This window comes from Notamacropus eugenii, chromosome 6 (genome assembly GCF_028372415.1).
Source record: "Notamacropus eugenii isolate mMacEug1 chromosome 6, mMacEug1.pri_v2, whole genome shotgun sequence".
NCBI classification, from domain to species: Eukaryota; Metazoa; Chordata; class Mammalia; order Diprotodontia; family Macropodidae; genus Notamacropus; species Notamacropus eugenii.
Genome location: NC_092877.1, coordinates 194,454,183 through 194,526,271, shown reverse-complemented (window position 1 = coordinate 194,526,271; position 72,089 = coordinate 194,454,183). Strand labels below are relative to the sequence as shown.

Sequence of the window (72,089 nt, the reverse complement as noted above, 5' to 3'; positions counted from 1 at the left end):
CCCACTATAGCCCAACCTAAAAATGTTGTTAAAATGATGTATTTTGAGGAACTCCCTGTGTAAGTAAATACTCACAGTTTCTGACTCAGGAATAACAGCAAGTTACAGTCCCTGCATTGAAACTTGCAAAGGCCATTCCAGATCCATACCAGGGGAGCCATTCTCTGTAGCTGATAGCAGAGTTACTACTATTCTATCATTTCTCTTCCTTTCTAACCTTAATTCTCCCCAGGAAATAATTATTTATACTGGGGCTTCCTCCTCCAGCCTTCCTTTTTCTCTTGGCACCAAGGGCATTCTGGTACTCTGAGAACCCATGTTTGACTACAGGATGGATGAAGTAGATTTTTGTATCAATACTCAGAGAAACTGTTTTTCACATCCCTGTACAAGTCAGTGTAAGCTGCTTGAGAGCACTGACTATATCTTCATTTTTCTTCCTAAGCACTCCTTGCAGAGTAGTTGTTTTATATGTACAATGCATTGATTTTACTTCAATGGGGTCAGAGGAGAGGGTAGAATACAACCTGAGTGAGAAACCAAAGATATAGAAAGTTTTAGCTTTAACCCCTTTTGCTTTGAGAATTAACAGCAATTCACTTAGTACTCATCAGAATTGATAATCCTTTTGGAGAGGCAAAGTGGTATGAAAATCTCAGATGGTAATAACAGCTAACATTTGATGTAGAGCTTTATATTTTGCTAAGAGATTTCCATGAGTCATCTTCCCCAGATTCACCAAATAATCCTAGTATGATTGGTACTATTTTTAACCAAGTTTCATGGATGTAAAAAAGCCAGAGAGAAGTGAAGTAACTCACACACAACTAGTAGTTAAGTGTCCTTGGCTGGATTTGACGCTCAATATCCCTGATTCGGACATCAATGAGGTCATCTAACTGGATTTGAAGCCTGGACCTCAGATAGAATAAATATCTTTTCATGGCATGGTTTTGCAGGAATGCCATTTTTCTTATGTATTTCTTGTTAGATACATGAAGTACAGCTTCTATTCCCATTCTTTGATAGACAACCTGTGTAGAAGATGTTTTATCCTGCTGACTATATTCTGAGTGCTATTACATCACCTCCTCTCTTGCTTGGTATTGTCAATTGGAGGACCACTCAGTTTTATCTAAAAGATGAATGAGCTGGGAAACTGGGTCTGAGCTTAGAGGGCAAGGACCTAAAAGAGTCAATAGTGTTGGTTAAAGAATAATCTACATACAAATGGAGCACCTCCTTGGTTACTATTTTTGATGTCACTTTTGCTCTGCATCATTACAATCACAGTAAGGGATTAGGGTTGTGCTGCTTGAATTTCTGCTATCTGATTAACATTTTAGTTATATTGCCTTAAGGACTGATGGGAGATGGGCAGTATTGGTAGGATTATTGTAGGCCGTATAGTTCAGCTCCCCTCTCCACTTACTGTGTGGAACAGAATAAGTAGTTCCAGAGAAGGATACTCAGCTTGCTCGTCATCTACCTCAGACTTGAGTTCTTCTAGTTCCCACTAGAGGAATATGTCTTCTCCATCTCAGTGTTTGCAAATGATGGAAGCTAGCTCCAGGTGGCTAGTGTGTCTTGCAAATACCATTAGGACTTCTTGGTATTCCACTCATGAAATTATTCTTACTCCTAGAGTCAATAAAAGAAGAGGAAGGAGATGATGCCATACAAGAAAAAAAGGGTAAAAGAAGGAGGAGAATGTTTTCATTCTTCCAGTAAGTTCTGTACATATTCATAACAAATTCTTACTGAGTTAAACCATCCTCTCTCTATGTGGTTTTAAGTGTTTTATCACTTGTACGATACAGCCTTACCAATCTGTTTGTCTTCTTTGTCTTAAAGCCCTCTTAGCCATGGAATGCCTTTGCTATTCATGTTTTTCTCAGATTCTTCTTGTCCCCCTCCCTCTTTCAGGCTTCCTCCCTCCCTCCCTTCCCTATCTTTTTTTTCTTAGGTTTACTCAGGCTCTTGACTGTAAGATGTATCCATAGTTTGATTACATTTTACCTTGAAATGAGAATGTACACTAAGATACATCTTATTAATTCACTTTGAATTTCAGATGTTTCCAGCAAAAATCCAAAAAACAGAAAAAAAAAACAAAAAGAGAAGTCCCAAATACCCACTGCAAAAAGGTATTTTCATATTCATTTATGGTACATTAATATGATTCTCAGTATTTGCTTTGGTATTCATTGGCTTTGCAGTCACCGAGCTATCAAATTGGTTTGTTTGACTAGAAAATAAGGCATGTCAAGTTACAGAATCCAGACATGCATCTTCTTCAGGCCTGTGAGTAGATATGGTTTCCAGTTATGCTTTGTATTCTTGGAGTTGTTGCCAAGCTTTAGAGAAAAATAGGAGTAATAGAAAGCTAAAACTTTCATATGTTGAAAGACACAGTACATACCCATATCAAGACACACACAGATGCACATACAGATACCACATACTACTGGAAAAGTTATCCCTTCCCCCTTCATAACATGTACTTAAAAACAAGTATTCTCATTGAAACTTCAAATCAAGATAAATTTTTTGTGCTTCTTTGGAAATGTAAAATTTTTGAATTTTTGTGTAATGTTCATTTTTTAGTACCATTCTGCACTATATGAGGAAATCTTTTGTTCATTTTCCCCCTTATTTTCTTTTCTCCCCTAGGAATGAATCCAGAGAAAATGTTGCAGCAGACAACACGTCAACAAGTTGTTTAGGTATAGTGTGTTTAGTGAAGTTCTGGAAAAAGTAAAATAAACAAAATAGAAGGAAATTAAATTTTCATTATCACAAATTTAACAGGAAAATTTAAGCATGTGTGATTTTTTATTCTAATCAATTAATAAACATTTATGAAACTTCTTGTATGTACCATCCTCTGTACCATGTACTGGACTTGCAACTAAAGACAAAAGATAGTACCTCAAGAAGCTCACAATATTAACCTGAACACCACACGTGGATAACTATGACTGAAAAGGGAAAAAAAGTGAGATAACCAATAGATGGCAGGCATGAAAACTAAGAAGTGTAGAGAAAAAGGCTTCCTGTAGAAGGTGTGATTATAACTTGAAGTTGATGGAAGCCTGGAAGCCAGGAGGTAGAGAGAGGAAGGAGAGCATTGCTGGAATGAATACAGCTAAGAAATATACCCCCAGCAGAGGGAGGGAATGTCTTGTTCAACAATATTGCAATAGTTCAGAAAACAAGAGAAGAAAGCTTGCACCAAGGTAGTAGGTAGTAGCAGAGGAGGGAAGGGAGCATATTCTAGAAATGTTGCAAAGGCAAAATCATCAGTTAGTTAGCAACAGATTGGATATGCAGGTGAAAGAAGAGCATTTGAAATGGCTTCTTGGTTGTGAGCCAGGGAGACCAGGAGGATGGTGGCACCCTGGAAAGTAGTAGGGAAGTTTGGAAGGTAGCTGAGAAAAGTGATTTTTTTCTATTATGTTAATAACCCAATTATTAAATTAGGATTGAAGTTTTTCCTTTCTATTTGCTTATTCCTGGACCAGTCTCTGAAGGAGAATTCTGATAGCTGAGACTACTCCAATCCTTAGGAGCCTTGCTACTTGATCTTGGGTGGACTCCACCCAACTAGGACACTTGCCTTTTATTTATAGTATAAACAGAATCTTATTTAGGTAAATTCCAGCCCTAAAGTCTTAAGCCAAAGATCTGACATCCCTCCACTGGAGTCCAGGGGAACCTACATCATGAGGGACAAAACCAACTAGAGTGGTCTGGGTAGAGATGGATTCCTTTATCTGTGATTGGATCAAGCATCACCCTTAACAGCAGAATTAAAGACTGATAGTCTCCTTCCTCATTGATATGTCCACCCCTTCATTAATTGTTCACTTATTAGATTGCTCCTACAAAGGGCATTCCATGTTCTAAAAATATTTAAGGAATTCAGTATCTTTACCAAGGGAAATCACTGACCATCAATTTATTATCAGCTAGTCCAATGAACACACTGATGATTAATAACCTGGAAAGTATCTCTGGCTATTCATTCATCTCAATTTGGTGCACACAGAAAGAATCAGAGCTCTGCCCCTCAGATTTTTTCAGAAAGCTCTTCTATATTTTTTGTGCTGAAGTCGAAAATTGTCCATAAGGGTGGCTTTCTGTTAGGATTCTGAGTGTGAATTGATTTTTCTCTCCATTACAAGCAATTACATCTTGTCTGGGTAAGTGTCTATGTTCCATGTCTGTTTTCAGTGTGTTGTATTCTTTGTGCTGTAGTCTTTTGATTTTCATTCTCACAGTTTTGGGGGGCAGGGGGAGACAGCAATACATTGTGGCCTTTTTAAACAAGATCTGCTGAAGTGGACTAAATGGAGATAGAAGGAAAAGTTGTGAAGACAGTCTGAGGGCTGCCTGGGAAATATGGGATATTCTGGACGTTAGTGCCCACCTCCAGTTTGCATGCAGGGAACTCTAAAATGCTAGCAATGTAGGGTTTCCCAAAGGACATATGGGCCACTGAGCTGTGAGAGCATCTCTAAAGTTACAACCCTTGCCTTCAAGTCTCTGGGTCTCTATGGTTACATATCAGAGAGCAGATGTCTGTCAGACTGAGCTGTGTGTGTAAGGATCACCTTAGAGTAGAGGAAGTAATTAAACATTTGTATTCTGAGTGAAAAAGTGAAAAAGGAAAAGAAATTGCCTTTGGAGAGAAAGTTCACTTGGGAAGGGAAGTCAATGGTGGAGGGCAGATGTAATTTTATCTAAACTTCTATTTCTAGTCACTAAGGCTCTTTCTGCTCTGTGTTTGTATTTGGTGTCTTCTGGGAGCTGGTCAGGGCACACACAGATTTCTCTGGGTTCTCTGGGGTTTCCCCTCTGGATTTCCCACTCTTTGACCACTTCCCACTTGTTTTCTAGGGCAACGGAAGATGAGGGCAACACGGCCAACATGAGCTCACAGGTTAAGTTTCTCAATATCATCATTCAGTGCAAGTGCAGTAAATATCAATTAGATCAACCTCCCACATCATGACGCAGGTGGAAGAGGACTAACTGTCACCATGATTGTAGGAATTACTGTCTAGGATCCTTGGGGCTATTGTGGGAGTTATGATCTAACACCTGAAATGAGACATTGCCTTGGCAATGTATTCTGAGAAATGGAACTTACAGGAGGAACAACATCCTCCTTACTTGCAGTATGGAACTAAAGTTTGCTTAGTTCTAAACCAAAGGACCACCAGCTAGCCAATGGGTACGTTTACTTCTTGCTTGCTTTATATCCAAAAAATCTACCAGTGAACTATTAAGGACAAGATCTCCTAGATCTGAAAACTAACTCAAAGATAGCACATCCAAGGGGCCTGGATCCCTTGGTTTTGTCATCAGTAGGCATGGATCATAGAGCCACACCATCAACCCCAGCTCAAACTGGAAGGCATAAACTCCTTCCTCCCCAAACTCCCAGGCCAATGAACACCAAAACTTAATATACAGTTAACACTTCCTCCAGACTCCAAGAATTGATCGTCAGAACTCCAAAACACCAGGACCACTGGACAAGCATCTCTGTTCAGAAATGGAGGAGTATACAACACTATGTGACCATTCCCTCTGACCCTTTCCAACAGAACTAAACTACAGAGCACTATAGCACCACCCAAGACAGTCCTGGAATACGGCATAGAAGCTCCACAGGGCCCTTGTTATTGGAATTCCCTTTCCCCTAGATCTTATCTTCAAGACCAGCATTCTTATAGACTGGGATTCTTTGGCTAAAACCCTTAGACTCTGACTGAGAAGAAAAGTTTCTTCAGAAAAGCTTGTGTTACTTAAGTAACATTAAACTATATGCCATAAGAGAGTAGGCCAGGGATGGGGAACCTGTAGCTTTGAGGCCACATATAGCCCTCTATATCCTCAAGTGTGGCCCTTTGAATACAAGTCTCACAGAACAAACCCCCTTGATAAAAACCATATGACATAAGAGGATAGGCTTTGCTTACCAGAGCTTCCAGGTAATTATTTCCATTATTTTGCAGTATATTCTCCTGCAATAGCTAAAGAAACACAGGCCTTAAATGCCATTCGAATGTTTGGCCTGTTTAATTTGGGCCTCCTGTATCTGAAATGACTGGTCCCTTATTCAAGGAATTGTTTCTTTACAGAGTTCAAATACTGATCAAAACAACACCCCTACACAATTCTGAGGATGGGTATGAAAAATCCCCAAGCACCCAATAAAATCAGGGGTGAAACAAGGTTGTCCATTATCACCACTATTATTCAATATGGTACTAGAATTGTTAGCTGTAGCAATTAGACAAGATAAAGATATTCAAGGAATAAGAATAGCCAAAGAAGAAACTAAGTTATCACTCTTTGCAGATGATATGATGATTTACCTAGAGAATCCCAGAGATTCAAGTAAAAAATTACTTGAATTAATAAACAACTTTGGCAAAGTTGCAGGTTACAAAATAAACCCACACAAATCTTCTGCGTTCCTATATATTAGCAACAAAGTCCAACAGCAAGAGATAGAAAGAGAAATCCCATTCAAAGCTAGGGTAGACAGCATAAAATATTTAGGAGTCTACCTGCCAAAACAAACCCAGGGATTATATGAACACAACTACAAGACACTTTTTGCACAAATAAAGTCAGATTTAAGTAAGTGGAAAAACATTAGTTGCTCATGCATAGGCCGTGCTAATATAATAAAAATGACAATTCTACCTAAATTAATATACTTATTTAGTGCCATACCAATTAAACTATCAGACAATTATTTTCTAGAGCTGGACAAAATAATATCAAAATTCATTTGGAAAAACAAAAGGTCCAGAATATCAAAGGGACTAATGAAAAGAAATGCTTGGGAAGGTGTCCTAGTGCTACCAGACCTCAAATTGTACTATAAAGCAGCAATTATCAAAACCACTTGGTATTGGCTAAGAAACAGAGAGGTAGACAAGTGGAATAGACTTGGCACTCAAGATGCAGTAGGCAAGGAATATAGCAACCTTCTGTTTGATAAATCCAAGGACCCCAGCTTCTGGGATAAGAACTCATTATTTGACAAAAATTGCTGGGAAAACTGGATAACAGTGTGGTGGAAATTAGGCATAGACCCATACCTGACACCGTACACAAGAATAAAGTCCAAATGGGTACATGATTTAGGTATAAAGATTGATACCATGAATAAACTGGAGAAGCAAGGAATAGTCTATTTATCAGATCTATGGAGAAGGGAAGAATTCTTTACTAAAGGAGAGATAGAAAGCATTATGAAATTCAAAATGGATAACTTTGATTACATTAAACTGAGAAGTTTTTGCACAACCAAACCCAATGCAACCAAAATCCGGAGGGATGTAGTAAATTGGGAAAGAATTTTTACAGCTAAGCTCGGGGATAAAGGCCTCATTTCTAGAATATATAGAGAACTGACCCAAATGTATAATCATACAAGTCATTCCCCAATTGATAAATGGTCAAAGGATATGAACAGGCAATTTTCAGAGGAAGAAATTAAAGATATCTATAATCATATGAAAAAATGCTCTAAATCACTATTGATTAGAGAGATGCAAATCAAAACAACTCTGAGGTACCACATCACACCTATAAGATTGGCAAACATGACAGAACAAGAGAATGATAAATGCTGGAGAGGATGTGGGAGAGTTGGAACACTAATTCATTGTTGGTGGAGCTGCGAGCACATCCAACCATTCTGGAGAGCAATTTGGAACTATGCCCAAAGGGCTACAAAAATGTGCATATCCTTTGACCCAGCAATATCGCTACTAGGACTATATCCCCAAGAGATCATAAAAATGGGAAAGGGTCCCACATGTACAAAAATATTTATAGCAGCACTCTATGTAGTTGCCAAAAACTGGAAGTCAAGGGGATGTCCATCAATTGGGGAATGGCTGAATAAATTATGGTATATGAATGTAATGGAGTACTATTGTGCCATAAGAAATGATGAACAAGAAGACTTCCGAGAGGCCTGGAAGGACTTATATGACCTGATGCTGAGTGAAAGGAGCAGAAACAGGAGAACTTTGTGCACAGCAACGACCACAGTGTGTGAGAGTTTTTTCTGGTAGACTTGGAATTTTGTAATAACGCAAAAACTTCTTATAAAAAAAAAAATCCCAAAGGTGGTTCTCAAGGCAAAATGCCTTCCACACTCAGAGAAAGAAATATGGAAGTCATTCACAAAATGTACCAGATCATGTTTGTGTATGTGTATGTGTTTGTGTATCATGTTTTGATTTGTTATATGATTTCTTTCATTTATTTTAGTCTGACTACATAGCATGACTATAGTGAAAATATACTCAATAGGAAAATATATGTAGAACCTATACAGAATTGTATGCAGTCATGGGGAGGGAGGGGGGTAGTGGGGAGTAGGTGTGGGAGGGATAAAATCTCAATTGTATGGCAGTGATTGTTAAACATTAAAAAATAATAATAAAAAAAAAGAAAAGAAAAATCCCCAAGCAGAGGTATTTTTCATTTTTACCTTCCAGTAATGGCATCCCTATGTACTCATACCCTCACACTACTCACTGCTCTTTACATTAACATCCCATTCGAGAAGCAGATTGATCCCTGGATCAACCTTTTACTGCCAACCACATTCAGAGCTTACCTGGTAGGATTTTACTTGTTGTTGACAACCAACCATGAGGAAGAACAAATGAATAGACATTCATAAAGAAATGCCCACACAGAATAACTCCAACAGTGAAGAACAGTCAAGACAAGAGAGAGAATTCTTTTAACGTGGCTAAACAAGTGGGAGAATATGTGAACTGCCTGACCCGTGGATTATTTTCTATAATTGTGTTTGGTTTCTGTGTCGCTTTTATTATGCTTTATAGTCAGGGAAATGCTGACCTTGCCTTCCTTTTTGGCCTCACGCTGAGTTAGTTATGGACCTACTAGGACTCTCCATATTCACTTCTCCTCTCTCTCTCCAGTTTCACTCTCTGATTCTTCTCTTATCCAATTTTCAACAAGTCAGTGAATATCTAATCCCTTCCCATATGTCTTGCTATCTATATATTTCCTAGGTGTTAAACTCAATTCCCCAAATCAGACATTTAATCCCAATGAAATGACTCAAATGTTTCCATATCTCAGATCAGAGCATGTCTATCTCCCTACTCAACAAATTTCAGGCCTCAAGGAGCAATTAGAAAATAATGGCTCATGGACTTATCAATTCTGAGTCACCTTCAGGAAGTTCATATGCAACGTGTCCTTGGTGCTGGATGTCGAGGGCTTTCTACATCCTCAGAAATTAAAACCTGTAATGAAGGAGGGATGAATTGCTCAAATGTCTTCAGTATTTATCCAAACATTTATCCTTTCCCCATGTATAAAACATCAGTTGTTTCAGTTATGTTTGTAAACCACTCTGGTTTAACTCATTTTAATTAACACTTTGGCAAAGGAGATAGGGAGGAAGTCAAGCCTTGAGAACAAGGACATCTACGTCTAAATCCTACCTCAAGTCTTTGCTGCCAGTGTGACCCAGGAAAAGTCACTTAAAACTCGATGAAAGTCTCTAAGATTATAAATACAGTGGTGTCAGCTTGCATCAAAAGAGGAATTTTCCTACTGTAAGGAGTTCTGTATAACCAGTGAAATCACAGATCCAGGACTTAACCTTAAGATTTGTATTTAATTTTGATTCTTTCCTAAATGACTTCTGTTTACAACTTGGGAAGTAGGTGCCTAAAATGTTGGGGTAAATGGAGAAAGTCTCTTCTTCCATAAGTACTTCCTGCTGAAATTGGATGTAGAGCTGTCCCTGCCCCATAAGTTCCCATTCCAGAGATCAGTTCATTAGTTGGCATCCAGAGCTTGATCCAAGCCATGTGCAGGATTGACACATCACAGTTGTGGACAGGGGGTGACATCTGCCTTAAATGATCAGGCATCTGCAGGTGGAGGGTACTAAACCTGAAGGAAACACATCTAGCAAACAAGTTTAACATACAAATAGCTGAAAGGAAACAAGGAGACAATAACCAGAGTAGGTAGGGTTAGCCAAGCTTCTAGAGGCCTTTAACCCACTATTATAACCTCATTCAAAGGAGTTAAGGGTACAATTTTGTAATCATCTCCTCCTGAATAAACAACAGTGACAATACTCCCTTTCCCATGTGTTATAATTTCTGCAGGTTTTGGAACATCATCTGGCTTCCATTTTACCTATACTTTAGCTCCAAATTTTATTCTTTCAGTAGAGCTTAATCCTTCAGCTAGTTGTTTTGGAAGGAGGGTCAGTTGACAAAAGGGCTATTTTTTTCACAAGGAATAGCAATCCCTTGAACTATCCTATCATTTTTACAAAACTGTATGGGTACTTCACCTAAATTTTGGAATGCCACCTTGATCTATCTAGAATTTATCACTCCAGGCAATACATATATTCCTCAAGCCAGTCATCTGAGTTTAGGTAATATCCATCCAATATGGATGGACTGGTCACTGCACCCAGATAGCTCAGGAGGAGAAAGTGAGGCTGGTGACCTTGCACAACACTCCCTCACTCAAAACAAAGTCAAGTACAAGTCATGTCATTATGTCTCTGATGTTATAGTCTTATTCAAAAATGAAGAACACACAATCCAAAATGATTTTGAGGTATTCTAATACATATTCCAATAGAGATTTTCCTTATGTCTTTTCTATCCAGTCAAAAGTCCTCTAAAAAATATTAATCATATCCTACCAAACTAGGTGTCCCTGGATATGGAGCTGGGAGATCTGGTCTCACAGTACAATATTCAATATAACAACTTTAAATAAAGACTTCCAGATTTGCCCTAGATGCAGTATGTGATGTCACCAGTATGGAAATAATCCTATAATCTTTGGGGCCTCTTATTTCTGGGAATAGGAAAATCCTGACTCTTTTGTCAGGCTTGTGGGAGAATCTCTTGCAGCCCCTTATTCCATTACGTAGCCAAGAATTTTGTAGTTTGAGCTGGCCCTTGAATCTTTGCAGGCTGAATTTCCCACCCTTTGCATTTCATATGCTCAACTTAAAGTGTCAAATGCTTCTCCTCTTCTTTTACATTTTTTCCTTCTATCACAATAATATCTATTTAGTGAGTAAGCTGTACAACAGGGAGCTCTAATTCACCTAAAGCTTTAGCCACAATTCTAGGACAAATAGTGGGGTTGTGCAGATATCTTTATGGCATGCATCTAAAAGTATATTGTCGGCCCTGTTAAGTGAAACCTGATGGATCCCATTCTTTAGAATCCATTGGGATAGTAAAGAAAACATTGGCTAAATCAAGGACTGTGTACCAAGTTCCATCATATTTCTGGATCCTTTCTATTAAGGTAACAGTTTCTAGAACCACAGCATAAAACGGAAGTATCACTTTTTTTGATTGCCTATAATCCACTGTCATCCCCAATGTACTAACTCCAAATGTGTCTCCTAGGCAATATTTACAGCACTGAGGGTGACTATGAATATGCTGGCATACTTCCGAATCACAAAAATATGACAGACTCTCAATACAGAAGGCAGAAGAAAAACAGCAATTGAGACACCAGAAAGCCAAATCCCAACACCAAAAAGCCAAATCCATCACAGTCAATAGGAAGTCAATACACATCAGCACTGCAAGGGACAAAGCCATTCCTGAGCCTCCCTTCTCCTTCAACCCCAGCAAGCAAACATTCACAAGTCTAACTGTGCCTGGCAATCTTATGATTATAAATAGGGCACAGATGTCAGGAGAGCATCATGGGACTGAGGCTACTGTTGCACATTAGTTGTCAATTAGAACTCAAGTTCAGGGTGAATTTTTTTTTTATCTTTGGAGAGTTAATATCCAGCCTCTGGGCAACCTGCAAAACAGAAGAAAAGGATGTTGCAGGGAACATTTCAGAACTTTTCTCATGATAAGCTTTTTCTCTTTTTGGAAGCACTCCATGTCCAATGCAAATATATCAGTACCTTCAGCAGCAAACCTGAAATTTCATTCCTAGAAAACAAGCTAGAGAAGAGACAGCAGCCAAGCATGAATGTAGCAATAAGGGAGCAGTGCTACAATGCCCACAATGACTGGAAAAGCAGGTGTAGTCTACTTTGTAGACTTTGTAGTACAATATAAATATATCAATTGCCTAAGCAGTAAACTTGATATTTGATTCCTAGCAAACAAGCCAGAGAAGAGACAGCAGCTCAGCATGAACACGGTGTAAGGGAGCAGTGATAAAATGCCCACAATGATTGGAAAAGCAGGTGTGGTCTACTTTGTAGAAACAATGTGAAGGAGAAAATTATTAGAGAGTGAAGTCGTAGTAATTAGAAACTTAGGTGATGCTCCTCAGTTAAGGAATTGGAAAACAGTTATGTATAATAGGAATTAATGAAGGGGATAGTTTGAGAAAATCCTGGCAAAAATTATGTCAATGATGGAAAAGTGAGGTGAGCAGGACCAGGAGAACCATTTATATAATAGCAACAATGTTGTAAAAGCCAACAACTCTGAAAGACTTCCAAACTCTTATCAACTCAGTGACGAAGAATTCTGCAAGATCTACGGGTGAAACATCCGATCCACCTCCAGATACGTGGACTCAGGGGTTGAGACTGAACAGATCTTCTGTTTAGATACTACTTATGCAGGCATTTGTTTCCCTTGACTATATACATTTTGAATGATTTTATTTTTTATTATTTTCTGAAGGTTGAGGGAAAGGAAAGTGGGGAGCACAAGAATAAGGAACAGAAAACAAAATAAAACTGATCTTAGAAAATGATGGAATATTCATGAAACCATCAGGTTCCTAGATCAGTCATTAAAGAAAACTTTCCTTTCTTTGCTGAGGAAGCCCAGTGATCCTAGCCACTGCTCTCTCCATCCTGGGACCACAATTCTCATTGCATATAGAAAGTCCATCTTCAGCAGTAGAGAGGAGTGAAAGAAAATCTTGAATTGGGATGTCATAGCTGTGAAATAGCAGGGAGTCACAGAGGAACATTACAATACTGTAGACAATATTTTGCATACAATAAATGAAGTGCCTGTTAATGTGCCAAGCAATGTGCTAAGCATAGGGGATACAAATTTAAAAAAAAATATGTAGACAGTCTCTGCCCTCAAAGAACTTAGAATCAAATGGAGAAAAACAACAGCTTTCTGGAAGGGATTGGCATGTGAGAGGTTACCTATTGCAGGGGTGTAGGGTGCAATTGTTCTATGGAGTTCAAATCAAGTAAAGTTGCAGATGCAAAGCAGGCAGTTAGCTGGAAATCCAGGACCCAAACCTCTATAAAGGAAAGCCTTTAAATGAGTTTGGTACTCTACCCTCCCTCCTGCAATCTGAAGGCAGAGGAGGCTGAAAGGGTTGGGAAGGTGCTGATTATCCAAGGCTGAATTAGCAACATAAGGATGAGACTTCATGTGATCAATTTATCCTGGGTAGGGCAGTATGTTCTGTGGAATTCTAACCAAGTAGAGCTGCAGATGGAAAGTGGAGAGGGATCAACCCTGGACATCAAGAATCAGGGCTGACAAAGGTAGAAATTCCAAGTTCAGGAAGTGGTAATATCATATGTTAACCTGTGGACCCTCCTCTCCTAGCTAGCTTACTATATTCAAAGGTATTGAGCAGAACTCTTGCTTTTCTGACAAAGAGTTAGTTGACCTCTTGTTTTATTGGGGGTAAAGGTGGAATTGATCTACATTTACTTCAGCTGAACTACCAGCATCTTGGGGCTTTCTTTTCCCTCTTCATGTATTCCTTGAGCTACCCATTCATTTATTTGTTAGTTTACTTAACTATTTTTCAAGTGGGAGAGAATTCAACTTCATCACATACAATTTGTTTTTACTATGGGCCACTCCAGTTGGTATCTACAAGCATGAGGGCTAAGGAGGATCTCAATCCTACTGTGTCATGAATCAGTCTTGAGGTACATTGGAAGTTTCAAGGTAGGGAATGCTAATAAAATTAAGTTGTGTTTTTGTTAGAGACTTGGCTTTTTGGGGATGTTGGAGGAGAATGGATTGTATAAAAATATGTTCTTTTTCCTGTCTTTCCAGAATAATAATAAATAGCAAATTCCAGGCTCGATAAGAGACATTGTTGAGCTGTTGTGAAAACTACAAAAGCAAACTTTGTTTTGAGAGTCACAATAATTTTTCATTTTTTTATACATCTCAAAAGGAGAGGACATTAGGTGGGGAGAAAGAACAACCTGGGTAGACCCCAACCATCCCTAGTAATTTTATGGAGAGGACATCTGCATACAAAGCTAATAGATCCTTTGTACCTTCCAGATAGAACTTACTCGTAAAACAAAACAAAACATTTACACTAATAGGACAATGTTTAGAATTTGATCTCATTTCCACCTTTCCCTTGCCTTCTTGACTATCTTGGGTTTCCTGCACTTTCTCTGAAACTAAGCTTTATTTTTTCCCCACTTTTTCCCCACTGCTTTTCTACTTAGCAAAAACAGGGTTACCTGTCCAACTGCAGCAGATCTATTCAGAACCTTGGACCTAAACTGGAAATAAGATTCCATTGAACAAGAAACACCTTGCCTTATTTTCCATTCCATTCATCAACCAGGGATTCAATGCCTAATATCTTCCACATGCTGTGCTAGGTACAGGGAAGGTAGGAAACAAAAGTTGGACTTCAAAGACCTTATGTTTTCCTGGGGCCTGGGTAACACCAACATGTTCACAGATAAGCAAATACAAAGTGCATACCTAGCAGTTACAAAGGAATTTCAGGACCGGAGAAGCACTGACAGCTGAGCAAGTGAGAAGGACTTGGCGAACAAAGAGAAGTAAAGATTCTGCATTTCCAGTTTCAGCGCATTGCTGGGTGGGTCACTGTTCCCTAGTTCCATTGGATCCAAAGCTTCTCTCAGAGGGCTCTGGGCCTTGAGTGTGGCCATGCCTAGAAGGGAAGGTAACAAAACTTGAACTTCTGAGAGAAAAGAAGGCTCCTTCAAAATACAAAGAGGTTCCAAATCTCGCTACCTCAAGGAAGAAGTTTGGGGCACAACACTTCATGCTACAGTGTGAAGAGCAGTGACAGACAAAGCACACCAACAGGCAGTTTTACCCCTTTCCTCCCTGTTTAAACTCCTGCTCTGTGCCATATAAGGTGATAAGCACTTTCTGTTGGATTTCCAAAGGAACAGTTGGATAGTTGGGCATCCTAGGTTAAGGGAATGATACAACTAAATATATAGATGGGAAGGAATAGGATAACTCAGGATACGGGAAAAATCTGCATTCGTCATATCATAGAAGGTAGAAAAGGGGTTAGTGTGAGTTAAGGATGAAAAGACAGGTGAAAGCCCAATTGTGGTTGGCCTTAAAGTTTCACATTTGATGGGGGCCAAGGGGTTTGTCTGTCTAATAGACAGTCACTTAACCAGAGTCGTGCACTCTGGTCAAGATGAATTGTGAGAAACAAAGAGTGAAGCCAGGATCAGTTCAGATGTTACTGCAGTAGTAATACCATGTCCTCACCTTATAATTATCTAAAAATGGGAGATACCTTCCATCTTATACGATCAAGACTTCCCTCAGCCATAAAGCTGAGGAGCTGCAGGCTGCCAAGATGACAGCACTGTCAGCTTTCAGCCTTAAGGGGATATGGACTAAAGGAGTTTAATCATCAAGGGAACAGCTTCTGACTCCTAAAGTTGAGGAAGCTCTCTTTGTCTCACAGCTTCAAGCAATGACACTTTCAAAAAGCCAGTAATTTTAGGCAGAACTGAATATGATCATGTGTTTATTCATGAATATTTTCAGTGGTTTGAGTATAATGTTCTTAATCTTTCTTAAAATTTATTATTTTCGCTCAATTATGTGTAAAAGCAATTTGCAATATTTATTTTTAAATTTTGAGTGGCAAATTCTCTCCCTCCCTCACTTTGTCCAATTGAGAAGGGAAGCAATTTAATATGACTTACACCTATGTAGTCATGCAAAACATATTTCCATATTAGCCATGTTATAAAAGGATATAGCATTAAAAAACCAAGAAAAATAAAGCAAGTTTTAAAAAGTAGGTTTCAATCTTTATTCAGAATACATTCTTTTTTTTCCTAAAGATCAAGAGCATTTTTCATCAGAAGTCCTTCAGAGTTATCTTAGATCATTGTATTGCTGAGAATAGCAAAGGTATTCACAGTTGATGACAGTACAATATTACTGTTACTATCACAACGTACTCCTGCTTCTACTCCTTTAACTTTGCATCAGTTCATGTAAGTCTTGTCAAATTATTCTGAGAATATCCTGCTCATTATTTCTTATAGCACAACAGTGTTCCATAGTAATCATATGACACAACATGTTCAGCCATCAAGTAGTTAATGGAGGAGGTGAGGAAAAGGAAGTCTCATGGACCACATATGTAACTTTTTATCATAGAAAATCAATTATAGATAGATAGATAGATAGATAGATAGATAGATAGATAGATAGATATAGATAGATACATGCATTCATTTCATTTTTCACATATGAACTCTGAAGCAAAATGAACATGACAAAGTGGAGAGACAATTAGATTTGGGAAGACCACCTAGGTTCAGGTCTTACATCTAACATGTATTAAGTACTCTGTCACTATAAACAAGCTACAACTTTGTATTCAACGCAAGATTTCTGAAATTGGTACAGGCAGTGATCATGAAGTTTAGACATGATTGAAAAAGACTGAAAATCTCTGTTAGATTGGGGGGAGGGGTGGATTGCTTTTTGCACTATGACTTCAGTCATACTGATAGAATTCCAAATCTAAAACCCACAAAAAGGAAACCATACGTGTAATATATTATAATCAATTTATTTAGAGACACAGTACAGTATACATTACCAATTACACCTATAATATTAACAGTTTTCAACCTATGTAGACTTATCCTCTGCCAAAACAACATGGATGAAAGTGAAATGATTAAAGGCAAAATAGAAATTACATCGCTGATTATATTTTTCCATTTGTCATCTCTTCATGTTGTCTCCATTATAAATTCTGTTGCAAAATTTAGTATTCCTGTTTCTACGATTTGAGGTCTCTTGATACACTTAAGTATTTTCTTGCAGTCTTTTGTCTTTAGACCCTGAGGCACTTTGGAAAGAAAATGGAAAGTGTTATTTTACATTTACTGATTCAGATGAACATATTTTCTAATTCTTTACATGGTGAACCAAAAAATAAAACTTCTTTAGGATCCTTTCTGAGGAACCCAGATTAAATAACCTCAGGAAAATGATCCATAGGAATATATCCTGCATCTGTGGCTGTCAAAAAAATTTTTCTCTGGTTTAAAAAAAGGAGGATGGAGAAAGGAGGGGGGATGACAATTTATACAGTATATTCTAAGTGAAGAAAGACATTCTATATCTACACTTAACTAGTCAGGATAAGAAGATAGAGGATTTGGGGAAAATATTCATGTTTAAAAGTAAAGGGAAAAAAATAACAAACTTCTATACTGGAGACCAAATGCTACTTCTCAAGAAATATTTACTTGATTTTTTTTTTGTTGGTAAAAGGTTAGCAAGAAAGAGAAAAAATGTTCCTTAAATTTAAATTGGTGACTCTAAAGCTTTTTTGTGTCATAAACCCCTTTGGCAGTCTACTGAAGCTTATAAATGGACCTATTATTAAAATAATGTTTTCAAATTCATTAATTAAAATAATATTTTATTATAGAAAGAAATTCAACTATCCTAAAATGTGGTCAGCATTTTTATTAAAAACCAAGTTCAAGGATCCCAAGTTAAGAACTCTTGCTTTAAAAGTTAATTACTATTAAAAGTGGAAATCTTAAGTAATGAAAGAATGACAGAGATAAAATACTGTATACAAAGTATATCAAAGTCATGTGATTTGAATCTCCAAGTTACATATAAAGATCAGTTTCGTTCCTTTTATGAGGCAAGATAATTATTGAACCTATTTACTAAATGCAAACAAAAAAGCAATCTCCCAAATAGCAAATTTATTTTTTGATGGGAAGTTCGGGCAATTATGAAGGGTGTACATTCCCTCTTAATTCTTTCATAATGTTTTAAACTGCCAAAAAATGGACATAAGCAGGAAAACCAAGGATGACGTTGGTGATCAAAATAAAGGGAAACAATCGAGTTTTGTTTTCCTGTCTCTAGCCAGGTCTTTCAGTATTAAAGAAAAGACTTGAAGTCCAAAGATTTTTCAATTGGTGGTAATTCACACATGTACTAAGTCTTCACATGGTCTTTGCTGGGACAAGGCTGTTCCCTCCACTACATCCCATTTTTCTATTGAACTAGGCCCAATTGTTAGGTTGTCAGGACAGGTCTGTGTTTAGACATTTTTAAGTCTGAATGAAGTAAATAAAATATTACATTAGAGCTCACCATCCTGGAAAGAGAGCAGGGACTTCTTATACCATAATTATATGTATAAATACAATTTTTCATGCATATGTTATTATTTGCTTAGAGGCTTTAGGAAATTGTTTTTGTATTTTTAATCAAGAGACACTGCATCAGATTCATTTGATTTCAAAATGGAGGGTCAGAGTATCAGAGCTTAAATGGACTTATCAAATCCAGTAATATATCTTGGGGAAATTTTTGAAATATTCTGTGAGGGAAGCTACACTTAGAAAGCTCTCAGAATGATTGTGTTGGGAGAGAACTGAACAACCAAGTGGAGTTTTGCTGGTTTGTCTGTGTGTAAACAATTATGTTCCTCTGACCAGGTTCTTCTACTAGTCAATTACATAGGGGTCATTCTAAGGAGGACTTGATATTTAAAGCTTACAAAAAAGGCAATGTTGTATTATTACAAATGAAATGGAAATCTGGAATATTCTAGATAAACATTTGTAAACCTGTTTCAGAGAAATTTAATCTGACTGATCACAAACTATAATACGGCTTTGTCTTCTTACCAGCGTTTCTTTATATAGAGTCTAAAACAGAATGGATCACGTGGCAAGTAGAGTCAAAATAAGGGTTTCAACAAATAGTATTCAAAAATAAGCATTTCTTGGTACTTCATTTAAGAAGGAGGTAATATGGATTTCCTTAAAAACATGGATATGGGAATATGATGTGGAGAAGGAAAGGGTAAGCAAATAAGGTTGGAGAATAGAAGACTCACAGGTATCCTATTATCTGTAATATCTATTTTGCATTCAACATTATCCATAAAATAGGTTGTTATGTTTTTCTCCAATGGTGTCTGATAAAAAACTAATGTTAAAGCTTACTTTTAGCCGGCCACTCTCCAGTGTAAGGACATGTTCACCTCTTATATTTTTTAATTAAAATTCCATCATCTTTTCATTCCAAATCCTGATAACCACATACTGACTTGGATTTCTGTCCACTGGGATATCAGTTGCTTTGGAATACCAAAGATATGATAGGCATGGTCCAATAGCTAGAAACCAAGACAGACTGTATTTAAAAACCTTTTATTACCATATATCAATATAACCATAGTCAGGTCGAAGCTCAAAGGGTCCTTAGAGATCCCTTTTTCCCAAAGCCCCTCATTTAACAGCATATTAGTGTGTTATAATTTTGCTTTTTAAAGCTGATAAATAATTTGGTAAAGGGCAGGCATCCAGGGTGTGCCAGAAGGACTTCTAATACTACACAAAGTAGCCTGCCTCTCTGTGGACAAAAGACAGTTTCTGCCTCCAGGGGGCTTCATAATTCAGTGGCATGGACTATAAGAGATGTTCTCAAACAAAGTCATTGGAAGTGCTACAAGAGCTCTGTAGCTCATTACTATGGGAAATTACAGTGATAAGAGCACCGTGCTGCTGGAAGAATTTTAGGGAAGTCTTGACAAAGAAGTAACATGGCCTTAGACACACACACACACACACACACACACACACACACACACACACATGCCTATGCAGTACTTATATAATGTGTGTATATGTGTATATATGTGTGTGTGTATTCACATTCATACATGTACATACACATATTTGTGTGTGTGTATGGAAAGATGGGTAGAAAGAGGACACATTTCTTAAGTGCTTCTTGTGTGTCAGGTCCTCATCTAAGCTAGGGCAATATAAGAATTAGACTACAATGTGGTTCCCAGTCTCATTGAACTTACATTATGATAGGGGAACAGAGAGAATAAAGAGAACTGGAAAGTGGGAGCAGATGGATTCCATTACCATCTGGACCAAGACAGCCTGTGGGGAGGGAGGGCAGCAGAGTGAGACAGAAGTGAAGTGAAGAGTGTGGCCAGAGCTTCTTAGGATCTGGCAGTTCTAGGCGGGGAATTGCCGTCATCAAGCAGGCCTCACAGTCAAGATCCTCAAGAAGGGATACGGAAAAATGAAGAGGCAGACATTCCAGGGAGAAGAAACTACATGAACAAAGGGATCATTCATGACAGAATTGCATGAGGTGCATTTGAGGCATGAAAATTAGCTCTAGATTGGACTATTAGATTTGTGTAGTGGTACACTAGGAATTAAATATGGAAACCTCTTTGGTGTCAGAGCATGGAAGGTGCTGGATCTTGACTTTTTCACTAAGCAACAAGGATGTCTTGACACTATGCGAGTGGAAAACTGGGATTGATTCTATGAAACTCACATGATCATTGCAGAACCACCCCAAATAATCTTTGAGAAATCATTTGAGAATTGTCATTAAACCTCGATAAGAGAAAGCACCCACATTTTCTAAAATGTAATTGTGGTTTTTTAGAGAATTATCTAAAAACCAAAGGCCCAAAGGATGACCTCAATCTACTCCAAATTCTAATGTGAATCATTTAGAAAGGAAGGTCAAGATCATACTATAGATTCAATAACGACAAATCTTATCCAAAAAAATAAGTGCAACTGTCTAAGTCTCAGTTAAACAGATTTAATACTTTTTCATCTGTTTCAATGACGCAATCATCTTCCTAGTTCCTTACATTTGCAATTTGTGCTTCACTTTTGTTGCATATCGTCTATATGCTTTGTCCTCCATGCTCAGCAAATAAACGGTTGTAAGCACTAGGCTCTCCAAGACTTAGGAGGCCCGTTTACAAAGGAGAGAGTAAAGCCTGATGGACATCCATCTCATCTTTATCCTGAGTTGAGTTCACCTCTCTTCATTTTCTCAAGAGTTTTTATCAGTCAGCATCAAAAAAGCTCCCAAAATAGTCGATAGATATCTCAGCCCAGGACCAACTTCATTTTTCCATTTTACCATTTTTGCACATTTTATATGCAGACTTTATTGTCTTTCAGTTGGGTCTCATCACATTTCGCTTCTTAAGTGCCCATCATAAAACATCCATCTAGATCTACCTATCTAATCCACAACCCTCTCTTACTAGTCTGGAATGTGCTGGCATCAAGCTTGTGAGAAACAACAGTGAGAGCAGCCCCTGACCTCAAGTGGCTTACAGTTTAGCCCAACGGTGTCAAGCACAGGACCAAAATATGCATGCAGTACCAGGTTAAAACATAAGTGTGAAATATTTAACAAATTAAATAAAATATAAATGATATTAATAAATAGTTTTCTAAGTCAATGTGACGCTCATAGTGATCATCATGTATCTCCTAGTGGCCTCCATTTCTTTTTCACCTGGACATTATTGATCCAATCAAGAATGATAGTACATATACAGATATTAGGTACCATATAAATACAAGGTCATTTTAGGAAGGAAGTCACAAGTAGCTGAGGGATCATGAAACTTTTCATAGAACTGGTGGTGCTTCAGCGGAGCCTTCAAAGCAACTTGGAAGAAAATTACCATGCCCTCTTGTCCTTTATTTTGAGAGCAAATCTTTGCCTGATGGGACAGTCTGCTTCATTCCCATAGGAACTGGGACCATTGCTCTGAGTAGAATGGATTTTGGCCTAGACAGAATCTGGATATCTGAGTATGAAACCCCTGGTAAATCCTGGGAGGATAATAAAATAATGATGAGCAACAGGAAGCTTGAGCCCTCTCCCAAGGCTATGGGGTATTTATGTTCAGCCCTAATTTCTGTCCACAAATCACATATTTGCCAGATGTTAGCAAATGAGGAAGTACTAGAGACTAACAAGAGCCTTTGAAATCCAAAAGACAGTTACCAAGTTGATGAGCGACGAGTAGGCCTAGATTTCTTGAGGTTGTGGAGCAGTAGTTAGATCTCCTGTTGAAATCACAACCCTAGTACTTTCCCTGTTGTTCCAGAAAGTTAACACTTTTCATTTTGTTGACCCTGAAAGTACCAAAGAGCTCACTGAGGGTATACACCACCTGTCAACTCTGAAGAATAAATTACCAGAGAGACACACATTATACAAAAGAGCTTTACACCAATAACAACTCTGAAAAATGAATAAATTACCAAAGAGTTCAGAGAGGTTGTAGGCAAAAACCTTTCTTTATTCCATTGGAAGAGGGAAACCAGACACACATGCTGAGTCAGGTCTATGACCAAGGAGATCTCAGGCAGCCAGACTAAGCCTTGATATGTATAGACAAAGAATTAATCAGTGAGATACCACAATAACTCTCAGAGACACTTTGACTAGTGACAAAAAATCCATTCATAGAAGTCTTCATGACCAAGACATGGAACTGGCAAAATAAAAAGATTTTTCTAGATTATTCCTGAAAAGGGAAGTAGTTCTCGAGTTAGAGTCCATATGGACCATTTAGGAACCTAACATAATTTCACTTAAGTCATGACAATTCACTTGTGTTCCTATCCTGTTGAAAATCTGCCTCTATGAAGCCTTCCATTCTTCCGATTCTAAGGAATCACAAAATTAAGTTCTCCATTGTGAGACTGAAAAGTTAGTGCCTAGAGGGTGGAGTCAAGATGATCTAGTGAGAAGAATAATTTTGGTCAAATTTACTCAGCATGCCATCTCCAAAAACAACATAGGAGAAGTTTCATACCAAATTTGGATTGGAAAAGTAAGGAAAAATGTACACTGAGTCATTTTTTTCCAACTCAAGGAAGCTTCGGAAGATGGAGAGAACTCTATGGACACTGAAGTTGGGGCCTGGCCAGAAAAGTCAGATTGGCTGCAAAGGAGAGCAGGATGAGGAGAATTCTGGGGTCCAGGAACAGAAAGTAATCCAAGACAGAGCACAAGGGCAGAAGCCCCAGGGGAGGAAGAGATCCCAGAGGACCCCTGAATTGTCACTGGGTCCAAGAACAGAAATCACGTGGAAGCGCTGTTGCTCATTAGCTAGTTCCAGGTCACAGATCCAGGATGGAGAAGAACAATCTTAAGAAGTACTGGCCATCAGAGAACTGAGCAAGGAACAATGTTGAGAAACTTCCCTGTGTGGCTCCGAGCTCAGGAACAGAGCAATAATTATTTTTACATTTTATACCAGCATATAAGTCAGCAGTGGCAAAATCAGGGCCAGGAGAGTAAGAACAAAGGACAGCCAGCAGTTCAGTTACTCTGAACTTGCCAAACTTCCATTGACCTTAGAAGCAGTGTCTCCATCGTCAGTCCTTTGATAGTCAGTGAACAGAGCCAATCTGCAGAGCTCAGAGCTGCAGGGCAGCGAATAGACCTCTCCTCAGACCATACCACTTTGGAGGCACTGAAAACTTTCAAGTCTCTAGACTGGGCTTTGAAAGTTGCAGAGGAAATTAAAGAAGGTTAGGCCATATTTCCCTTCACCTAAGAAGGGACCAGAGCCCAACACTGGTTTAATTCCAAAGTCAAGAAGGAGGCTGCAAGAATGAGTAAACAAATAAAAACAAAGATCCTAATTCTGAAGACCTACTGTGCTGACAAGAAAACTTGACTCAAATGTGAAAGATACCAATTTGAAAACATCAACAAGCAAAGCCTCAAAAAATACAGACTAGACACAAGTCTAGCAATAAGAAGACTTAAAAAATGAGTTAAAGGAGCAAAAATATGATTTAAACACAAAATGAAAGCTATATAAGAAAGATATAAAAAGAGAAATAATCATGTTGTAAAATAGGTACAAAACTTCACTAAAAAAACTTCTTAAAAATTCAGAGTTTTGAAGTGGAAATTAACCAATAGCATAGATAAACCATTGACTAATTTGATCTAAAAAGGGGGAAAGACACCCAAACAAAGCTCTTCCCCTATCACACTACTTTGGCTTCAACAAAAACTTACAGGCCCCCTTGGGCTGTGAAAACAACAGAAGATTACAATAAAGAGAATCCGAGGTCAGAAATTCCCTGAGCAGAGCCCAACTCTAACTGATACAAAATCACATATCTTACCGGATCCAGGACAACTACCCTTCAGCCTTAGTGACTGCAGGTTTGCCTCTACTATTCTCTTCTTCATCTTCTGCTGTTATTTTTCCTTGTTGTTCTTGTTCTTTTTCTCTTCTTGATTCTGCCATATAAGAATACGAAAAACTCAGTGAGTAAAATAGTACAAGTATCTTTCCATATTAGCAAGAGGCACCAGTAGCCTTTAATTTGCTCTTATTGCTAGACAACAACAAGGTATCATACACAGTGACAAACTTAGACCACTGGATTTAGAGCCAGGAGACCTGAAGTCTTAGATGGGTAGCAAGTAGCTGAATGTCTTTTCTGGGTCTCATTTTTCTCACCTACAATATGGATGAGCTAAAATAGATGAACTCTGAGCTTCCTTCTAGGACTAATCATCTGAGATGGGATCAAAGAAATATGAGCTACCTGCCATGGCACTTAAAAAGCAAATAAAGTTGCTTTTACGATTAAAATAATTATTAACTCTGAAAAAATTTTGACCTATCTAAATCCACTTCTTACAATCATAATGGTGTTTCACTTATCTTAAGAAGCAAAAGAAACAGTCATTGAATTTTCACCTATTGCTCATTCACCAGCAACCATGCTACATTTACCCTATTATCTATTATATCTCTTTTCTTGACACTAATTGATTCTTCCTGTCATCTGACTGACCAAATAGGCATCCTCATGGACAGGCAATTCTGTTCTTATATCTTCCTTTATAGCTTCTGTATTTGCTTTGGAGTTAGTGGTTGAGGAGTTTTTCATTTTTTCAAGCACTTTCTCAGCCTAAAAATTGTTCTACCCAAAGGATTAAGTCATTTTTCATGTTATTCTAAACATTTCCTCTTCAGCTTTCAAAGCTCAGTTTCCTAAGTGATTGTTTGCATCTACTAAAGGTACATCTCTTCACTCTCTGCTCTCTAGCTGAATCATATTGCTTACTGTTACCAAGTGCAGTGAGGCACCAAAAGTTCTCAGATTCACAACACAAAATTAGTGCATATAATTGAGGGCATCCAGCATAGAAAATGTTTTCTAGTGAAATTTCTATAAAAGTAGTCCATCCTACATCACTAACAGAGAAACCTTCTCCAAATGATTTGAAAAAATTATAGGTGACAGACAGGCAGGCAGGCAGAGAGAAAGATAGATGGATAGATAAATAGCCACCTATAGACATATGAATTAACTTTAAAACATTCAAACAAAAGATACTACACTCCACTGCAGAAATAAATTCAACTTATTTTAAGATAAAGAAAACAACTTATATTCTTCTAAGAACACAGATTAGAGATCACCTACAAAAAAATAAAGCCAAATTTTAAGGGGGAAGGATAAGCTAAAATTTTGTATTTTATGTCAAAAATTGTAAAGTTACAGAAACAGAGAAAATTTATCTAAAAAACTAGAAAAAAGAAAAAAATGAGAATTTACAAAATGAGTAAAGAATGTGAACTTTCTAGCATTTGTGTCCTTGAAGTTATGGGTTGAACATATAAACTGATTCCATTTCATTTTCATAAGATTCAGAAATACTCTACTATTCTGATCTTTTTGGATCTGAATATTCTCTAGTTTGTTTGCTATACCTCTCAGTATAGGTCAACTAAAAATCTGATAAGCTATTTTTACTTTTGATCCACACATCAATGACTATAGTGTTGATTAAATGAAGCACAGATGTTTTATGACAGCCACCCTGGGTCGACTCTATGTTTATTTGCATCTTTTCTCTTCTTGGAATCTACCATTCATTGGTCCAAATACACTTGTCAAATTCCTTGCCAAAATCAAAACATGCTCCACCTCTCCCTTCTCTATTGTGTCATTTTTGTTCTGACAGAACAAAAGCCCTTTTGAAGCCCCATTGGTTGGCATGTTGTACTCATCCTCAATGTATTTAGAGTGTTTTTTAAATTAGTTTGCCCAATATCTCTCCAGAGTATTTCTACTCAGTTGAATCTAGGTACAAAAGGCAAGAGTAGAATTCTCACAGTAGTTGTGAAGTAGGACAGAGCATTTGGCATTATCCTCACTTTTCATATGAGAATACAAAGGGGACTGAGTAGTTAAGTGACTTGTCCAAGGTTCCACACACCTAGTAAGTGGAATAACCAAATCTGAATATGGCGAAGTAGGAGTGATTTCTCTCTTAGTCTTCTCAAAGAAATCTTGGCATGTCCCCCTTCTCCCAAATTCTGACACAGGTGATGATGAAGCTCATCAGAAAGATAGCTGGACAATCCCAAGGTACAATGGGCATATTCAGTTTGAGGAAGAAATTAGAGCTGATTCAAATCTTCATAAAATCTCATGATGAATTTTTTTTCTCTTCTCTTTTAAGAAGTATCTTTTCTGTTAATTTTGGATTCTGTTTTAGGATTCATATTGTGGGGTCCCCAGTGGAGTCCTGCTCTAAAAATTGAAAAGGACCAGTGATCTTCTACAGATAAGGAGGACTCCCAAAACAGCACTGTTATAGTCAATAAAGTCTCATAATACTAAATGTGCTGAAAAGATGTGGGTCACAGCCTAATTATGGAAAGCATGCATTACTTTATCCTTTATAAGGTAGATTTGGTACTGTAACTTTAAAGTGAAGATGCATTCTCCCTACAGAAGACCTGGACAACAGTCCTGGCTTACTCATTTACTACTTGGGAGACCTTGGGTAAATAATGTCTTTTTTTCAGAATCTTGCTTTTTTCATCTGTAAAACCAGGGCAATGAAATTTTATGTCATCTCCACCTCAGAGCTATCCTGAAGAAAAAAGTGAAATAATGTGACTTGCAGAATTCATTTGTATTTAACATCAGCTAGATAAATGTGAGCCCTCAGTGGATCAAACACACTGGCCTTCACAAAGGATTCATCTTAAGTGGAAGTAATGCACACATTTATGACTTGATTTTCTTTTTCAGCTATCTTTTTCCCATTGCTAACTTCAGTCTTTGTACCAGTCTGGTTTTGCTCTGTATTTTCCTTTTCCCAGAAAATTTATTATAGTCAGAAAGAGTGGAAACTTTAAGATAAGCCACTTGAGTTTTGTTCCTGACTGCACCATGTGCTAAATGTATAAAATAAAGGACATCAGTGTCTCTGAGTATTAAGCTTCCTGCTGGAGAATTTAGGATAACACCTTATTCCACTCATTCAAAATAGTCAAATTACTTGATGCTTTTTGAAAAAAAAATTCTTCACAATGGAAGATGTTTCTGTTATTTGTTTTTGGTCTTAGAAATGGCATCCTAGTTTTTCAAGTCAATAACATTTATTAAGTGCCTCCTCAGGCATGGTGCAAACCACTGAGGATACAAAAAATACAAAAAGGAAATCACTATTTTCAATACAGGCACAGTGAGAATGCAACACGATTCAATGTCCTAAGAAGAGCATATTTAACATGAGGAAGTCATTCTACAGTTATATCCTCTTGCCCACCTCAGCAGCTTGCTTTCTCATTGACGTTCAGTTGTAACCTTCCTCACCTGCCTTTGGTCCTGTCCCCTTCACTCCTTTCTTTGTAACATTGTCCTAGATGTTCATGTGTCTTAAGAGGGTCACTCTTAATTGTACATAAGGGCCAGTTCAAATTTCCATTTTCCTCAAAAAGCAAGACTGGAATATCTCTTTTATTTTCAAATAATAAAGGATTGAGATGTTCATGAAAAGTAAATAGTCTCTATTTCCTAAGCAACCATGCTATGTTTACATTTTGATATCTTTTACATCACTTTTCTTGACACTAATTGAATTCTTCCTTTCATCTGATTCAAAAATCAGGTTGACTTACCAGACAGGTGTCCTCATGATACAATAATTCTTAGGTCTTCTTTTATAGGTTCTATGTTGACTTTCAACATGGTGGTTGAGAAGTTTTTCATTTTTTCAAGCAATTCTTCATCCTGAAATTGTTCAACCAAAAGGATTATGTCATTCTACTTGTCATCCCACCCTTTTCTCTCAAACTTTCTGCCATTTACTTGCAGAGAGCTGCCCAGAGAACTGAGATGCTAAATGATTTGATAAAAGACGGACATCCAGAGTCTACCAGAAGAAGAACTTCCATCCTAATATTGCACAATGTAAGCTCCCTTTCTGTGAACAAAAGACAGTTTCTGCCTCCAGGGGGCTTCATAATTCAGCAGAATCAACTGGAAGAGATGTTCGCAAACAAAACCAGTGGAAATGTTAGGAGAACTACGTGGTCCTGTGCTATGGCAAATTACAGCCACAAGACCACTGAGCAGCTGGAAAAATGTTACGGGAGACTTGACAGAGAAGTCACCTGGTCTTAGATACATGCGCACACACATGTACGCACGCACACACACACATACACACAGATATGCCTATACATATGTATATACATATGTGTGTGTGTATGTACATACATTTGCGTGTATGGATAGAGAGGTAGAAAGATGACACATTTCTTAACTGCTTCTTATGTGTCAGGTCCTCAGCTAAGCTACGACAATCCAAAAATTAGACTACAAAGTGGTCCACAGTCTCAATGAGTTTACATTATGACTGGGGACCACAATAAAGAACTAGAATGTGGGAGCTGAGGGATTCCATTGCCACATGGACCAAGACAGCCTGTGTGGAGGTAGGGCAGCAGAGTAAGACAGAAGTGAAGAACTTCTTATAATTTGACTGCGACAAACAGGAACTCGCCTCATCAAGTAGGCCTCACAGTCAAGATCCTCAAGATATAGGATTAGAAAAAAGATTTGAACAGGCAGAGAAAGTAAGGCAGACATTCCAGGCAGAAGAAACTACATGAAAAAAAGATAGCATTCATGATAGAACTGCATGAGTTGCATTTGAGTCATGACAATTATTTCTTGATTGGACTACAGGATTTGTGTGGTGGTCCACTAGGAATGAAGTATGGAAAGTTCTTTTGTGTCAGAACATGGAAGATACTCAATCTTGACTTTTTCACTAAGCAACAAGGATAGCTCTACAATATGTGAGCAGAAAACTGGATGTAATCCCATGAAACTGATAAGATCATGATAATCTTTGAGAGCTCATTTGCAAATCACCATTAAGCCTGAACGTAAGAAAGACCTTACATTTTCTAAAATGTAAGTGTTTAAACTTTTTTTTTTGAAGAATTGTCTAAAAACTGTAAGTCCCAAAAGGATGGTTTCAATTCATCACAAAATTCTAAAGTGGATGATATCAGAAGGAAACCTGAGATGACAATACAGACTCAATAATGAGAAAAATAATTGCGTCTTTCTAAGACTCAATTAAATAGCTTTTAATGTTTCCTCATCAGTTTCAATGACCATCTTCCTGATTCCTTACATTTAGAATCTGTGTTTCGCTTTTCTGCATGTCATCTACATACTCTGGTCTCCATGCTCAGCAATTAAAAGATTATAAGGCCTCGGTCATGAAACAATTAGGAGGCACATTTGCAAAGGAGAAAGTAAAGTCTAGTGGACCTCCATCTCATCAAGAGTAATATAATTGCTGAATGCTGTTTTATCCAAGACTTAGAAACAGTTAACAGTTTGGAAGAAGAGGAGGAATCAAGGATGAAAGACACTCCCTTTGGATTACACTTCTTTAGATCCAGTAGACATGTCACTTGTGGATTTTAGATGGCTCATGGATGATATAGTAGAGGAGCTGATCCCACACAGTTCCCAGTGGATCTTATAAAGAGGGAGAAATAGAATTAGGCATCGAGTAGTGAGATAAGTGTTTTTGTCAATTCACCTTTCATGACTTATGAAAGCAGCCCTGGTAGGCCAAGAAGCATCGTCAGTAAGACTGAGCATGATTGGCCTGTTCAAGGGAATGTATGAATGAAACAACCATTTATCTCCTCTGCGTTGACGAGGACACCATGTTTATTCATAACTTTAACAGTCATTCTTATTTCCTACTTCCCATCACTTTCATTACTGTAAACAAAACCAACATTCAATCAATCTTTCTTAAAAAATAGGAAACAGTGTACAGAAACTCTGCTCCTTCACTTTCTCATGGATAGCTTGCAAGTACATACATACATATATATATATATATATTTCTCTTTGTTCTTCTAGTAACTTTTTCAGTTGAAACTCTATGACTTTTAAATTCCAGTTCTCTACAGAAGAAAAAGAGTTTTATACAACTGGCAGTTAAACTGACTTGGAATTTGAGAGACTTCAGTGGTACTTTCAATGGGGAGATATTTCCCATCCATTAATAGACTCATGTGACATGGAAGTCTGAGTCCCATGGAGCCTGTGGTAGGAGATGCTTGTTGAATGGGTGGAACACGAAGAGATGGAGCTAGAGCAGAGCTGACAGGAAATTAGTCAGGAGTCTAGTCAAAGCTGGGAAGGATGCAGGCTAGCAGGCAGCAGGCTGGCATGACAAAAGAGCCTGTTTGTGATTTATGTAAGGGAGCTGGTTTGTGGGAAGCCTAGCAGGGGGAAGGTGTGGGGATGGGGTTGTTTTCTGCACTGTTATTGTGTATAGACTTCCCAGCTGCTATGATGGATTTGGCTTTCTTGGTTCTGTCTTCCATGCGGAGAGTCTACAGTATTTCAAGATTCAGAATTGCGCTGTGATATTCATGGACCTGTGAATATCACATTGGTGCTACGTTAAGTAAGGAACATTCTAAAACTGTCCCAAACTCCTCTCCAAACAATCAGAGAAACACTTCAGAATTTCTAGGAGCAGGGAAGCAACTTATCAGCCCTGCAGGAAAGGTCTGTCTCACTGGAGTGGGAGGGAAAAGAAAGAGGTTCAAGTGCAACAGCAGCCAGCCTCAGAGCAGGGGGCCTGCAGGAGGGCTTCAAGATTGGAGAATCACTAGAGAGGCCCTGCCCTCTGGCAAACCCACAGACTCCTCAACAAGTGAGTGATCTATGCAGAGCAGTAAAGTTCCACCCCTGCAAGGCCACCCCCAACACCAGTCACTGCAGTAGCTAAGCTCTGCTCTGATGCTGGCCAACAGGGAGACCCCTGCCCCTGCATCCTGCCTGCATGGAGACCTTGTTTCCATTGCAACCCAGCAGTAGGGGCCCCCACCTGGATCAGGCCAGCAGCTAAACCCCACAGCCAAGGGAGGCCATCAGGGAGGCCCTGTCTCTCAAGTACGAGCCCTTTTAAAGGTAGCCAATCCTCCAGATGAAACAAGCAGCTAAAACCCTGCAGCAGAGCAAAGCCAGCAGAATGCCCAGAGCCCCAGGGCCTAAAGCGTGCCAGACACATAGCAAATGCTGAATAAACTCTTGTTGTTTGCTTCATTAGCTTAGACCAGCTTTTCCCCATGCTATTTTTGATGAGCAAAAAAGAAATTCTGAGAAATTCTTTTTTTAAAAAGTTCTTTAATTTTGAACAATAACATTTTATGCCCGGAGGTAAGGATTGATAGCATCCTGGGAAGGGGGAAGGAAAGGGATTGTGCTACCAAGTGAAATGGAACATTGGAGGAGCCCATCTCCAAAAGATAAATTTATCAATTCTGTTCTCATTTGCAGTTCACAATAAGATCAGTAGGGCTCTGGACTTGGTGGGGTGACAGATCTAATCATGAAAGTGACAGTGCTTGTCCTCATAAAATTTTCATGTCTCCTAGGTGACAGGAAATAAATTTGGTGCTTTTGAAGAGAAATAGTGAGTCATATTAAAACAACATTAAAAAGCAAGGAAACTTTTATGAAACACCAGGAAATAACATTTTAAATATACCTAAAATTTCAAGATTTTTGTAATCATTTTTTTTATCTTAGAGTTGAATACTAAGCATTAAATATATAATGAGGAAAGAAAAAGAAACATTACAAACTGAAATATAAAATAAGGAAAGAAAAAGCATGTCGTGTGCACAAAAGAATGAGAGGGGTTTGAAGATATGTAGCAATAAATTTCCATTTCAAGATAGCCTCTCTCTCTCTCTCTCTCTCTCTCTCTCTCTCTCTCTCTCTCTATATATATATATATATATATATATGTATATATATATATATACATATATATATATATATATATATATATAAAATGTATATTTGTCTCTCTTTGATTCCTTGTAGGCTTTCTTTTGCTCTCTGCTGGACGTTTTTTAGTTTGTTCTTCTTTTCCCTCTTCCTTCCCCCTTCCTCCCCAAGCCACAATTTAGTGTAGATATATTTGGACATACATGCATGCATACATATATACACATGTATACAAACATATGTATATAAACACATTCTTTTCCTAACAGATTCTACTCCTAATCTTTGGTTTTTGTTTGTACACATCTCTTCTTTCCTATCCTTCCTGAGTCTTCTACTTTATGTCCACCTGCTACCTTGCACTCTTATTACTTAAACTATCCTACCCCAAGATTCCCTCCAGTATTCTCCAATTTTGGTAAATCTAAAGACCTTTCTATATCCCCCTTAAATCTACTCCCTCATTTTCCTCTCTAAAGATGCCTTCCTTATCCTCTCCCCTCTCCCTATCTCCTTAGAATTTTATTTTATTCTAAATTTAAAAGACTTTTATAGTCTTCTTGATGTACATGTATTGTTCCCTCTTAAACCCATTCCTGATGAAAGTAAGTTTCACAAAATGTCAGCTCTCTAATCCTATCTAACTCCTATGTCAATTTTTCCTCTACCCCTTCATTTGTATAAGAGCCAGACCCATTCCCTGTACCCCTGCATTTTGGGGTTCCCAGCACTACTAGACAGCAAGATATAGTGCCTCAAAAGAGGTTCTGAAACCAAGGCTAAACTGAATCATACAAACAAAAAATTTACTGAGAGTAGCTAGGCAAAGTTCTTCCGTATGTATGATTACCAGGCCATAATAATACTCCGCATCATTAAACACACATGGTCCTGGGTCATGTCTCTTAGGCCTCACTTCCACAGGACCACACACACCTTACACGCAGTGAACACAGAGCTGTGAATGTCATAAAAAATCTTGGCCTTGTATTTTGTAACCAGTCGTATGGTTCTAATTTGGCTTTCTCTACACACTCTACTGGGGATGCTTCCACCTAACCCTGCCCACTGGACTATAGGGTCTCAACAAAGTCATGAACACCACTCAAAGTTGCATTACATCTCAATGTACAAGTTAGCCACTAAAATATACCAGTCAGCACATCACTGGGCAAAGAAGAGCAGGGCACCCTGAAAAGAAATGGGAATAAGTCAACAGATCCAACAAGCCAGTTCTACAGGACCATACCTCCTTTAGGTCCCAGACAAAAGACTGAATGTCTGACAAGCCATTCTCATTAGACTGAAGTTTCAGAAAACTCTGACAGCCAAGGGGAGGCTCCTTCTGGGTACCAACATCAGATTCCCACCAATCAGAATACAGACAGTTCCTAGTTTTTGCATGACATCAAGCCTTCTATAATTTGTGGGTTAATTCTCACTATGGAAGTTATTTATGGTGATGTAAGGAAGATGATGGAGTAAAGGCAGGCACTCTGGTAAGCTGTTCCCCAAACCTCTCCAAATACCTGTAAAAATGACTAAACAAATTCTACAAGAGCAGAACCTACAAAAACAGAGAGTGAAACAAACGTCCAGCCAAAGACAACTTGGAAGGTCAGGAGGAAAGGTCTATTGAACCAGAGTAAGAGAGGAGCACAGACTGCATCAGCACAGGGCAGGCTCCAACAAACCTGGGGAAATGAATCACTAGCAGCAGTAGCAGTTTCTAGACCTCCTGGCCCACAGACTCCAAAGACATCACGGAAGGTCAGCGGGAAGGGTCTCTCTCATCTGGGTGAGCGTGGAGCACAGCCAGGCACAGGCTGCAACAACACAGCCCCAGCCCCATGAAACCAGGAGCAGGCCTTGAGAGTGACTGACTCGGCAGCAGCAGCAGCAGCAGTGGATGCTTCCATAGCTCACAGACCACAGATTATAAGGACATCAAGCAACTGGTCAGAAGGAAATTAGAGAGATCTTTTTGCTAGCACTAAGGCAGGACTCTGTTGCTTTGCCCGTACTTGGATCTGAGTCACAGTCCTCGGTAGCAGTCCCAGAGCAAGGAGTACTAGCATAGAAGAACTTGTTGTCAAAGTATGGGATAGGGGATGGACTGTCCTCACAGTTCCAGGGCAGAAAAGAGTGCTTGTGATTGCTCATAGACCAGAGCATAGGCCAGGAGAGTAGTAAACACCTCTCCTTAAAGCATACCACATGGAAGAAGGGAAAACTCACAGATCCCTAGACATATCTCTGAAAATTCCTAAAGCTTAGAACACTGCACCCTGCACCCTGGAGCAGAGTCCCACTTTAACAAATAGATAAAAGTCAAATAATAGACCAAGGAAGTACACAAATAACAGAAAAAGCTCTCACTACAGAAATTTACTATGGTGACAAGAAAGATCAAAGCACACTCTTAGAAGGCAACAAAACCAAACGTCCTACATGAAAAGCCTCCAAGAAAAATATGAGCTGGTCTGAGGCCATAGAAGAACTCAAAAAAAGGTTTTGAAAATCAAGTTAGAGAGGTAGAGGGAAAACTGGGAAGAGAAGAGGGAGTGACACAAGAAAATCATGAAAAACAAGTCAACAGGGTGGTGAAGGAAACATATACACACACACACACACACACACACACACACACACACAATACTGAAGAAAATGAAACATTAAAAATATTCCAAATAGTAAAAGAAGTCCAAAATGCCACTGAGGAGAAGAATACCTTAAAAACCAAAATTGGGTAAGTGGAAAAAAGGTCCAAAAGCTCAATGAAGAAAGTAATTCACTAAAAATTAGAATGGAGGGGCGGAGCCAAGATGGCAGAGTAGAAAGACCACATACACTACCTCCGAACCCACTGCCCATAAAATATCTGTAAAAAAAGAACCACCAGCGAATTCTGGAGCAGCAGAAGCCACAGAACAATGGAGCAGAGGAGATTTCTGCTCCAGAGAGGCTGAAAACCTCTCGCAAAAGGTCCCTCATGCCCTGGATCCAGAGCAGGGCCCAACCCTGCCTCAGCGGCACGGTGTGGTGTGGAAAGGAATGGATCCGAGCAGGCTTCAGGGACGGAATCTCCAGCAGCTGCGCGGGTCCCCCACCCACAGGTGACAAGGGTTGGTGAGAGGGTCTCTTCGGTGGGTCAAGAGGGGTGTAGGGTGCCCCCATAACTCAGGCCCCCTCAGGAGGCAGCAGTGGAGGCGGGAGCAGACCAGGGCTCCCCAAGCAGGCAGGAGCTCGGATCCATTGTTGAAGGTCTCTGCATAAACCCCCTGAGGGAACTGAGCCCCGTGTGGTGGCCCTGCCCTGACCTGAGCACCTGAACTTAATCTCACACTGAATAGCAGCCCTCCCCCACCCCAAGCCCTGAGGCTGGGGAGCAGCATTTGAATCTCAGACCCCAAGTGCTGGCTGGGAGGATCTGGAGGCAAGGTGGGGGTGGAGAGGACACTCAGAAGTCAAGTCACTGGCTGGGAAAATGCCCAGAAAAAGGGAAAAAAAAATAAGACTATAGAAGGTTACTTTCTTGGTGAACAGGCATTTCCTCCCTTACTTTCTGATGAGGAAGAACAATGCTTACCATCAGGGAAAGACACAGAAATCAAGGCTTCTGTATCCCAGCCCACTCAATGGGCTCAGGCCATGGAAGAGCTCAAAAAGGATTTTGAAAATCAAGTTAGAGAGGTGAAGGAAAAACTGGGAAGAGAAATGAGTGACATGCAAGCAAAGCATGAAAAATAAGTAAACACCCTGCTAAAGGAGACCCAAAAAAATGCTGAAGAAAATAACACCTTGAAAAATAGGCTAACTCCATTGGCAAAAGAGGTTCAAAAAGCCAATGAGGAGAAGAATGCTTTCAAAAGCAGAATTAGCCAAATGGAAAAGGAGATTCAAAAGCTCTCTGAAGAAAATAGTTCTTTCAAAATTAGAATGGAACAGATGGAGGCTAATGACTTTATGAGAAACCAAGAAATCACAAAACAAAACCAAAAGAATGAAAAAAATGGAAGAGAATGTGAAATATCTCATTGGAAAAACAACTGACCTGGAAAATAGATCCAGGAGACACAATTTAAAAAATATGGGCCTACCTGAAAGCCATGATCAAAAAAAGAGCCTAGACATCATCTTTCGTGAAATTATCAAGGAAAACTGCCCTGAGATTCTAGAACCAGAGGGCAAAATAAGTATTCAAGGAATCCACAGATCACCTCCTGAAAGAGATTCAAAAAGAGAAACTCCTAGGAACATTGTGGCCAAATTCCAGAGTTCCCAGGTCAAGGAGAAAATATTGCAAGCAGCTAGAAAGAAACAATTCAAGTATTGTGAAAATACAATCAGGATAACACAAGATCTAGCAGCTTTTACATTAAGGAATCAAAGGACATGGATTAGGATATTCCAGAAGTCAAAAGAACTAGGACTAAAACCAAGAATCACCTACCCCGCAAAACTGAGTATAATACTTCAGGGGAAAAATTAGTCTTTCAATGAAATAGAGGACTTTCAAGCATTCTTGATGAAAAGACCAGAGCTGAAAAGAAAATTTGACTTTAAAACACAAGAATGAAGAGAAGCATGAAAAAGTAAATAGCAAAGAGAAGTCATAAGGGACTTTACTAAAGTTGAACTGTTTACATTCCTATATGGAAAGACAATATTTGTAACTCTTGAAACTATTCAGTATCTGGGTACTTGGTGGGATTACACAAACACACACATGCACATGCACACACACACACACGCACACACACATAGAGACAGAGTGCACAGAGTGAATTGAAGAGGATGGGATCATATCTTAAAAAAATGAAATCAAGCAGTGAGAGAGAAATATATTGGGAGGAGAAAGGGAGAAATGGAATGGGGCAAATTATCTCTCATAAAAGAGGCAAGCAAAAGACTTATTAGTGGAGGGATAAAGAGGGGAGGTGAGAGAAAAACATGAAGTTTACTCTCATCACATTGCACTAAAGGAAGAATAAAATGCACACTCATTTTGGTATGAAAACCTATCTTACAATACAGGAAAGTGGGGGATAAGGGGATAAGCAGGGTGGGGGGGATGAAGGAAGGGAGGGCATGGGGAGGAGGGAGAAATTTGAGGTCAACACTCATGGGGAGGGACAGGACCAAAAGAGAGAACAGAAGTAATGGGGGGCAGGATAGGATGGAGGGAAATATAATTAGTTCTTACACAACACTACTATTATGGAAGTCATTTGCAAAACTACACAGATTTGGCCTATATTGAATTGCTTGCCTTCCAAAGGGAAGGGGTGGGGAGGGAGGGAGGAAGAGAAGTTGGAACTCAAAGTTTTAGGAACAACTGTCGAGTACTGTTCTTGCCACTAGGAAATAAGAAATATAGGTAAAGGGGTATAGGATGGAGACAAGGTCAGAGAGGGATGATAGAAGAGAGGGCAGATTGGCAGACAGGGGCAATTAGAATGCTGGGTGTTTTGGGGTTGGGGGAGGGTACAAAAGGGGAGAAAATTTGGAACCCAAAATTTTGTGAAAATGAATGTTAAAAGTTAAATAAATAAATAAAGAAGGAAAAAAATAAAAATTTAAAAAAATAAAAATAAAAAAATATTTATTCTGTAAAAAAAAAAATTAGAATGGAGTAAAAGAAAACTAATGAATTTATGAGAAATCAAGAAACAATAAAACAAATCAAAAAGAATTAAAAAAATAGAAGACATTGTGAAATGTCTCATTGCAGAAACAACTGACTAGGAAAATATATCCAGGAGAGATAATTTTAAATTTATTGAACTACCAAAAAGTCATGATCGAAAAAATACCCTACACATCACCTTTCAAGAAAATATCAAGGAAAACTGCCCTGAGATTCAAGAGTAATAGGGTAAAATCCAAATTCAAAGAATCCACTGATCACCTCATGAAAGAGATCCCCAAAGGCAAACTCCCAGGAATATTATAATCAAATTCCACAGTTCCCAGGTAAAGGAGAAAATTTTACAAGTGGCCATTAAGAAACAATTCAAGTATGGTAGACCCATATTCAGGATAACACAAGATTCAAGAACTTCTATTAAAAAAGACTGGAGGGCTTGGAATATGACACTCCTGAGGGCAAAGGAGATAGGATTAAACCCAACACCAGCTACTCAGCAAAACTGAGTATAATCTTTCTGGGGTTAGGGAAGGGGGAGGAGGAATGTACATTCAGTGAAAAAGAGAAATTTCAAACATCCCCAATGGAAAGACAAAAGTCAAATAGAAAATTTGACTTTCATATACAAGTCTCAAGAGAAGCATAAAAATGCAAAGGGAAACCATAATGGACTTAATAAGCTTAAACTGTTGATATTCCTACATTGGAAGATGAGACTTGTAACTCATAAAAACTTCTCATTACTAGGGCAGTTAGAAGCCATGTTTAGAGAGAGAGAGAGAGAGAAAGAGAGAGAGAGAGCGCACAGGTGTGTCTTAAATATGAAAGGATTATATCTTTAAAAAATAATTTTTAATCAAATTGACCAAAGGTTTATCAATTTTATTGTTCTTCATAAACCAACTCTCAGTTTTATTTATTAGTTCAATAGTTTTCTTGATTTCAATTTCATTAATCTCTCCTTTGGTTTTCATTATTTCCAGTTTGGTATTTACTTAGGGATTTTCAATTTGTTGTTTTTCTAGCTATTTCAGCTGCATGCCCAATTAATTGATCTCTTCATTCTCTGTTTTATTCATGTAGGAGTTTAATGATATGAAAAGTCCCCTAAGAACTGGTTTTGCAGTATTACATAAGTTTTGGTAGGTTATCTCATTACTGTCATTCTCTTGAATGAAATTGTTGATTGGTTCTATGATTTGTTGCCTAGCCCACTCATTCTCCAGGATTATATTATTTAGTTTTCAATTAACTCTTGGTCTATCTTTCCATGGCCTTTTATCACATATAATTTTACTGCATTAGGATTTAAGAACGATGCATTGACTATCTCTGCCTTTCTGCACTGGATTGAGAAGTTTTTAGTGCCCTAGTACATGGTCAATTTTTGTATATGTGCCATGTACCTCTAAGAAAAAGGTATATTCCTTTCTATCCCCACTCAATTTTCTCCAGAGATCTATCATATCTATCTTATCCAGAGATTTATTCATCTTCTTCACTTTTTCTTGTTTATTTTGAGGTTACATTTATCAAGTTCAGGGAGGGATAGTTTGAGGTTCCCCCATAATTATATATTGCTGTTTATTTCTTCCTGTAACTCCCTTAATTTCTCCTCTAAGAATTTGGATGCTATACCATTTGGTGCATATATGTTTAGTAATGATATTGCTTCATTGTTTATGGTGCCTTTTAGCAGGATATAGTTTCCTTCCTTATCTCTTTTGGTTAAATGTATTTGTGCTTTTACTTATTCTGAGATTAGGATTGCTAACCATGCTTTTTTTACATCAGCTGAAGCATTATATATTCTGCTCCAACCTTTTGCCTTCACCCTGTGTACATCCTCCTGTTTCAAATGTGTTTCTTGTAAACAACAGATTGTTGGATTATGGCTTTCTTCCATTCTGCTATCTTCTTTTATTTTATGGGAGAGTTCATCCCATTTACTTTCATAGTTGTGCTTACTATCTGTGTCTTTACCTCTGTACTATTTCCCCCTGTTTATGCTTTTATTTCTCCATTCTCCCTTCCCCTCCACAATAGTTTTAATTTTTGAGCAGTGCCTCACTCAGTCTTCCCTCCCTTCTTTCAGTCCCCCTCCCTTTTATGCCATATTTCCCTTACTACTTGTTCCCTTCCTTTTAGCCTCCCCTCCCTTTTCTTCCCCTTAACCCTCCTACTGCCTACAGAGCTAGTGACATTTCTATGCTTAACTGAGTTTGTTTTTCCCTGCTTGAACCATATCAGATAAAAGTAAATCTCAAACAGTGCTCATCCCCTTACCCTCTTTCCATCGACTGTAATACATTTTTGTGTCTCTTCCTGTTATGTAATTTACCTTTTTTCTGCCTCCTGCTTTACACAACTCTCTTTGCCTTCACACCCTTAAATCACATTTTTATCATTACATCATTTGATTTATAGCCAGTCCCTTTATCTATGTATATCCCTTTTAAATATAATAATGAATATACAATTCTCAAGATTAACAAGTATTATCTTCCCTTTTAGACATGTAAACAGTTTGCCCATATTGAATAGCAAGGTTTTTTTCCCCTGCATACCTTTTTATGCCTCCTAACAGACTTCTGTTTGAAGACTGAATTTTCTATACACTTCTGGTCTTTTCAACAGGAAGGTCTGGAAGTACCTTATTTCATTGAATAGCCATCTCCTTGCCTAAAACATTATGTTCAATTTTTCTGGGAATTGATTCTTGGTTGTAGTCCCAGCTCCTTTGCCTTATGGAACAGCATATTCCAATCCCTCTGATCTTTTAATGTAAAGGCTGCAACGTCCTGTGTGATCCTGAATGTAGTTCCTCAATATTTGAATTGTTTCTTTCTGGTTGTTTGCAATATTTTCTCCTTCAATTGATAGTTTGGCATTTTGGCAACAATATTCCTTGATATTTTAAGTTTGAGATCTCTTTCAGGAGGTGATCAGTGTATTTTTTCAATGATGATTTTGCCCTTTGGATGTAGGACCACTGGAGAGTTTTCCTTGATAATTTCTTAGAAGATATTGTACAGGCTCTTTTTTCCATCTTGTTTTTCCAGTGGTACAAAAATTCTTAGATTTTTCTCTCCTGGATCTATTTTTCAGGTCAGTTGTTTCTCCAATGAGATATTTTACATTTTCTTTGATTTTTTTCATTGTTTAGATTCTGTTTGAATGATTCTTAATGTCTCATAACTCATTAGCTTCTACTTGCCCAATTCTAATTTTTTAATAGATCATTTTCTTCAGTTAACTTTTGCATGTCCTTTTCTATCTGTCCAGTTGTTCCATTTAAGGAGTTATTTTCTCCAGTTAGTTTTTGTACTTCCTTTTCCATTTGTCCAATTATTCTTTTTTAAGGATCTATTCTCTTCAGTGAATTCTTTTTTCATATTTTTAAAATCATTGGCCATTTTTTCATCTACTTCTCTAATTTGGCTATTAAAACTCTTCTTGAGGGGGGTGGGGTCAAGATGATGTATTAGAAAGATGGACCTGCTCTAGTTTTCTCCCCATATCCCATATAATACCTGTAAAAAATGACTCTAAACAAATTCTAGAGCAGCAGAAGCCACAAAACAACAGAGTGAAAGAGATTTCCAGCCCAAGACACCCTGAAAGACTGGCAGGAAAGGTCTATTGCACTGGGCACAGAGTGTAACCTATCAAGCACTGACAAGACTGGAACAGGCTTCAGGGCACCAAATCATGGGCAGTAGCTATGGTTCCCAGATTTCTCAACACACAAATTCCAAAGGCAGGTTCTAAGGTCAGTGAGAAATCTCTTTCACCTGAGTAAGAAGGGAGTGAGGTCTGGTACCAGTTCCAGGGTGGCACCAGCCACAGAGGAAGCAGCATTCACTTTTGGAGCCCTCACCCAAAAGACCCTGAGGGAATTGAGCAGATGATCTGGATCACAGCCCTGAGTGAAGATCCTGGGATGTGGAGGAGCACTGGCGACATGGGACTGGAAGGGGTTCTGGAGAGGGAATCTTACTCACTGTTCCAGGGCAGAAAAGAGTACTAGTGGTTGCTCCCAGATCAGTGTGGAAACCAGGATAGGAGTAAGCTCCTCTGCCTTGATTGTGCCACCTTGAAGGAACTGAGAGCCTACAGGTCCCTAGAGTATACCCTCCTCTTGACAAAGGACACAAAAGTCAAGTAACTGGCTGGGAAGATACCCAAAAAAGGGAGAAAAAATAAGACTATAGAAGGCTACTTTCTTGGTGAACAGGTATTTTCTTCCATACTTTTAGATGAGGGAATAAAATGCACACCATTAGAGGAAGACATAAAAGTCAAGGCTTCTACATCTAAAACCTCCAAAATAAATATGTAATGGTCTCAAGCCATGGAAGAGCTCAAAAAGGATTTTGAAAATCAAATAAGAGAGGTAGAAGAAAAATTGGGAAGAGAAATGAGGGCTACACAAGAAAATCATGAGAAGCAAGTCAACAGCTTATTTTAGCAAGGAGAACCAAAAATGCTGAAGAAAATAGCACCCTTAAAAATAGACTAACTCAAATGGCAAAAGAGGTCCAAAAAGCCAATGAGGAAAAGAATGCTTTAAAAAGCAGAATTAACCAAATGGAAAAGGAGGATCAAAAGCTTACTGAAGAAAATAGTTTTTTAAAAATGAGAAAGGAGCAGACTTTATGAGAATCCAGGAAATTACAAAACAAAACCAAAAGAATGAAAAAATTGAAGGCAATGTGAAATATGTCATTGGAAAAGCAATTGACCTGGAAAATAGATTCAGTGGAGACAATTCAAAAATTATGGGACTGCCTGAAAGCCGTGATCAAAGAAAGAGCTTAGACATCTTCTTTCATGAAATTATCAAGGAAAATTTCCTGATATTCTGGAACCAGAGGGTAAAATAAATATTGAAGGAATCCAACAACCTGAAAAAGATGTGAAAAGAAAAATTCCTAGGAATATTGTAGCCAAATTCCAGAGTTTCCAGGTTAAGGAGAAAATATTGCAAGCAGCTAGAAATAAACAATTCAAGTATTGTGGAAATACAATCAGGATAACACAAGATCTAGAAGCTGCTACATTAAGGGATCAAAGGGCTTGGAACACGATATTCCAGAAGTCAAAGGAATTAGAATTAAAATCAAGTATCACCTACCCAGCAAAACTGAGTATAATGCTTCAGGGGGGAAAAGTGGTCATTCAATGAAACAGAGGACTTTCAAGTATTCTTGAAGAAAAGACCAGAATTGCATAGAAAATTTGACTTTCAAACACAAGAGTCAAGAGAAGCATGAAAAGGTAAACAGGAAAGAGAAATCCTAAGAAACTTACTAAAGTTGAACTGTTTACATTCCTGCATGGAAAGATGTTATTTGTAACTCATGAGACCTTTTTCAGTATTAGGGTAGGTAGAAGGAATAATATATGTATGTATACACACACACAGATAGATGATAGATAGATAGATAGATAGATAGATAGATAGATAGATAGATAGATAGATAGATAGATAGATAGATAGATATAGATATAGATATATAGACAGAGGGCACAAGGTGAGATGAATATGAAGGGAGAATACCTAAAAAAATAGGATTGACTGTTGAATGGAATGTACTAGGGGTAAGAGAAAGGAAGAGGTAGAATATAGCAAATTACCCTGTGTATGAGAAGGAAGAAAGATCTTTTACAATGGAGAGGAAGATGGGAGAGATGAAAGGAAATAATTGAGCTTACTCTCATGGTATTTGGCTTAAGGAGGGAATAACATACACTGAACTGGATGTAGAAATCTATTTCACCCTGCAGGAAGGCAAGGGGGAAGGGGATAGGAGAGGGAAAATAAAAGAAGGGACAGCAAATTGGGGAAAGTGATAATCAGAAACAAACACTATTATGGGAGGACAGGTCAAAGGAGAGAATGGAATAAATGAAGGGCAGGATGGGACAGAGGGAAATGTGTTTAGTCTTTTATACCATAAATATTATGGAAGTGCTTTGCATTGTTACACATGTATGACCTATATAGAATTGCTTGTTTTCTTAGTGAGTGTGGGTGGGGAGGGAAGAAGAGAATATGGAACTCAAAGCTTTAAGAATGAATGTTAATAATTGGTTTAGCATGCTAGTGAAAATTAAGCTATATAGGCAATGGAGTATAGAAATCTATTTTGCCCTATAGGAAATTAGAGAGGAACGGGGATGGAAGAAGGGTGAGCAAGAAGGGAGGACAGACTGGAGGAAGGCATGGATGGGGTGCATTGTCTCCCGAGGTGGGAGGGTGGGGAGAGATGGGGAGAAAATTTTGAATTCAAATTCTTGTGGAAGTGAATGTTAAGAACTGAAAATTCAATAAATTATATATTAAAATTCTTCTTGAGCTCTTCCAAGAATGCTCTTTGGGCATGAAACCATTTCATATTCCCTTCTGAAGTTTCAAATGGGAGTACAGTCTCAATGGTGACCTCTTTGATATTAGTGTTTTGGTCCTTATTCCCATAGTAAGATTCCATGGTCTTTTCTTTTCTAGTTCACTTCCTGCTCATGATGATTGCCTTTTTCCTTACTTTTAAACTGGATCTCTGCTTCTGGGGCTCAGGGGGCTCTGTCCCATTGTTCTTGTGCTTGGGACTTGAGACTTTGTGTATTGTTGTCTCTGGCTCTTTTAGCTGGAAGCTCGAATGGTGCAGCTTACCTGGTGTTGAGCTGTTTGGTGTGCCAAAATCGAGGCCAGGTGAAATCTTTCAGAGATTCCTAGAATTACTATGGAGCTTACTGTGTAAGATGTGGGGAAAGGGTGGTCTGGCTACAGGAGTTCTCCTCTTCTGAGCTAGAACACAGGCAGGTTCAGTGGTTGGTCAACCTCATCTGCAACAGTGTCTTCCTGATCCCCCTGGCTGTGCTGAGACATGCCTAGGATCCTGGTGTTGGTGGTTGTGGGCTCCATCCCTCTGGGGCTCAGGATCTTCTCCTGGTCCTCTGACTTTAGGCTGTCTGTGACAGTTCCGTTCCTGCACTGGTCCCCTTCAGCCAAGCAAGAGGGACCCCCTTTGCGATTTTCCTTGCCTCATGGGCTAAGAGACTATTTGCCCCTTCAACTGATCCCACTATTCCAGGATTTTCCTGGGGAAATATTCTCTGTGTTTTTCAAGGTCAACAAGGGGAGGAGGATAGCATTTGCAGATCACTACACCATCTTGGCTCCCTGAAGTTGAAGTAGGTGACTTACAAGCATTTAATCTGCAAGCTCATAGCCTTGGGAGTGGTTGTAGCTGTTACCTGGGGTTCTGTGCTTCTCTCTCATTCAGTTCCACTGGACTCCCATCCTGGCTGATTTGTTTAAGAATCTGCATTCCTTCAGACTGCCAGATGGTTGGTGCTCAGCTTTGTTATGGCAGAATCTGCAGTGATATAGACTGTGTGCTCTGCACTCCTCCAGTCCCATGCAACAGATCCTTCCCATTGACCTTCCAGGCTGTCCTGGGTTGGAAATCTGCCAAACTCTGTCTCCTAGTGGAGTCTGCCACTCTAAAACTTGTTCAGATTCTCTTTTTAGAGTATCTGAAGGAGTTTGTCTTTGAGTTTAGGTGAGTACTTGCTCACACTCTGCCATCTTGGCTCCACCCACCTAAAAAAATAAAATCAAAGGGCGAGACAGGAATATATTGGGAGAAAGAGAAAGGGAGAGGTAGAATGGGGTAAATTACTTCACATAAAGGAGGCAAGAAAGGGCTTTCTCAAAGAAAATAATTTTATTAATTTATTTGTTTTCAGTTTTCAACAATCACTTCCATAAGTTTCTCCCACTCCCTCTCCTCTCCCTCTCCAAGATGCCATGCAATCTTACATGGATTCTACATATACATTCTTATTACACCCATTTCACATTAGTCCTGTTGAATAGAAGAATTATAATGAATGGGAGAAACCATAAGAAAAAAACAAAACAAAACATAACACAAGAGAAAAGAGTCTGCTTCATTCTGCGTTCAGATTCCATAATTCTTTCCATGGATGTGAATGGCATTTTGCCTCAAGAATCCTTTGGGGATGTTTTAGAGCCTTGCATTGCTGGGAAGGGCTCAGTATATAACAAACAGTTCTCACACACTGAGGCTGTTACTGTATATAATGTTCTCCTGGTTCTGCTCATTTCACTCAGCTTCAGTTCATATAAGTTTTTCCAGGTTTTTCTAAAGTTCTCATGTTCATCATTTCTTAAAGTGCAATAATACTCCATTAAATTTATATACCACAACTTGTTCAGCCACTCCCCAATTGATGGACATTCCCTCAATTTTCAATTCTTGGCCACCACAAAGCGAATAGCTATAAATATTTTTGAACAAGTGGGACCTATTCCTTTTTTATGATCTCTTTGGGATACAGCCCTAGAAGACCTATTGCTGGGTGGAAGGGCATGCACATAATTGTAGCCCTTTGGGCATAGTTCCAAATTTCTCTCCAGAATGGTTGGATCAGCTCAAAGCTCCACCAACAATGAATTAGTGTTCCAACTCCCCCACATCTTCTCCAACATTTATCATCTTCTTGTTTTTTCATGTTAGACAATCTAATAGGTGTGATTTGGTACTTCAGAGTTGTTTTGATTTGCATCTCTCTAATCAATAGTGATTTAAAGCATTTTTTTATATGACTAGATAGTTTTAATTTCTTCCTCTGAAAACTGTCTGTTCACATCCTTTGACTATTTATCAATTGGTGAATGGCTTGTATTCTTGTAAATTTGACCAGGTCTCTATGTATTTTAGAAATGAGGCCTTAGTCACAGATATTAGTTGTAAAAATTCTTTCCAAGTTTTCTGCTTCCTTCCTAATTTTGTTTGCATTGAGTTTGTATGTGCAATAACTTTTTACTTTAAGGTAATTAAAATTATCCATTTTGCACTTTATTATGTTTTCTCTCTCTTGTTTGGTCACAAATTTCTCCATTCTCCATAAAATTGACAAATACGCTATTTCATGCTCCCCTAATTTGTTTACAGTATCAGCCTTTATACCTAGATCATCAGCCCATTTGGAATTTATTCTTGTGAACAGGGTCAGGCATTGGTCTATGACTAGTTTCTGCCCAGTTTTCCCAGGTGATTTTGTTGAACAGTGAGTTCTTACACCAGAAGCAGGGTTCTTGGGTGTAGACTGCTATATTCATTGATTACTGTATTTTGATTACCTCACCTATACCCCTGAACTACCCCTCTGTTTCTTAACTAGTACCAAGTGGTTTTGATGATTGCTACTTTATTATACTAGCATTACTTTTCATTAATTTCCTTGACATTCTGAACCTTTTATTCTTCCAGATGAATTTTCTCATGATTTTTCTAATTCTAGAAAATAATTTTCTGGTAATTTGATTGGTATGACACTGAAAAAGCAAATTAATTTAGGCAGAATTGTCATTTTTGTTATATTAGCGTGCACTACCCATGAGCAACTGATATTTTTCCAATTACTTAGATCTGACTTTATTTGTGTAGAAAGTGTTATGTAATTGTGTTACATAATTATGTAATTTGGCAGGTAGACTCCCAGATACTTTAGAATGTCTACTGTAGCTTTGAATGGGATTTCTCTTTCTATCTATTGCTGTTGAACTTTGTTAGTAATATATAGAAGTGCAGATGATTTATGTGGATTAATTTTGTAACCTGCAACTTTGTCAAAGTTGTTTAGTATTTCAAGTAGTTTTTCACTTGATTTGCTAGGATTATCTAAGTATATCATCATATTGTGTGCAAAGAGTGACAGCTTAGTTTCTTCTTTGCCTATTCTAATTCCTTTAATTTCATTTTCTTGTCTTCTTGCTATAGCTAACATTTCTAGTACCACATTGAATAACAGTGGAGATAATGGATATCCTTGTTTCACTACCGATCTTAATGGTAATGCATCTAGCTTGACCCCATTATATATAATGTTTGCTGATGGTTTAGACACTACTTATTATTTTTAGGAAAGTGGTGTTTATTCCTGTTCTCTCCACTATTTTCAATAGGAATGGTGTTCTATTTTGTCAAAGTTTTTATTGCATCTATTGAGATAATCATATGGTTTCTATTAGTTTTGCTGTTTATATGATCAATAATGCTGATAATTTTCCTAATATTGAACCATCCCTGCATTCCTGGTATAACTCCTATGTGATCATAATATATTATTTTCATGATTTGTAGTTTTAATCTTTTTGCTAATTTCTTGTTTAAAATTTTGCATCTATATTCTATTAGAAAAATTGGTCTATAATGTTCTTTCTTTGTTTTGGTTCTTCCCAGTTGAGGTATCAGAATCATATTTGTATCATAAAAAGAATTTGATAGGACTCCTTCTTTGTTAATTTTCAGAAATAGTCTATATAATATTGGAATTGAATGTCCTTTAAATGTTTGATAGAATTCACTCTTCAATTCATCTGGCCCTGGAAATTTTTTCCTAGAGAGTTCATTCATAGCTTGTTCAATTCTTTTCATGAGATAGGGTTATTTAGGTATTTAATTTCTTCTGTTGTTGTTCTGGACAATTTGTATTTTTTAAATGCTCAATCATTTCAATTAGGTTGTCAAATTTATGGGCATACAGTTGGGCAAAGTAATTTCTAATTATTGTCTTAATTTCTTCCTCATTGGAGGTGAGTATGCCCTTTTCATTTTTGATATTGGTTATTTGGTTTTCTTCTTTTTTAAAAAAATCAAATTGACCAAAGGTTTATCAATTTGTTGGTTTTACCATAAAACCAACTCTTAGTTTTATGCATTAGTTCAATAGTATTCTTAATTTCAGTTTATTAATCTCTCCTTTGGTTTTCAGTGTTTCTAAGTTGGTATTTAATTAAGGATTTTCAATTTGTTCTTTTTCTAGCTTTTTCAGCTGCCTGATCTCCTCTTGATCTCCTCTTTCTCTATTTTATTCATATAGGCATTCAATAATATAAAACTTCTCTTCGAAATTGCTTTTACAGCATCCCATAAGTTTTGGAAGTTTGTCTTATTATTGTCATTCACTTGAATGAAGTTATTAATGGTTTCTATGATTTGTTGTTTAGCCCACTCATTCTTTAGCATTAGATTATTTAATTTCCAATTAATGTTGGTCTATCTTGCCATGGCCTTTTATTACATATAATTTTTGCTGCATTATGTTCTGAAAAGGATGCATTGACTATCTCTGCCTTTATGTACTGGATTGTAAGGTTTTTGTGTCCTAGTACATGGGCAATTTCGTATATGTGCTATGTACTATTGAGAAAAAAGGTATATTAGTTTCTATCCCCATTCAATTCTCTCCAGAGATCAATCATATGTAACTTATCCAAAATTTTATTCAGATCCTTACCTTCTTTCTTGTTTATTTTGAGGTTACATGTATCAACCTCAGGCGGGGGGGGGGGGCGGTTTGAGGTCCTCCCCACCCATTACAGTTTTGCTGTCTGTTTCTTCCCATAACTCCTTTAATTTTTCCTCGAAGAATTTGGATGCTATACCACTTGGTAGGATATAGTTTCCTTCCTTATCTCTTTTGATTAGATCTGTTTCTGCTTTTGCTTTATCTGAGATTAGGATTGCTACCCCCTGTTTTTCTTTTTTTTTTTTTTTTTTACATCTGCTGAAGGATAATATATTCTGCTGTGAGTAACCCCCTCTTTCAAATGTGTTTCTTATAAACAACATATTTTGATATTATAGTTTTTAATCCACTCTGCTATCTTCCTCCTGTTTTATGGGAGAGTTCATCCCATTCACATTCACAGTTATTATGACTATATCTTTCTCTCCATCCTGTTTCCTCCATTTTATGCTTTTATTTCTCTGTTCACCCTTTCTCTTCACAATAGAGTTTCATTTTTTACCACCTATTCCCCCATTCATCCCTCCCTTCTATCATCTGCCCTCCCTTTTCTTCTCCCTTTCCCTTAATACTATAGGACAAGTTAGATTTCTATACTTAACTGTATATGCTGTTCCCCCCTTGAACCAAATCAGATGAGAGTAGATCTCAAATAGTGCTCAACCTCCTCCCCTCTACTCTATTGTAATATTATTTTGTGCCTCTTCCTATGATGTAATTTACTTTTTTCTGCCTCCTCCTTTTCTCTTAACTCGTTACAATCCCTTCAGACCCTTTACTCACGTTTTTTCATCACATGAGTTATTTTATTACCACTCCTTCTATCTATGTATATACCTTTTAAATGTCATAAAAATATACCTTCTCAAGCTTAACAAGTATTTGTTACATCCCTTTATAGGGATGTAAACAGTTTGCACATATTGAATAACAGGTTTCCCTGCTCTTTCCCTTTTTATTTCTCTCTTGAGTCTTCTATTTGAAGATCATTTTTTTTGCATTCTCATATTTGGGCACTTTTAATGTTTTTCTTTTTTTATAAATTACTTGCCTTCAGTTGGGGAAAGGCTGTTCAAGTGGGGCTATATGAATGTAATGGAATATTATTGTGCTATAAGAAATCATGAACAGGATGATTTCAAAGAGACCTGGAAGGACTTATATGAACTGATGACCAGAACCCGGAGAATATTGTACACAGTTACAACCACAGTATGTGAGGACTGTTTCTGATAGACTTTGCCTTCACAGAAACACAATGATCTAAAACATTACCAAGGGACTCAAGGTAAAATGCCATCCACATCCAGAGAAACAACTATGGAACTGAAACACAAAATGAAGCAGACCATTTTATTTTGAGTTACATTTTAGATTGGTTTGGTTTCTCTCATGGTTTCTCCCATTCTATTCAATTCTTCTATGCAGCATGACTAATGTGAAAATGTGTTTAATAAGCATATATGTGTAAAACCCATAAAAGATTGCATGCTGTCTTGGGAAAGGAGAGGGGAAACGGAAAAAATGGAAGACTTTGGAAGTGATTGAAGATCAAATTTTCTATTAAGATCTGGTCTTTTCATCAGAAAGGTCTGGAAATCCCTTATTTCATTGAATATCCATCTCCTTGCCTGAAATATTATGCTCAATTTTGCTGGTTAATTGATCCTTGATTGTAGTTCAATCTCCTTTGCCTTACGGAATATCATATTCCAATTCCTTCAGTGTTTTAATGTAGAAGTTGCAGGATCCTGTGTCATCTTGACTGCAGTTCTCTGATATTTGAATTTTTTTATTCCTGACTGCTTGCAGTATTTTCTCCTTAACTTGACAGTTCTTGAATTTGGCAACAATATTCCTTGATATTTTCAGTTTGGGATCTCTTTCAGGTGATCAGTGGATTTTTTGATGACTATTTTACCGTTGGTATCTAATCAGAGCAGTTTTTCTTGATGATTTCTTGGAAGATATTGTTCAGGAGCTTTTTATCATCACGGACTTCTGGTAGATCAATAAATCTGAGACTTTCTCTCCTGGATATATTTTTCACTTCCTTGTTTTTCCAATGATATATTTTATATTTTCTTCCATTTTTTCTTTCTTCAGATTGTATTTGACAGATTCTTGATGTCTCATAGAGTCATTAGCTTCTAATAGCCCAATTCTAATTTTTAATACATTGTTTTCTTCAGTTAAGTTTTGCACCTCCTTTTCCATTTGTCCAATTGTTCCATTTAAAGAGTTATTTTCTCCAGTTAGGTTTTGTACTTCATTTTACATTTGTTCACTTTTACCAGTTATGTTTTGTGCTTCCTTTCCCATTTGCCCAATTTTCCTTTTTAACGAGCTGTTCTCTTTAGTGAATTCTTTTTTCATATTTTTAAAATGATTAGCCAATTTTTCTTTTACCTCTCTAATTTGGCTTTTAAATTTCTTTTTGAGGCCAAGATGGTGGAGTAGAAAGATGCACATACACTAGCTCTTACCCCACAGCCCATAAAATACCTCTAAAGAACAACTCTCAACAAATTCTTTGAGCAGCAGAAGCAACAGAACTGAGTGAAGGAGATTTCTAGCCCAGAGTGACCTAAAAGACCAACAGGAAAGGTCTGTCGCACTGGACACGAAGCAGAGCCCAGTCCAGCCTTGACCACATGGCACCGGGAGGAGCAGAACAGGGCAGGCTTCAGGGACAAAATCCGTCAACCCAAAGGCACTAAAAGTCAGTGAGAGGGCTTTTTCAGTTGGCTGAAAAGGGAGCAGGGTGTTCCCATAACTCGGACCTCCTTAGGTGACAGCTGTGGAGGCAGCAGCTGATGCGGGCTCCCAAAGCAGGTATAGTAGCCCACATCCATTGTTGAAGGTCTCATCATAAATCCCCTGAGGGAACTGAGCCCTGTGTGGCAGCCCTGCCCCCACCTGAGCAGCTGATCTTAATTGCACACTGAATAGTGGCCTGCCCTTGCCTAAAGCCCCTGAGAGATTGGAGCAGCTCATCTGAATCTCAGCCCCCAGTGCTGGGTTGTTGGAAATGGAGGTGAGGTGGTTATGGACAGGAAACTCAGACGTCATGTAACTGGCTGGGAAAATGCCCAAAAAATGGAAAATAAGAGCATAGAAGGTCACTTTCTTGGGGAAGAGGTGTCTCCCCCCGCCCCATCCTTTCAGATGAGGAAGAAAAAGGCATACTGTCACAGGAAGTCAAGGCCCCTGCATCCAGGGTCTCCAAAGGGAACTTAAACTGAGCTCAGGCAATAGAAGTCCTTGAAAAACGAGTTAGCAGCTTACTAAAGGAGAACTAAAAAATGCTAAGGAAAATAAAAGCTTGAAAAAGAAGCTAATTCAATTGGAAAAAGAGGTCCAAAAAGTCAATGAGGAGAAAGAGGCTTTAAAAAGCAGAATTAGCCAAATGGAGAAGGTTCAAAAGCTCACTGAACAAAATAATTTGTTGAAAGAGATAATTGAGTTCAGGGAAATGAATGACTATGAGATAAAACAAGCAGTAAGAAAACAAAACCAAAAGTTTAAAAAAAATAGAAGATAATGTGAAATATCTCATTGGAAAAATAAATGACTTAGAAAATAGATCCAGGAGAAACAATTTAAAAGTTATGGGACTACCAGAAAGCCATGATCAAAAAAAGAGCCTAGACATTCTCTTCCATGAAATTATGAAGGAAAACTGTGCTGATATTCTAGAACCAGAGGGCAAAATAAATATTGAAAGAATCCACCGATCACCTCCTGAAAGAGACCTGAATGAAGAAACTCCTAGAAATATTGTGGTGAAATTTCAGAGTTCCCAGATCAAAGAGAAAATACTGCAGGCAGCTAGAAAGAAACAATTTGAATATTGTGGAAATACAATCAGGATAGCACAGGATCTGGCAGCTTCAACATTAAGGGATCGAAGGGCTTGGAATGGGATATTCCAGAGGTCAAAGGAACTGGAATTGAAACCAAGAATCACCTACCCAGCAAAACAGAGTATAATACTTCAGGGGAAAAAATGGTCATTCAGTGAAATAGAGGACTTTGAAGCATTCTTGATGAAAAGACCAGAGCTGAAAAGAAAATTTGACTTTCAAACACAAGAATCAAGAGAAGCATGAAAATGTAAATAGGAAAGAGAAATCATAAGGGACTTACTAAAGTTGAACTGTTTACATTCCTACATGGAAAGATAATATTTGTAACTCTTGAAACTTTTTTTTCAGTATCTGGGTAGCTGATGGGATTATACACACACACACACACACACACACACACACAGCACAGGGTGAGTTGAATAGGATGGGATCATATCTAAAAAAATGAAATTAAGGGGTGAGAGAGAAATATATTGGGAGGAGAAAGGGAGAAATGGAATAGGGCAAATTATCTCTATAAAAGAGGCAAGTAAAAGACTTTTCACTGGAGGGAAAAAGAGGGGAGGTGAGAGAGAAAACATGAAGCCTACTCTTATCACATTCTACTGAAGGAAGGAATAAAATGCACACTCATTTTTGTATGAAAATCTATCTTACAATACAGGAAAGTGAGGGAGAAGGGGATGAGCAGGGTAGGGGGGATGATGGAAGGGAGGGCAATGGGAGGAGGGAGCAATTAGAAGTCAACACTCTTGGGTAGGGACAAGGTTAAAAGAGAGAGTAGAAGAAATGGCGAGCAGGATAAGATGGAGAGAAATATAGTTAGTCTTACAAAACACAAATATCATGGAAGTTATTTGCAAAACTACACAGATATGGCCTATATTGAATTTCTTGCCTTCCCAGTGGAGATGGGGAGTGAGGGAGGGAGGAAGAGAAGTTGGAACTCAAAGTTTTAGAAACAACTGTTGAGTATTGTTCTTGCATACTACTAGGAAGTGAGAAATACAGGTAATGGCGTTTGAAGATTTATCTTGCCCTGCAGGACAAAAGAGAAGATGGGGATAAGGGAAGGGAGGGATGTTAGAAGGGAGGGCAGATTAGTGATAAGGGCAATTAGAATGCTTGGCATTTTGGGGTGGGGGGAGGAGAGAAATGGGGAGAAAATTTGGAACTCACAATTTAGTGGAAATCAATATTAAAAACTTAAATAAATTAATTTAAAAAAACTGATCACCTATTATTGAATAGATAATTAGGCCCCAGATTCAGAAATGGTGTGGTCTACCCTTTGGTCTTTTCCTTCCTTGTTGTCATTGTAAACCCTTTTATAGCAAATCCTGAATAATAAAATTTTGTGTCCTTTGAAATAAAAAAAATCTTGTTTAAATATAAACATTTTTTGGAAATCATAATTTCTTTTTAAAACTGTTTATATTGTATTCATAATCATAACAAAAACAGTGATTTCATTGTTTATTTTGTTTATTATTTACATAATAAATATGTAACATATGGGGCAAAATCTTACCCATATCTCTCAACCTTCAACATAGAAGAGCCAAAAGAAAGGAACACAAGACAAGTAAATACTTTTATTTTTCCCCCCTTCTGGGTCTTGCTGAAATTCTGTTCTTGAGACCTGTTTTCCTTCCTTCTTTCTTTTTCTTTTTTAAAAAAAGGAGGGCTTTCTGGGAGTCAAGATGTCTAAGCGGGGACGAGGTGGGTCTTCGGTAGCAAAGTTCTGAATTTCCTTGGGTCTCCCAGTGGGAGCTGTCATCAGTTGTGCTGATAATACAGGTGCCGAGAACCTGTACATCATCTCCATGAAGGGGAGACTGAATACGCTTCCTGCAGCTGGTATAGGTAACATGGTAATGGCTACAGTCAAAAAGGGAAAGCCAGAGCTCCAGAAGAAGGTTCATGCAGCAGTGGTAATACAGCAATGGAAGCCATTTCAGAGAAAAGATGGTGTGTTCCTATATTTTGAAGATAACACGGGGGTCATAGTAAACAACAAAGGCAAGATGAAAGGTTCAGCCATCACAGGGCCTGTTGCCAAGGAGTGTGCTGATTTGTGGCCCAGGACTGCATCTAATGCAGGCAGCATTGCTTGATTCTCCTAAAGTCCATTTGTAAAAAATGCCTCATTAAAGTGTTTGCCTATAAAAAAAAAATAAATAATTAAATAAATAAATAAACAAATAAAAAAGGACTTGCTATCAGTGTATATAACATTTTACTTTGCAGTCATCATGTATAGATTTCTAACATTTCCTTCTATATTTTATGTTCATTGTTTCCATCTCTTCTCCAGTTTTGGAAACTGTTCTCATCTGTGCCTGATTCAGGACAGATCTCTGCTAGTTCATGTTCTATGCCAATTATTAATTAATAAAAGATTGACTTAGCCATAACAGGAGAAAGATACTGATTGAGGATATGCACAGTGAGAACTGCTTGAGTTTAATAGACAAGATTCTGAGTACCTGCAGATCCTCTTGGTTCCTTTGTACTCAGATGATATGAGAAAGTGAAGTGAATAAGCCCATGACAGGAGCTTTTTGAACTGAGAGTATGTTATTTGATCGGTTGGGGTTTGAGGGAGATTTTGCTATTTGTTTGGTGAACTGTGAGAGAATGGATACAATGATGAGTCAAAATTGTTTTAGCGGAGTTTGGAGACATCCTTAATTGAAGCTGCTTCTGCTACCTGTGATCAGATGAGACATTTCCGGTGCGGACATAAGAGGTGCATCTGATGGTGATGAACTACTCTTCCCTTCAGAGAATTCATGCTGATCATCATATTCTGCCTTCCTTTTTCTGGGAGAGGACACATAAAAAAATTTATGATTTTCCTGTTCTTTAAAATTACATTTAAAATTTTGTTTTAGTTTTGAATTTACTGGCTTTATAAAATGATTGTTCATAATTGGCTCTGGTTTAAGTGTTTTCTTATTTGTGAAGGGCATGGCAGAGGAAAAGGGGACCTGAAGGAGAAGGCAGAATTGCAGTGCTTGATGAATTATAAAGATAACGGGACAGATTTGGATCTTCTCCCTAAGTAGATGAATTATTTATTGACTGGGGGGCTCTTAGGCTAAATGAGAGGGAATCTTATAGATAATCATATTTTATAAACTCTGTAAAGTAAAAGAACTCAATCATTTTCCCTTTGATGAAAGTCTGAGTCATGAGTAATCAGATCTAAATGATTGTAAAAAGGGTGGATGAATAAAGGAACAGAAGATTTCCCAAAAGGATCACATATCACCCCACCCCTACCCCTCACAGATCCTTTATTCCATTGTTTTTTTGAGGGCCTGGTCTGCTCCTGAATTACAGGTAAAGTGAAAGTGTTGTCTAAAGTAGTACTTCTCGACCTTTTTCCACTTCCAACTCCTTTTTGCTGAGTAATTTTTAAATGACCCCAAGTATATAATTATATAAAATAGGTATATAAATCAAACATTTACTGATAATAAGTCATAAATTTATTTTAATATTATTCTTTGGTATACATATAATTTTACTATTTATTAAACATGAAAGCAGATTTTCATACTAATGAGATGGATGTGCTTGTTTATTTTTACATAAAGAATTAAAGTTTCTTAGAATATTTTATACCATAGAACATAGAGCATATTCAACGTTTTTCAGAGTTGGTTGATGTTTTGACTTTCTAGTCATCAATTTTGAGAACACTACTTTGCATAAACCCATAGTACAAAATGGTAGAAATGTGTTGAGGGTCATTTCAGATATTGCTGGAAATTCTCTTCTAATTTCGAGAAAAATTCATTTAATGATGAAGTAAACATACTTCAATTCATAACATATAGTAGTCCTGAGTCTGAGCTGACGTGTTTCTGCCAGCTTATGTTGGCTTTGAGTGGTAAGACACCATGCACAGTGCAAAGTGCACATGTTGAGTGTTAAGATCCAAGCATGTAGTGAAGTTGCATGGTGCAACATGGACAAGTGTGGCCAGACATACCTTGGATTCATTACATGCTTGATTTTTACTGTTGCCAAATTTTTCACAACTGCTATGTCCAATTTGGCAGCTCCGTGTATGATCACAACCTATAATTTAAAAAGTGCTGGGGGTGCGGAGCCAAGATGGCGAAGTAGAAAGACGCACATACACATAGCTCCGAACCCACAAACCACAGAACGGCTAGAGGGGACCAACCCAGGGCGAATTCTGCACCCAGAGACCACGGAATATTGGAGCGAGGGAGATTTCTGTTCCAGAGAGACCTGCAAACCTCTCGCAGGGGGTCCTTCGCGCCGTGGACTGGGCGCCGGGACGGGGAGCAGAGGGCAGCCCTACCACAGCCACGACACCGTGAGGAAAAGATCTGAGAGGGCTACAGGGACGGGATCTCCAGCGGCCACGCGGGTCCCCCCACCCACAGAGGGACCTGCAAACCTTTCGCAAAAGGTCCGTCGCGCTGCAGACGCGGAGCCCAGCCTGGACCTGCGGCGGCCGGGGCTCCGAGAGGCACAGATCTGAGAAGGCTCCAGAGACGGGATCTCCAGAGGCGGCACAAGCCCCCCCACCAACAGGTGACTGACGGGGGTAGGTGAGACTCTCTTTGGTGGGTTGAGAGGGGAATGGGGTGCCCCCATGGCTCGGGCCCCCCCAGGAGATAGAAGCTGAGAGGCGGCTACAGACAGGGGCTCCCCAAGCGGGCGGGAGCCTGGATCCATTGTGGAAGGTCTGTGCATAAACCCCCTGAGGGAACTGAGCCTGAGAGGTGGCCCTGCCCCTGACCACCTGAACTTAATTCTCACACTGAATAGCAGCCCTGCCCCCGCCAAAAACCCTAAGGCAGGAAGCAGCATTTGAATCTCAGTCCCCAAACGCTGGCTGGGAGGACCAGGAGGCGAGGTGGGTGTGAGGAGAACATTCAGAGGTCAGGTCAATGGTTGGGGAAAATGCCCAGAAAAGGGAAAAGAAATAAAACTATTGAAGGGTATTTTCTCGGAGAAAACACACTTCCTTCCTTCCTTTCTGATGGGGAGGAACAATGCTTGCCATCAGGCAAAGACACAGAAATCGAGGATTGTGTGTCCCAGCCCACCCAATGGGCTCGGGCCATGGAAGAGCTCAAGAGGAATTTTGAAAATCAAGTTAGAGAGGTGGAGGAAAGACTGGGAAGGGAAATGAGAGGGATGAGGGAGAAGCATGAAAAGCAGATCTTGAAGAAATTGGCACCTTGAGAACTAGCCTAACTCAGTTGGCAAGGGAGGTGCAAGGGGCCAATGAGGAGAAGAATGCTTTCAAAAGCAGAATTAACCAAATGGAAAAGGAGATTCAAAAGCTCACTGAAGAAAATAGATCTTTCAAAACTGGAATGGTACAGATGGATGCTAAGGACTTTATGAGAAAGACAGATATCTCAGAACATACCGCGCAGATTCGAAAAATGGAAGATAATGTGAAATATCTTATTGGAAAAACAACTGACCTGGAAAATAGAATCAGGAGAGACAATGTAAAAATTCTGGGACTACCTGAAAACCATGATCAAAAGAAGAGCCTAGACATCATCTTCCATGAAATTATCAAGGAAAACTGCCCTGAGATTCTAGAACCAGAAGGCAAAATAAATATTCAAGGAATCTGCAGAACACCGCATGAAAGAGATCCAAAAAGAGAAACTCCCAGGAACATTGTGGCCAAATTCCAGAATTCCCAGGTGAAAGAGAAAATATTGCAAGCAGCTAGAAAGAAACAATTCAAGTATTGTGGAAATACAATCAGGATAGCACAAGATCTGGCACCCTCTACATTGAGGGATAGAAGGGAATGGAATAGGATATTGCAGAAGTCAAAGGAACTAGGACTGAAGCCAAGAATCACCTACCCAGCAAAACTGAGTATAATACTTCAGGAGAAAAAATGGTCTTTCAATGAAATAGAGGACTTTCAAATTTTCCTGATGAAAAGACCACAGCTGGAAAGAAAATTTGACTTTCTAACACAAGAATGAAGAGAACCATGAAAAGGTGAACAGCAAAGAGAAGTCATAAGGGACTTACTAAAGTTGAACTGTTTACATTCCTACATGGAAAGATAATATTTGTAACTCTTGAAACATTTCAGTATCTGGGTACTGGGTGGGAGTACACACACACACACGTGCACACACGCACACATACATAGAGACAGAGTGCACAGAGTGAATTGAAGAGGATGGGATCATATCTTAAAAAAAAAATGAAATCAAGCAGTGAGAGAGATATATTGGGAGGAGAAAGGGAGAAACTGAATGGGGCAAATTATCTCTCATAAAAGAGGCAAGCAAAAGACTTATTAGTGGTTGGATAAAGAGGGGAGGCAAGAGAAAAACATGAGGTCTACTCTCATCACATTCCACTAAAGGAAAGAATATAATGCACACTCATTTTGATAGGAAAACCTATCTCATAATACAGGAGAGTGGGGGACAGGGGCACAAGCAGGGTGGGGGGGAGGATAGAGGGGAGGGCATGAGGATGAGAATGCAATCCGAGGTCGACACTCATGGGGAGGGAAAGGACCATAAGAAAATAGAAGTAATGGGGGACAGGATAGGATGGAGGGAAATATAGTTAGTCCTATAAAACACAACTAGTTTGGAAATCATTTGCAAAACTAAACAGATATGGCCTATATTGAATTGCCTGTCTTCCAAGGGGAAGGGGTGGAGAGGGAGGGAGCTAAAGAAGTTGGAACTCAAAGTGTTAGGGCCAAATGTAATGTTCTTACCACTGGATAACAAGAAATACAGGTTAAGGGGTCACGAAAGCTATCTGGCCCTACAGGACAAAAGAGAAGATGGAGACAAGGGCAGAGAGGGAGGATAGAGGAGAGAGCAGATAGGTCACAGGGGCAATTAGAAAGCTTGGGTCTGGCGGGGGGAGGGGATAAAAGGGGAGAAAATTTGTAACCCAAAATTGTGTGAAAATAAATGTTAAAAGTTAAATAAAAAAAAAAAGTGCTGATAAGGAGAGGGGCCAAGATGGTGGAATAGAAAGATAAACATATGCTAGCTCCGAACCCACAGCCCATAAAATATCTGTAAAGAAGAACTCCCAACAAATTCTAGAGCAGCAGAAGCCACAGAACAACAGAGTGGAGGAGATTTCTGTTTCAGAGAGCCCTGAAAAACAGACACAAAAGGTCCATTGCACCCCAGACCCAGAGCAGAGCCCAACCCTGCCTTGGCCAAGCTACACGGAGAGGAGGGGATCTGAGCAGGCTTCACGGACAGAATCTCCAGCAGCCGTGCAGGTCCCTCCACCCATGGGCACTAAAGGTCAGTGAGAGAGTCTTTTTTGGCTCACCAACAGGGGAGCGGGGTGTCCCTATAACTCAGGCCCCCTCGGAAGGCAGCAGCAGAGGCAGTGGCAGACAAAGGCTCCCAAAGCAGGCAGGAACTCAGATCCATTGTTGAAGGTCTCTGCATAAACCCCTGAGGGAACTGAGCCCCTTATGGCGGCCCTGCCCCCACCTGAGCAGCTGAACTTAATCTCACACTGAATAGCAGCCCTGCCCCTGCTCAAAGCCCTGAGGCTGGGAAGCAGCATTTGAATCTCAGACCCCAAGCACTGGCTGGGTGGATCTGGAGGCAAGGTGGGGGTGGAGAGGATACTCAGAAGGATACTCAGATACTCAAGCCACTGGCTGGGAAAATGCCCAGAAAAGAGAAAAAATATAAGACTACAGAAGGTTACTTTCTTCGTGAACAGATATCTCCTCCATTGCTTTCATATGAGGAAGAACAAGGCTTACCATCAGGGAAAGACACAGAAGTCAAGGCTTCTGTATCCCAAACATCCAGAATAAATATTCAATGGGCTCAGGCCATGGAAGAGCTCAAAAATGATTTTGAAAAGCAAGTTAGAGAGGTGGAGGAAAAACTGGGAAGAGAAATGAGAGACATGCAAGTAAAGTATGAAAAGCAGGTCAACACCTTGCTAAAGGAGACCCCAAAAAATGCTGAAGAAAATAACACCTTGAAAAATAGGCTAACTCCATTGGCAAAAGAGGTTCAAAAAGCCAATGAGGAGAAGAATGCTTTAAAAAGTAGAATTAGCCAAATGGAAAAGGGGGTTCAAAAGCTCACTGAAGAAAACAGTTCTTTCAAAATTAGAATGGAACAGATGGAGGCTAATGACTTTATGAGAAACCAAGAAATCACAAAACAAAACCAAAAGAATGAAAAAATGGAAGAGAATGTGAAATATCTCATTGGAAAAATAACTGACCTGGAAAATAGATCCAGGAGACACAATTTAAAAATTATGGCACTGCCTGAAAGACATGATCAAAAAAAGAACCCAGACATCATCTTTCATTAAATTATCTCAGGGACTTACTAAAGTTGAACTGTTTCTCCTCCCAATATTTCTCTCTCACTGCTTGATTTCATTTTTTTTTTTAATATATGATCCCATCCTCTTCAATTCACTCTGTGCACTCTGTCTCTATGTATGTGTGCGTGTGTGCATGTGTGTGTGTGTGTACTCCCACCCAGTACCCAGATACTGAAATGTTTCAAGAGTTATAAATATTGTCTTTCCATGTAGGAATGTAAACAGTTCAACTTTAGTAAGTCCCTTATGATTTCTTTTTGCTGTTCGCCTTTTCATGGTTCTCTTCATTCTTGTGTTAGAAAGTCAAATTTTCTTTCCAGCTGTGGTCTTTTCATCAGGAAAATTTGAAAGTCCTCTATTTCATTGAAAGACCATTTTTTCTCCTGAAGTATTATACTCAGTTTTGCTGGGTAGGTGATTCTTGGCTTCAGTCCTAGTTCCTTTGACTTCTGCAATATCCTATTCCATTCCCTTCTATCCCTCAATGTAGAGGGTGCCAGATCTTGTGCTATCCTGATTGTATTTCCACAATACTTGAATTGTTTCTTTCTAGCTGCTTGCAATATTTTCTCTTTCACCTGGGAATTCTGGAATTTGGCCACAATGCTCCTAGGAGTTTCTCTTTTTGGATCTCTTTCATGCGGAGAAGTTATATGGGCCAAATTATCTCTCATAAAAGAGGGAAGCAAAAGACTTATTAGTGGTGGGATAAAGAGGGGAGGCAAGAGAAAAACATGAGGTCTACTCTCATCACATTCCACTAAAGGAAATAATATAATGCACACTCATTTTGATAGGAACACCTATCTCATTATACAGGAGAGTGGGGGACAGGGGCACAAGCAGGGTGGGGGGGAGGATGGAGGGGAGGGCATGGGGAGGAGAATGCAAAACAAGGTCGATACTCATGGGGAGGGAAAGGACCATAAGAAAATAGAAGTAAAGGGGGACAGGATAGGATGGAGGGAAATATAATTAGTCTTATACAACACAACTAATATGGAAATCATTTGCAAAACTAAACAGATATGGCCTATATTGAATTGCCTGTCTTTCAAGGGGAAGGGGTGGAGAGGGAGGGAGCTAAGGAGGTTAGAACTCAAAGTGTTAGGACCAAATGTAATGTTCTTACCACTGGGTAACAAGAAATACAGGTTAAGGGGTCAAGAAAGCTATCTGGTCCTACAAGACAAAAGAGAAGACGGAGACAAGGGCAGGGAGGGAGGATAGAGGAGAGAGCAGATAGGTCACAGGGGCAATTAGAAAGCTTGGGTCTGGGGGGGGGAGGGGATAAAAGGGGAGAAAATTTGTAACCCAAAATTGTGTGAAAATAAATGTAAAAAATTAATAAAAAAAAAAACAAAGTTGAACTGTTTACATTCCTACATGGAGAGACAATACTTGCAACTCTTGAAACTTTTCAGTATCTGGGTAGTTAGAGGGATTACACATACACACACACACACACACACACACACACACAGAGCACAGAGTGAATTGAATAGGATGGGATCATATATTAAAAAAATGAAATTAAGCAGTGAGAGAGAAATATATTGGGAGGAGAAAGGGAGAAATGGAATAGGGCAAATTATCTTTCATAAAAGAGGCAAGCAAAAGACTCTTTAGTGGAGGGAAAAAGAGGGGAGGTGCGAGAAAAACATGAAGTTTACTCTCATCACATTCCGCTAAAGGAAGGAATAAAATGACACTCATTCTGGTATGAAAACCTATCTTACAATACAGGAAAGTGGGGGATAAGGGGATAAGCAGAGTGGGGGGATGATGGAAGGGAGGGCAATGGGAGGAGGGAGCAATCTCAAGTCAACACTCTTGGGGAGGGACAGGATCAAAAGAGAGAATAGAAGCAATGGGAGGTAGGATAGGATGGAGGGAAATATAGTTAGTCTTACACAACATGACTATTATGGAAGTCATTTGCAAAACTACACAGATATGGCCTATATTGACTTGCTTGCCTTCCCAAAGGGAAGGGGGGCGGGGGAGGGAGGGATGAAGAGAAGTTGGAACTCAAAGTTTTAGGAATAACTGTCGAGTACTGTTCTTGCTACTAGGAAATAAGAAATACAGGCAATGCGGTATAGAAAGTTATCTGGCCCTACAGGACAAAAGAGAAGATGGGGACAAGGGAAGGGAGGGATGATAGAAGAGAGGGAAGATTGGTGATAGGGGCAATTAGAATGCTGGGTGTTTTGGGTTGGGGGAGGGGACAAATGGGGAGAAAATTTAGAATCAAAAATTTTGTGAAAATGAATGTTAAAAGTTAAATAAATAAATTTAAAAAAAATAAAAAGTGATGATTAAAATGAAGGTCATACTCTGGGCTGAGACTAGGGAATGGGTGGCTTCATTAATTAGACCATCCAAGAGGAAGTAGCTAGTTTTCTTCTTAAATCACATTGCTTTCCACATTCACACCTATGGCACAGATCTACTATACTTTTGAAAAAGTAATTAAAATAGTAAATACTGAAAAACAGTAATGTTGACTTTTTACTAATCTTTATAAGAAAATATAATTAGAAAAAAGTGTAATTCTTTAATAAAATACAAACACCCTCTTCATCTGTTAATACTGTACTTTCATACTTTGTTTAAGTAATATCCATGATTTCATCAGTGTCATTATGGTCTTCATTCATTCAACAAAAATTTCTCAACCCCTCCACAATTCTTAACATGGTTAAAAAATTAATGACTTACTAGCCCACCTTTTGAAGAAGTTATTTACATTAGGAAAATTCTTGGTTGTTACCTTAAATGACAGACATGATTTCTTACCAGACCCATGCTTCAAGTCCCTCCAACTTGGTAAAACTTCGGAAGCTGGTCTACTGTTTGCACAGATTTGAGAATCCACAGTTATTTCCCCACCATTGTGGCCTTAGAATGGAACTTTAGACAAGACAACTGTTAATCACTGCTTAATTAAATTCTGAGATTCTTTACTAGTTCTAAATAAAAAATTGACCCCAAATCTGTACTAAATATGTCTAAATCTGTCAAAGTTTTCCTAGGACTTACAACTCAGTTCTGGCCCCAACTCTAGTTTGGATAACTCCAGTGTAAGATAAGCTTTGTTTTAATTATTTTCTACTTTGAATTTATCTGTAAAAGATGTTCATTTGCCTTGTAAATACTCCCAATTGGACTCTCAGTATATTCTTTCCCTTTGCCTCCCTACTTCAGTTTTGCACTACAGAAAATTGAATTTTTTGTCCCAAAGAGTCTGGCTTAATTCAGAAGAAACAAGAATAGTATAGCTTATCATTTATCCTTATGACTATTTTTTTTTTTTTACCACCAAAAGGTTTCTCTAGAAAATGTCATAATTAACTGTGCTCTTCCCAACAGTTAACTGGAATTACCATGGATTTGGTGGAGATTAGTCAGAAATATTTCTTTTTTTTTTTTTCCCCTGAAATCTGGGTCAGATCAAAACAACAGAATATTATTTCAGCATGTGGCAATGTGTCAGCCATCAGAAACAAAACTCTAACAGTGAAGGATGGAAGAAAGACTTTCTCTACAGCATGACTAGGTAGGCTGCATTCAGAGTCTCCCAAGGTGCCACAGGCAGAATGGATGATAGTTATTCATTCATCCAATAAATTAAGAAATGTGGAATTCAGGGGGCCGACTGCTCATTTCTGGGCTGGCATAAGGTCATCAATGGACTGGCCCTGCTCCAAACACTTCTCCATCTCAATGAGCAACTTCACACCATCCACCACTTTTCTACCACCTCCACCTCTGAGAAGCCCAGTCTGCCAGCATAGAAGATGTCAAAGACACCACCCATAGCTGCTGTGTCCACACCCGCTCCCCCATCTTCTGCAGCTTTAATTGCTTCAGCACCTCATCAAACTTCTCATGTTTGGCCAGGTGGGCAAGTTTGATGTGGACATCTGGAAATAGGCTTGTGCCCAGGTTGAAGGGGTATGTCAGGATGTAGCCCAGGTGAGGATTCCACATGAACTCATTAATTTTAGTTTTAAAATCTGGATAATCTCTCTGCAAAAATGTGTGAACACCTATTTCATGTTACCTGACTTTTGCATGAAAATAACCCACAGGTGTTCTTCCTCAATGATGCACACCAGAAAAGTCTTCTTGTCATTGTGCCAAATGTCCCTGCATCTGTCCAGTCTCTAGCCATGCCAGAAGCCAAGAGGAGTAGGGAGACAGGCTTGTTGAAGAGGAAGTGGTCATCAATAAGCTTCTGCTCTTCCTGCTCAGTCATGTTTTTCAAAGCATAGTATTTCCCAAATAGGTCATCTTCCCAGCTTGCCAGAGCTTTCAGATGCATTGAACAACACAGCAATTCACAATTTAGAGCTCAAAATACGTCTTTGCTACAATGTTACCAACCTCTGTCAACCCTTAGTCAATTACAGTTTCAACAAATATATTTGACTAGAACAGCATCACAGAAAACCTGCAGGTGGAAAACAAAGGAACAAAAGATTATTGGGAGCAACGGGTTATCTTCCTTAGGAATGGATTTCAGATCATTGCCATCATTTCTATCTTTCTCAGAGAGCCATACTGAAAACATCAATATCTGTTGTTCTCTCAAAAGGGCACATCTTGAACTTGAAAAAAATTTGTGCAGAAGCAACCTCTGTAAGACAAACAACCACAGGAAATCCTGGCTGGTTCACTCCAAAACGCTACCCAAATCCAACTTCTTCCATCCACAGAGATAGTAATTTCTATACATCTTCTACATCTCAGCCTACAAAAAGTCCAGTGTGTCTACTCAAAGCACAGATAAATCATTTGTATGGTGGATATCCTAGAACTTATGGCCAATCCGTATTTCCTCATCCTCCCTCAAAGTAGCCTACTCTCAGACATCTTCACATTCAAAGTACAAGGTAGTCGAATCCCTGAGAGTTACTACATTATTATACCATACTCATCTAGGCTTTGTCCCCTCCAATGAATTAAAGAGGAGTCATTTCACTTCAGTTGAGAAACTGGAGATCTTCTCGCAAAACAAAGAAAAGGTCATCTATTTTAACCAAGGTCAAAATCAAAGTGTACTTGCTCAACCAAGGCACACAGAGCAAGATTAAAGAAAAAGAATCAAAGGAAGGATTCCAATCAACATTCTGCATCCAAGAGGTTTGTACCACTCTGTGTTGGGACTGGAAGCTCAATTCCGTGTGGACAGTCTCGGGCAGGTAAAAGTGGGACTTCTAAATCTTAGAGTCTTACGAGGCCCTCCATGAACAGCGGGGGTTCGAGAAGGTCAGACCGAGCTAGCTCGGCTAGCTCGGGTATTTCCGCCTCTCCCCCGGAGATACCTGATGGGTGGAGTCTCCCTGCCCTCGAGGTCGTCCCGGATTGGAGCACACCTAGTTACCTAACAGCACGGTACTGAGATGCAAACTGTGTGGCTGAAGATTAAGTAGGATTGAGGAAGCCTAAAAGCTCTCTTAGCACGTGTGGAGCCAAAGAGAAAAGTAGGGCTCCGCTTCTTTTCTTTCCTCTCTCCCCTCCCCCTCTCTCCCCGCTTATACTTCTACTTCCAATCCCTTAAGCTTAGCCTTCTTAGGAAATCTCCCCCTCTTCGTCCTAAGAAAGAAGACCCCCTGCACTTGTAACCGAAACCCTGTAATAAAGCTCAACCCCTGTTTGACTCTGGAACGTCCTTTCTCTCATACGTGCATCCGGCGTGGCCAGCCAAAGACCTGGACAGGTAAGAAAGACTCGGGTAGCCCAATACAGGCCTCTAGGCTTGGCAACTCTGTTTTGTCTATCTCCTGATTATCACCATGCAAGCAGACTCAATACTAACAAGCAGACCAGTTTCTGAAACTCCCTTCCCTCTGATACTGACTTACTTCAGGGAGGCAGCCTCCATGGTGAAATCAGGTCCCACACCCCACTTGGGGACCTTCCTGGAAAGCCTGGAGAAAAAGCACACCTCATCAGTGGGGTATTGCTTCTTGAGAACAGTGGTCTCTTCACACTGTACCCATATGGATTAAAACAGGAGAACCCACCTTTCACGAGCGCCTGAGTTCACTAAAAGATACATCAAGGAAATGTCAAAAAGTTTGACAGTGGCTTAGAGGAGGAAGTTGGAGCCATCATCTCAACAAGATGTTAATGACCCATGGGGCACAGAAGGAACACATGCATAAAGGATCGGTTCCTGGAGAAAAGAACATAATCTTGACTGAAAATGCATGGATCGTTCTACATGGCAATTATTCCCCTTCCAGAGGCTTCACACTTAGAAACCAAGAAAACCAGGTGGCAGCACTGGAGACAAGACTAATTGCATGAAATGGTTGAAAAGCTTCCTTCAGATTTCTATATAAACTGCCACAACTTCCATGAAGTGACAGTGAATGATGTGAGTAGGAACAGAAGAAGACTGTAAACACAACAGCAACATTGTGGGACTGCTGATGATCATGGGCTAAACACTCCTTAGAAAGTACTGAATAGAACTCGCAAAGGCTCATGAACGAAAAGGTCATCCATGTCAAGCAAAAGATGCAGGGAGGTAGGATGCAGATTGGACGATACCATTTGCTCTTTCTGTAGTTTCTTGGCACTCTTCCTTTTTGGGAATCCATCCATTCCTTTCAATTGTTCTTGGCAGTATAACTGATAGGGAAATCTATTTCATTGGATGGTATATGAAGAAATGAAGAGACAGGGCTCAAACACTTGTGGTAGGATGGCATGGAAAAAGGAACCAAAAATTGGAACCCAAAATTTGACGGAAGAGAATTTTGAAAAAAAAAATCAACAAGATGAAACAATAAACATAAACATAAACAGCAGAGTTCAACACAAAGTTTAATATGGGAATGGGTGTTAGATTGCAGACCCACTGTAGAATATAAAAAGGTCACTTCACATAGAAGACCCAATAACATATGATTAAATTAAGAGGCCAGTTGGGCTCTCTTTCCAACTTATAAACTTTATAAACATGTTGCCTTGACAATGCATGTTTCTTATAGCTTAAGGCCATCAAAGGAGCTGTGGAACCTCTTTTGATCTAGATGGTACACAACTGTGAGGTTGGCTCAGGTTGGGATGGCTCAGATGACATGCTATTGTTTCCACACACAATGGAGCAGAGAATAAGTGCAGCAAGGAAGAAATGTATTGTTTATGATCACAGGAAGTCCCTGGAAGCACTGAGAACAGGCTCAAATCAATTCACTTACCTTTCGCTTATGGAAACTGCAATGAATTTCTCTGTGGCCAGGGAAGCAAAATACCTTGAGTGGCAGAACATGTAATTCAATGGAATTGAAGGGGACAAGCTGCTCTGCCAGAACATGTGGCAAATGATGGGCCCTCTTTTGCCTTACCTTCACACTCATTGATCACCACAGGGATTCACAATGAACGCCCAAAATGCATTTTCTATGTGATGCTAGCAAGGACCTCCTTCAATTACGAATGGGGGGCATCAACTGTCAACCCTTAGTCAATTACTATTTTCACAAAAAGTTAGAAAGGAAGAGTAAAGTGGAAAGCCTGCAGGTGGAAGAAAGAGGAATACAATATTATAAGGAGCAATGCAGTAACTTGCTCAGGAAATACATTTCAGGTAACTAATATAGTTTCTACTAATGCCCTCTTCAAACACCCAACTGACAATCCCGATATCTGTACACTTACCAGAAAGGCAAATCCAGAACTTTAAAAAGGTTTCAAAAGAAGCAAAATCTGTCACGCAAAAAAACCGAAGACAAATTACAGGCTGATTCAGTCCAAACGATTCCCATATTGACCTTCTTCCATAAAGAGACAGATGTAGTGATTTCTATCCACGTTCTACATCTAATTCTTCAACAAGTCCACTGTGGAAACTCTAAGTATAGATGGGGCACTTCCACTGTGGATATACTACAGCTGAGGGCAAATGATCATTTCATAATTGTCCTTCAAAGAAGCCTTTTCTCACATGTCTTCAAAGTCAAAGGACAAACTCACTGGAATCGTTGAGAGCTACTGCATTGCTATACCATAAAAAAATAGGCTTTGTCCCCTGCCATGGACTCAAGGGGAGCCACAAGGCTTGGCCTTCAAAAACTGGAGATCTTGTCCTCCCAAAACAAACAAAAGGTCACCAACTGGAACCCAAGGTTGAAGTCAAGGAATATTTGCTCATTCAAGGCACACACAGAAAGACCAGACAAAAGCAGCAAAGGGGGCATTCCAATCAACATTCTGCAAACAACAGGCTTGTGCCACGCTGCTTCCTCTGTCTCCCGACCATCACCACCCAAGCACACTCAGTGCTAACGCCTAGACTAGTTTCTGAAACTGCCATCCACCTATAAAACTTACCTTCTGCAAGGTGACAGCCTCCATGGTGAAATCAGGTCCCATTCCCCACTTGAGGACCTTCATCTAAAGCCTGCAGGGAAAGCAAGACTCATCAGTGCAGCATTGCACTTTGGGAAGAGAAAACTGGTGTCTTGCAGCATTACCTATACGGGGTAAATTGAGAGAAGCCAGCTTTCAGGAGTTCCTGCCCTCACTAAAAGACACAAATTCAAGGAAGTCCAAAAGTTTCTCCGTGCCTAGGAGGAAGAGGCTGCTACCCATCATCTCAACGAGACTGTTGAGGGCCCGTGTGAAACAGAAGGAACGATTGGAAATAGGCTCACTTACAGGGAAGAGAGCACGGCCTTCACTGCTGCTGCATGAATCACCTCACACGGCACCGATTGCCCAACCACTTGCTTCACACGTAGGAACCACAAAATCAAGGTGATGACTCTGCACAGAAGGCTATTTGAATGAAATGGTTGAAGAGCTTCTTTCAGATGTCTCCAAAATCTGCCACCCTTTAGGCAAACTGATGCTGAGTGACTTGACAGGAAGGAGGACCGGACCGTCCAAAGTAACAACAACCTCGTGGGACCGCATCATTCATGAAATTCACTCTCCTTACAAACGCGAGGGCACAAGAGAACTCGCACAGGCACATGACTGAAGACGCCCTCCCCATCAAGGAGCACATCCGTGGAGGCGGAAGGTAGATTCGAATGTACTTTTGCTGTGTCTTTCCTTCTCTCGCTCTCTTCCTTTATGGGATTCATCGTATCGCTTTCACTTGTTCTTGGCACCATGACTGACAGGCAAGTGAGCTTCACGTGCTGGTATCTGAAGACACGATGTCATGTGGTTCACACATTTGTGAGAGCATGGCAGGGAGAAAGGACTCTGAAACTTGGTAAACCAAAAGTTTACAGGAGACAATGCTGAAAACAAAAACTCAGCACCTCTAAACAAGAACGTAAAGAGGCCCGTGCAACACAGAGGTACATAGTGGAAAAGCTGTTCAGCTGCAGTCTCTCTGACGAATCCAAAGAGGCCATTTGGCGTGCAACGCCCAGTCACACGTGACCATACTTGGAGGCCTGTTGGGCTCTCTCTTTGCCACTTGCACAAACATATCGCTTTGACAATTCCTGCCTCTCGTGGCTTATCAAAGCAGCGGTTGAATCTCTTTCCAACTAGAAGATAGTCGACTGGGAGGCATGCTCACCTTGGGATGGCTCAGACGACATCTTACCGCTTCCACGCACGTGGGAGGATGCAGATCGAGTGAAGCAAGGAAGACAGGTTTTGCCTCCCGTCGAAAGAAGGCTCTGCATGCGCTGAGCACAAGCCCAGATCCTGGCACTTACCTGTGGCTGCGGCACCTTGCAATGCACTTCTCCGTGGCCAGGGAAGCAGAATTGCTCGAACGGCAGGAATTAGAATTCCATGGCATGGAACGGGTCAAGCTGCTCTGCCAGAACATGCGGCAGGTGATGGGTGCACTTTTTGCCTTACCTGCACTCTCGTTGGACACCGCAGCGAACCACCATCAAAGCTCACAATACGTCTTCTCTGCGAAGCTGGAAAGGCCCCATTTCATTGCCAACAGGGTGCATCCCCTGTCAACCCTCGGTCAATTCCCCTGTTGACAGAGATGGTGGACTTGGACAGTGTGGCGGAAAGCCTGGCGGTGGAACAAAGAGAAAGGATACCTTATCAGGAGGATTAGTGATCTTCCTGAGGAAATGCATTTCAGACCAGTAGTATCATTTTTACCCATGCCCTCTTTAAAGAGCCACTGACAATCCCCATATCTCTCCTTCTCCCACCAGGGTACATCCTCAACTTGAAAAAGCTGTGGATGATGGCCAATCCCCATTTCATCATCCCTCCTCAAAGTAGCTTTCTCCCAGACATCGTCACATTCAAAGGACAACCTCAGTGCAATCTCTAACAGTTACTGCATTATGATACCATACCCATATAGGCATTCGGCCCTGCCATGCGTTCAAGGGGAGCCATTAGGCTTGCCCTTGAGAAACTGCAGAACTTGTCCTCGCAAAACAAACTAAAGGTCGCCTACTGGAGCCCAAGGTTGAAGTCAAGGAATATTTGCTCATTCAAGGCACACACAGAAAGACCAGACAAAAGCAGCAAAGGGGGCATTCCAATCAACATTCTGCAAACAACAGGCTTGTGCCACGCTGCTTCCTCTGTCTCCCGACCATCACCACCCAAGCACACTCAGTGCTAACGC

General features: G+C 39.2%; 2 pseudogenes; one reads left to right on the top strand and one right to left on the bottom strand.

The window, feature by feature from the left end:
- The first annotated feature begins 54,825 nt into the window (after window positions 1-54,825).
- Window positions 54,826-55,334, top strand: LOC140512532 (large ribosomal subunit protein uL14-like; annotated as a pseudogene).
- Window positions 55,335-64,300: 8,966 nt separating this feature from the next.
- LOC140512531 (creatine kinase B-type pseudogene) lies at window positions 64,301-70,003 on the bottom strand (annotated as a pseudogene).
- Between the last annotated feature and the right edge of the window lie 2,086 nt (window positions 70,004-72,089).